This window comes from Schistocerca americana, chromosome 2 (genome assembly GCF_021461395.2).
Source record: "Schistocerca americana isolate TAMUIC-IGC-003095 chromosome 2, iqSchAmer2.1, whole genome shotgun sequence".
Classification (NCBI taxonomy): Eukaryota; Metazoa; Arthropoda; class Insecta; order Orthoptera; family Acrididae; genus Schistocerca; species Schistocerca americana.
Window position 1 is genome coordinate 820,103,780 of NC_060120.1, and position 72,089 is coordinate 820,175,868.

A 72,089-nucleotide genomic window follows, 5' to 3' on the forward strand; every position below is an offset into this window, starting at 1 on the left:
TGCCTGTATAGAATGCATAACGAGCAGAAAATTTCTAAGAATGAATAGCGATTTTCAACAGAAGTGGCGTGAACACACAGTGATAGAAACCTATTCAGCTCGCCGCTCTTTTGATAAATCCCAATTCAACTGTGAGCACTCGATATATTCCAAATCGATTGCTTCACATGAAAACTGCTTTTTAAAGCTTAACCCAAAAAGCTAAGTAATACATATTGATTTCGATGTTACGTAAGACACGTTCGACCAACACACAAAACTGCTTCAAATTATTCGTTCTTTTCCATATGACTTCACTTGTTTTTTACACTGTCAGTTTTCTTCGTATGGTTTAACTTTCCGTATTTGGTTTATCTTTCAGAAACTATCCTCAGCTTTAATAAAATGTACTGGTAGTGGGAACCGCACCCTCATTGCAGTGACAGGAAAGGGTTTTTGGCGGACAGCTCCCGTTAAGTTACGGCACAAAATGAGTCTCTTTTGATGAACAAAGATTGTCCTCGAGCATTCCGGTGAAAGACTGTGTAGATGCTGTGTCGCCGGCCGCGGTGGCAGAGCGGTTCTAGGCAATCCAGTCCAGAACCGTGCGACTGCTACGGTCACAGGTTCGAATCCTGCCTCGGGCATGGATGTGTGTGATGTCCTTATTTTAGTTAGGTTTAAGTAGTTCTAAGTTCTAGGGGACTGATGACCTCAGACGTTAAGTCCCATAGTCCTCAGAGCCATTTGAACTATACTGTGTCACAGTCATTGTATTTGCACCACATTAATCCAGAAGAAAACCAGAGTACAGTTAATACAATTGAACTTGCTTAAATCAATATTATATCTGCTTTCAAGGGAGCAAAAATTATAAGCTAGCCGTTGATCTGGAAATTTCCTCGCCATTATCCACTTTGCTTTCAAAAATGTTCACAGACGAATGGGACACTGCTTTTGTTAAGTCTGAGCCACTGGGAACACATGTTTTGTATTGGTACAGACATGTCGATGATATTATCTGTATTTGGAAAGATTGTACTGGCCAATTCGAGAAGTTCATGGAAATTATGAAGCAGTGGCATACTGACAAAGAGCTTAGTACGGAGTTAGCGGACTGCACCATTAATTTCCTAGACATCAGCTTATAGATAGAATATGCTGACGGAAAACATCGCAACACCAATAAGGAGTTGTGCAACATAAACGAAAGTTGTTAGGCGTGTTTCTACATCTGAAAGATGTGGTCTATTCAAATTTATCGCCAGTCGAATGAGAGTGGCGCTAGTAGCGCCAGTATGAGAATGCAAATCAGGTTTCCTTTAACTACACGCTGCTACACTGCAACGCTTTGAGATTGGACGTGGTCGGTTGATGCTAGTCAAGAATGCCTTTAAGGCTACCAAGAACCCGTTATAAACACCTCAATGACTTTGTATGAGGTAGAGTTTAGTGCTACGAGAAGATACTGCGATACTGCAGAAAGACTTGGCGGGAATGTAGCCACTGTACATGATTGCTAGCAGCGGCGATCACGAGAATGTACTGTCGGGAGGACACCCGGCTCCAGACGGCAGCTCGGCGCTATCGAGATGGAAGACCATCTTGTTCGGCGTATGGCTCTGGCGCATAATACTGCATCTGCAGCAGCAACACGGGTCTGATAACAATCTGTTTGTGTGCTAGACACTCTGGAACCACACCTGGAGCTATGGTCTAGGAAGCGATTTCGTATGACAGCAAGAGCACTCTCGTGGTTATCTGATGCACCTTGACTGCAAATACGTATGCCAGTCTGATGATTCGACCCGTTGTGCTGCCATTCATGCACAGCATTCCAGGGGGTGCTTTCCAGCAGGCTGACGACCGCCTGCTTATCGTTGTGGTAATCCAACATGCTCTACAGAGTGTCGACATGTCATCTTCACCGGCTAAATTACCAGATCTGTCTCCAATCGAGCACATCGGACGACACCTCCAGCGTCATCCACAAGCAGCATCAATCGTCACTGTATTGAGCGGCCAAGTGCAACAGGACAGGCACGGAACTCCATCTCACTAATTGACATCCGGCACCTGTACGACACAGCGCATGCACGTTTGCATGCCTGCATTCAGCGTTCTGGCAGTTATACTGGTTATTACTATAGCAGCATTGCACATTTGCAGTGGCTTATCCTTACGCTTACAAACGATTAATATTGCAGTGTTAATCCCTTAAATATGTTATCTATACGAATGTATTTCCGAAGTGTCAATACTGTACACTAACTTACTTTTGGTGCTCGGAATTTCTTCCGTCAGTGTAGCAACCACAATCTTAGAATCTACGGAAAAGAACCCTTTACTGACACATTCATCCCAGATTCCTCTCAGCATCAAACAGTTTACAAACATGCAGCATTCCATAGCTCCCTCTCTTTTCTAGTCCCACATCATAAGAACTCTGTGACAAGAAAATAACTTTAATAAAAATACTTGTTACTATACAAATAATGAATCTCAATACAGTTTTTCTGACAAAATTCTCATCAAAAAAAAACAAAGGCAATCCACATCCCTATTGCACTCAGAGAACAATTAGAAAACCTGAAAAGGAAATGGTGCAGTTTACCTTTCACAGGTAAAATTTCTAATAGTACAACCCACATTTTAAAGGATAGGGTTGCTTTGTACTTTTCTGTACAGTTTGTGTGATCGCCCTAAGCTTGTGGTTATAGTTCATACCAGTGCCTATCAATTTGAATTTTATATGACAGCACTGAGGATGGTCACTAAGTGACCGATAATCGATTTTGCTGACAATCAAACAACAAAATACGGCCAATGCTCATTTTCCTTCCAATTCTATCCACTATTTGGTTCACCCGAGATTTATTTCGTCATGGAATATATTTGTAGGGGACGGAGTAGAAGAAAGGGTTACAGGAGAATATGGGTTTGAGACAAAGAATGAGAGAGGAGAAAGACTAATTGAGTTCTGTGATTAATTTACTAATTACTAACGTTCAAAAGATGAGTAACTGCCCATCATGATAGCTGGGGTTTCTAAGATCATCTGCATATAATGTTCTACAGTGACGGACTGACTGGAAGGCCAGTCTGTACTAGATTCAAAGGATATCACAGAAGATGGAGATTAAAGAAGCCAGATTCATCCGTTGGCGAACATTTCTTAAACCAAAACCGCAAATATGTAACGGATTTAGAATCTGCAAACAGGGAAAGGGTGCAACGCTCACTTAGACAGAAATGTTATAAATTAAAATCAGATGTGTGTATCCGCAGTTTTGATAGAGAATGAAGAAATATAGTTCAATTATTTACCCATTTTAGGCATCGTTACATCCTCCATATAAGAGTAAAATAACCCTCTTTACCCCCTTTCATAAATATGACACAAAATTCTGTGCACAAAGCTTTACTATAGAGTATGTGATTATATCGTAAATATAAACCAGTTTGTGTGATCGCTCTGAGCTTGTGGTTATAGTTCATACCAGTGCTTATCAATTTGAATTGTATATGACAGCACTGAGGATGGTCACTAAGTGACCGATAATCGATTTTGCTGACAATAAAACAACAAAATACGACCAATGCTGATTTTCCTTCCTATTCTATCCACTAATTGGTCGTGGTGCACACAACACGCCATGGAGTCGCCAATCAATAAGACTCGATATATTAAGAAGTGGACATATTTATATATGACTGGCGTGACTTGGGAAGGAGGGAAGAATAATGAGAGCGGTACCGGTAGACCCTCCTGAACGAGAAGACCTAGGACGCAGCGCCCAGACGGCGGGAGAACGGACGCTGCACCTGGACCGCGCGCGGGGCGCGGACCGCACCGACTCATACGAAGCGCCTGAGGAAGGAGCGGAAGGGGGATTGTCCTATATATACAGGGTGTTTCAAAAATGACCGGTATATTTGAAACGGCAATAAAAACTAAACGAGCAGCGATAGAAATACACCGTTTGTTGCAATATGCTTGGGACAACAGTACATTATCAGGCGGACAAACTTTCGAAATTACAGTAGTTACAATTTTCCACAACAGATGGCGCTGCAAGTGATGTGAAAGATATAGAAGACAACACAGTCTGTGGGTGCGCCATTCTGTACGTCGTCTTTCTGCTGTAAGCGTGTGCTGTTCACAACGTACAAGTGTGCTGTAGACAACATGGTTTATTCCTTAGAACAGAGGATTTTTCTGGTGTTGGAATTCCACCGCCTAGAACACAGTGTTGTTGCAACAAGACGAAGTTTTTAACGGAGGTTTAATGTAACCAAAGGACTGAAAAGCGATACAATAAAGGATCTGTTTGAAAAATTTCAACGGACTGGGAACGTGACGGATGAACGTGCTGGAAAGGTAGGGCGACCGCGTACGGCAACCATAGAGGGCAACGCGCAGCTAGTGCAGCAGGTGATCCAACAGCGGCCTCGGGTTTCCGTTCGCCGTGTTGCAGCTGCGGTCCAAATGACGCCAACGTCCACGTATCGTCTCATGCGCCAGAGTTTACACCTCTATCCATACAAAATTCAAACGCGGCAACCCCTCAGCGCCGCTACCATTGCTGCACGAGAGACATTCGCTAACGATATAGTGCACAAGATTGATGACGGCGATATGCATGTGGGCAGCATTTGGTTTACTGACGAAGCTTATTTTCACCTGGACGGCTTCGTCAATAAACAGAACTGGCGCATATGGGGAACCGAAAAGCCCCATGTTGCAGTCCCATCGTCCCTGCATCCTCAAAAACTACTGGTCTGGGCCGCCATTTCTTCCAAAGGAATCATTGGCCCATTTTTCAGATCCGAAACAATTACTGCATCACGCTATCTGGACATTCTTCGTGAATTTGTGGCGGTACAAACTGCCTTAGACGACACTGCGAACACCTCGTGGTTTATGCAAGATGGTGCCCGGCCACATCGCACGGCCGACGTCTTTAATTTCCTGAATGAATATTTCGATGATCGTGTGATTGCTTTGGGCTATCCGAAACATACAGGAGGCGGCGTGGATTCGCCTCCCTATTCGCCAGACATGAACCCCTGTGACTTCTTTCTGTGGGGACACTTGAAAGACCGGGTGTATCGCCAGAATCCAGAAACAATTGAATAGCTGAAGCAGTACATCTCATCTGCATGTGAAGCCATTTCGCCAGACACGTTGTCAAAGGTTTCGGGTAATTTCATTCAGAGACTACGCCATATTATTGCTACGCATGGTGGATATGTGGAAAATATCGTACTATAGAGTTTCCCAGACCGCAGCGCCATCTGTTGTTGAAAATTGTAACTACTGTAATTTCGAAAGTTTGTCTGCCTGAAAATGTACTGTTGTCCCAAGCATATTGCAACAAACGGTGTATTTCTATCGCTGCTCGTTTAGTTTTTATTGCCGTTTCAAATATACCGGTCATTTTTGAAACACCCTGTACATGGCGCCGGCCCACCGCGGGTCAGTACATCACCGCACCTGATTAAGGCAACGTGGTCGATTGCAGAAATATTGTATCCTATGCACACTCATAGTAGGCTGTTCACCCGAGATTTGTTTCGTTCAAAAAAATGGTTCAAATGGCTCTGAGCACTATGGGACTTAACATCTGAGGTCATCAGTCCCCTAGAACTTAGAACTACTTAAACCTAACCAACCTAAGGACATCACACACATCCAGGCCCGAGGCAGGATTCGAACCTGCGACCGTAGCAGTCGCGCGGTTCCGGACTGAAGCGCCTAGAACCGCTAGGCCACCAGGCTGGCCATTTATTTCGTCATGGAATATATTTGTAGGGGACGGAGTAGAAGAAAAGGTTACAGGAGAATATGGGCTTGAGACAAGGAATGAGAGAGGAGAAAGACTAATTGAGTTCTGTGATTAATTTTACATAGTAATAGCGAATATTCTGTTCAAGAAGCACGAGAGAGAAGGTATACTTGGAAAATGCTGAGTGATACTGGAAGATTTCAATTACATTCCATCATGGTCAGGCAGCGATTCCGAAATCAGGTACTGGATTGTAGGGCGTGCCCAGGAGCAGTCATAGACTCAGATCATATCTAGAAGTGATGATGAGTAGGCTGAAGTTTAAGACATTACTCAGGAAGAATCAATACGCAAGGAGGTGGGATACGGAAGTTCTAGGGAATGACGATATACGCTTGAAGTTCTAAGGCTGTAGGTGCATCAATAAATAATAGGTCAGCAGGCAGTACAGTTGAAGATGAATGAACATCTTTAAAAAGGGATGCCACAGAAGTTCGAAAGAAAAACATAGGTACAAAGAAGGTAACTGCGAAGAAACCTTGGTCAATAGAAAAAATACTTCATCTAATCAATGAAAGGAATTAGAAAAATGTTTCGTGAAAGTCAGGAATATAGAAATACAACTCGCTGATGAACGAAATAAATAGGAAGTTCAGGAAAGCTAAGACGAAATGGCTGCAGGAAAATGTGAAGAAATCGGAAAAGAAATTGTTGGGAGGACAGACTCAGCATTCAGGAAAGTCAAAACAACCTTCGGTGACATTAAAAGCAACGGTGGTAACATTAAGAGTGCAACGGGAATTCCACTGTTAAAAGCAGAGGAGAGAGTGGATATGTGAAAAGAATACAATGAAAGCCTCTATGAGGGGGAAGATTTGTATGTTGTAATAGAAGAAGAGACAGGAGTCGATTTAAAACAGATAGGGGACCCAGTATTAGAATCAGAATTTAAAAGAGCATTGGAGGACTTACGATCAAATAAAGCAGAAGGGATAGATAACACTCCATCATAATTTCAAAGATCATTGGGGGGAGTGGCAACAAAACGACTATTTACGTTGGTATGTAGAATGTATTAGTTTGGAGACATACTATCTGATTTTCGGGAAAACAAGTGCGAGAATTATGGCACAATCAGTTTAGTAGCTCGTGCATCCAAGTTGCTGACGATAATAATATACGGAAGAATGGAAAAGAAAATTGAGGTTGTGTTAGTTGACGATCAGTTTGGAGTTAGGAAAGGTAAAGGCACCAGAGAGGCAATTCTGACGTTGCGGTTGATAATGGAAGCAAGACTACAGAAAGATCAAGACACGTTCGTTGGATTTGTCGACCTGGAAAAGCGTTAGACAATGTAAAATGGTGCAAGATGTTCCAAATTCTGAGAAATATAGGGCTAAGCTATAGGGAGAGACGGGTAATAGACAATGTGTACAAGAACCAAGAGCGAATAATAAGAGTGGACGACTATGAAAGAAATGCTCGGTTTAAGAAAGGTGAAAGATACGGATGTAGTCTCTCACCTCTGTTGTTCAATCTGTACATCAAAGAATCACGATGGAACTAAAAGAAAGGTTCATTGGTGGGATTAAAATTCAAGATGAAGGGATATCAATGATATGATTCGCTGATGACATTGCTATCCTGAGTGAAAGTTAAGAAGAATTACATGATCTGCCGAAAGGAACGAGCAGTCTAATGTGTACAAAATATGAACTTTGAATAAATCGAGGAAATACAAAAGTATTGTGAACTGAGAACAACGAGAAACTTAACATAAGGATTGATGGTCTTGAAGTAGATGAAGTTAAGGAATTCTGCTACCTAGGCAGTAAAATAACCAATTACGGACGGAGTAAGGAGGACATCAAAAGAAAAATTGCAATGACAAAAAGAGCTTTCCTGGCCAAGAGAAGTCTAGTAATATGAAACTTTCGGCCTCATTTGAGGAAGAAATTTTTTGAGAATTTACGTCTGGAGTACAGAATTGTGTGGTAGTGAAACATGAACTGTGGGAAAACAGGAAGAGAAGAGAATTGAAGCATCTGACATGTGGTTCTACAGACTAATGTTGCAAATTAGGTGGACTGATAAGGTAAGGAATGAGGAGGTTCTGTGCAGAATCGGAGAGGACAGGAATATGCGGAAAACACTAATAAGGAGAAGGGACAGGATGATAGGACAACTGTTAAGACATGCGGGAATAATCTCCATGGTACTAAAGGGACCTATAGAGGGCAAAAACTGTAGAGGAAGACAGATATTGGAACACATTTAGCAAATAGTTGAGGACGTATGTTAGAAGTGCTATTCTGAGATGAAGAGGTTGGCATAGAAGAGGAATTCGTGGCGGTCAGAAGACTAATGACACACACACACACAAAAAAAAAAAAAAAATTCCGGGACAGTTTCTGTTCTGTTTCACAAAGAGGAAACTAACGCTACATGATTACGGTATTCAGTATAGCCTTTTTCAAATTTTTCAACGGTACTTCAATTAATCATGAGCTTTACATTTCGATTGAACTGTATGTAACTTCGCGTTTGCATTTGCAAACGTAACTCTCCAATCAGGTACCACATCAGCGATAGTGCATTACATTACAATCCCTCCGTGAAAGGTTACGTAGTTGGTTCCTTCTCAAACGTTGTGGAGCAGGTAATGTGTTTAACAATGACGGAGCATATCTGCAACTGTTATATTCTAAGTCAATTACAGTTCGGATCCCAGGAGGACTTCACAACTGAACATGCCACCTACCACTTCCTTGACCATGTATTAAAACATCCGAATTACAACATTTTACCTTCTGGCATTTTAATATGTAAATAGCAACATTATTTTGTACAAACATACAGCTTATGGCTTTCGAAGGAAATGAATGAACGGTGTACTTAAAATTTAACTGATAGGAGTAGAAGTTCTTACTAGGTAGGTCATACATTTCTCATTATGAATCTTCTGAGTGGAGACAAATTACTACTGGCATTCCCCAGGGTTAAATCGTGGGACCACTCCTGTTCTTGCTATCGACATATGAACTTCGGACATTTATAAAGCAAAAATAGTACTTGATGCAAGTATCATAATCAAGTCCAACCGAGCTGCCACAATGGGAGCATAAATGAAATACTCTGAAGTATTATTGATTAGCTTCTTAACTCAGAAAAAAAACAGTTCATTCATTTTTGTTCAGGCCAGAATATATTATAAACAGCAAAAATACAGAGCTTCGAAAAGGAAATAAGTGAAACTGTGCGATCACAATTACTGGACGTACATATTTATCAGTATGTGACTTGGAAATAACGTATCATAAATTCTCGCAAATGCATAAATGCGTCTTATGTGTCTTATATGTGAACCTACAGACACACGCTACACCATGGTCAGCTGCCGCGAATATCATTTACGGAACGTGCTAATAACTAAAGTAAAAAGTAAGTCACCAATAAAATACCGAGTAACATGACACTCTCTAATAAATATTTTCATTCACATTTAAAGTCTTCTCCGGTGATTATGATTTTTTAATTCACCTGAGGGCGTACGCCAGAATAATCCATTCCCTATCATATATCAGCTACTTTTAATTAATGTCCTAGATTTTCTTTTTTTGCAACGATCTAAACTCTCAAGAAGTTTACTTTTCAAGTATGCAGTTAATAACGTAACATTATGCAGGAAAGACTGTCACTATACATTACAATTAGTAGTAAAAGTGAGAATGCATACCCTGAATCGGCAACACGAGGTGACTTTGTGAACGTATTGAAGGTCGGTGGATAATAGTTCATACATTATCTTGATTAGACAAACACATTAGCATCCATTTTTATAATTTCTGAAACGTCACGAATCCTACTTCTCGGGGGAACGAAGGGGAAAGCGTGTTCCATACTCCTCTGCCAGCTCTATTGAACAGAGTAATGAATAACTAAATAAACGCGTAAACGTGAGTAGCACCATGTGAATGCCGGATATTTAATGATATTTATACATTTATAACCGGATATATGACACTTCACTCACAACAACCAATGTCAAAGTCTTTATATAGATATTACAAATTACTGCGGAGAGCTGTAGACATCTGCTGTTTGTGTTTGCAGAGACCAAAAGTTCAGTACCTTCAGAAGGGTGCGTTTTAGAACTCTATATATTTAGGTTTTCCTGATTTCACCATCTTTGTAAGGGTCCTTGACCTTTTGTGAAACACGATGTTAACCGTAACGTTAAACGTGTGTTGTTTGTTGGTAATCCTCACCCTCTCACGCACATAAGTCAAGCTTTCTCGTAAGAAATTTGAGACAGCTAAATGTTCAATGTTGAAGTGCTGTTATGAAGTGGTCAGCTACAGAGTACTACTAGATTTATAACTTCCGCAACTAAAAACGATTGCCATTCATGGTAAACTGTGGAAAGATATTGGCAAAAGCCTTACATCAACTCAAAACATGTATGTGGTGTCACCGCCAGACACCACACTTGCTAGGTGGTAGCCTTTAAATCGGCCGCGGTCCGTTAGTATACGTCGGACCCGCGTGTCGCCACTATCAGTGATTGCAGACCGAGCGCCGCCACATGGCAGGTCTAGAGAGACTTCCTAGCTCTCGCCCCAGTTGTACAACCGACTTTGCTAGCGATGGTTCACTGACAAAATAAGCTCTCATTTGCCGAGACGATAGTTAGCATAGCCTTCAGCTATGTCATTTGCTACGACCTAGCAAGGCGCTATTACCAGTTACTATTGATACTGAATCATGTACCGTCAAGAGCGACGTTCACCATTAATGGATTAAAGTTAAGTATTCCACCAGCTACGTCCGTTTTTTCTAAATTCTAATTTCCTTGTCCTGTTCCAGACCTCACGCCATACTGCGTGAGCTAAAACGCGTGCCTTTCGGCTTCCTCTAGTAACACGGTGTTGGCTCTCCTGCCAATCACAACATTGGCGACGAGGCAATACCGCGTTCTTAACTATACTGCCCTGATTTACTTGTGTAATGGCTTCGCCACCATCTCCAGATGTACTGTCCGAATTTTATCGCTTACAGAATCAGCAGACGCAGGCATTACTGGATGCCATGGACAGCTCGTCCAGGGTCAACGTGCAATGCAAAACGACGCGGCAGCCGCCGCTCCACCGCTAACGCAGCCACAACACGCAGTTGCACCAACTTTTCGTCCTTTTGATGTTGCACTGGAAAGCTGGACGGAGTGGTCAGGCCAATTTGGATTCCATCTCGCCGCCTACAGAATTCAAGGTAACGAGCGGCAGCCATTTTTGTTGTCATCGGTCGGCGTACAAACGTACCGTGTGATAGTCGAATTATTTCCCCAACACGACGTAGCAACTCTGTCCTACGACGAAATTTTGTCTGCATTAGATGCATATTTCAAAGAATCAGTCATTGTAGTTGCCAAACGGTATACCTTGTTTCGTACAAAACGTACGGCAGGTCAGACTAATCGAGAGTGGGTTGCAAGCTTGCAAGGCCTTACTAGGGATTGTGCTTTTGAGTGTCAATGTGGACTCCCTTATTCAGATACTATGGTACATGATGCAATTGCACAGAACGTTTCTGATGTTCGTATAAGGGAACAGATTTTGAAACTAGTCAATCCCTCCCTTCAACAAGTGATGGACATATTGGATCAGCAGGACACACTTGACTTTGCTCAGGACTCATTTGAAACTTCGCCACCCATGTGTCAGGTTAACCGGCCCGCTGGGCGAGCTGCACGGAACAGTAAACAGTCCTTGCGCCCAGCCGCGCCGCTGCCGCCAGGCTCTCAACAACGTGTGCTGTGCCAGCAAGCACCTGCAGTGCTAAAATCATGCCTGCGGTGTGCTACTAGATATTCGCGTGAGACTTGCCCGTCACGCCAAGCTATTTGCTTTTACTGTAATAAAAAAGGACATGTTCAAAGTGTTTGCCAGAAAAAGCTCAGACCGGAAACTCAAAATCATTCCAGGCCCTTTGCTTTGCGCCGGAATGGGAATCGAACCAAGGATACTCAGGCTCGCGAAACTTCGCCCATGGACATTCATATAGTTCATTCCACTCCGCCCAGTGCCACTCTCTCTAACAGTGACTGTGTTCGTCCCACAAATAGTGTGTGTCGACGTCGCTGGAACTCCCGTCAAGTCGCAAGTGATTTTGTACCAGTGTCAGTTCACGTTGCACGAGACAGTCGCTCTTGTCGTCAGCAGGACAATAAACTTTTTGTGGACTTGGACATTAACAGCAAAGTGATACCATTCCAGCTCGATACTGGGGCTGCAGTTTCACTGATCAATCAAGACACTTGCAAACTGCTGGGCACACCTCCGTTGCGTGCCGCAAATGTTGAGTTAACTAGCTATTCAGGTCAAGCGATCCCTGTGTTAGAACAGTGCAGCCTTCTTGCAACATACAAAGGACAAACAAAACTTGTGTCATTTTCCGTCCTTTGTTCTTCTTCTGCAGTGAACTTGTTTGGTTTCGATTTATTTCAGTTGTTTAACTTGTCTATAGTAAATCAGGTCCTCTCAGTGAACCAGACTGTGCCTTCCGACAGTGTTTCTCATCTATGCGAAGAATTTGCAGACATTTTTGCACCGGGCCTCGGTTGCGCTAAGAACTATAAAGCACATTAGGAACTGAAAGTAAACTAGCAACCGAAATTTTTCAGAGCGCGCAATGTTCCACACGCATTGCGTGATAAGGTCGCAAAAACATTACACGATTTGGAATCACAAGGTGTAATTGAATGTGTGCAGGCTTCTCTCTGGGCATCACCCTTAGTAATTTTGCCAAAACCTTCAGGACAATTAAGACTTTGTGTGGACTTCAAGGCAACAGTGAAACCACAACTAGTGATTGCAACTTTTTCTTTACCCCACCCGGAAGATCTTTTTGACAAACTGTGCCCGGGTAAATATTTTTCGAAGTTGGACCTAGCAGATGCGTACTTGCAAATACCAGTGGACGAAGAATCCCAGCGCGATTTGGTGGTTAACACGCATCTTGGTTTGTATCGATTCAAACGACTGCCATTCGGGTGTGCATCCGCCCCTGCACTGTTTCAGCAATATCTACAAACTGTTTGTGCGTCGGTCCCTACTGCAGCAAACTATCTGGACGATACTGCGATCTCCGGAAAGACGGCAGAAGAACATTTAACCAATCTCAGAAGATTATTTCAGGTCTTGCGACAAAATGGTCTTCGCTTGCGGAAGGACAAATGTGTGTTTTTTGCTCGTGACTTGCCCTACCTGGGACATGTACTCAATGCCCAAGGCATACATCCCAGTCCCGAGCACCTCCGTGCCATACAAGACTTGCCTTCGCCGCAGAATTTGAAGCAGCTACACAGTGTGCTGGGAAAAATTAACTATTTATTTATTTATTTATTTATTTATTTAACCTGACCAGATTAGGGCCATCAGGCCCTCTCTTACATCGGACCAGTGTTTCACACATGCAGCATTTCACACATCAGAGTTACATCATGAACAAAGTTTAAATGAGAAAATTAGCTTACTCTAGTGACAATATGAATAAAGAGTAGTGACTAAGACCTAATAAAGTAAATGCGGAAGTATTTTTACAACAGTTGCTATACATACAGATTATGATAAAAGCAATAATAATAACAGTAAAACAAAAAATCAAATAATAATGATGAATATGACTAAGACCTAATAAAGTAAATGCTGACAGTATTTTTACATCAGGTGCTATACATACAGATTATGGTGAAAGCAATAATAATAACAGTAAAAAAAATCAAATAATAATGACAAACATGAGAAAGAGTGGCAATAATAATGAAAGTTTGTGCAGATGTACATTAATATATTGGTGTGTAAAGTAGATGTTTACTAGTATAGCGAGTTTTGGGTAAGGGAGGTTTAAGGAGGGGGAGAGAGGGAAGTAATGAGGTGAAGTGCACTCATGTACAGAGGAAGGCATTACCGTTGCTTAAGTAGATACGTCATTAACTGTTTTTTGAAGCCAGTCATGTTTTTAAGTTCTCTAACATAACGAGGGAGGTTATTCCAGAGTCGGGTTCCCGCTACTGTAAAGGACTTGGAGAAGGTGACTGAGCGATGCAGTGGAACGGAGAGGATTCTATTATGATGGGAACGTGTGTTTCTGTCATGTTGTTCCGACATGAGTGTTAGGGAAGAGGAGAGATATGAGGGACAGTGTACATTTATAAGGCAGTAGATGAGACAGTGTGTATGGAAATCTCTGCGTTTGTCTGCACGCAGCCAGGACAATTTTGCATATGGTGGTGAAATGTGATCAAAAAGTCGAACGTCACAGATATATCGGACGCAGGCATTCGTGACCAGTTCTAGACGTCGGGAATTTTCCTGAGAGAGGCCTTGTAGGATAATATCGCTGTAGTCAATGATTGGGAGTATAAGCGTTTGTACTAATTTCTTTTTCAGATCGAAAGGGAAGAGTTTTTTATATTTTTGTAGGACATGAAGGGATGCTGATGCTTTTTTGCACACTGCAGTTACGTGCTCTGTCCAATTTAGATTTTCATCAATTATTACTCCCAAACTCTTTGCTGATGGCGAGAAGTTAATATTTGTTCCATTTAGGATAAGAGGTGGTACGGATTCCCGATGTTTTGGGCTAATGAGCTTAGAGTGACCAACAAGTACCGCTTTGGTTTTAGATGGGTTTAGTTTTAGACCTATGTCCTGTGCCCAGTTTGACAGCACATCGAGGTCAGTATTGAAATTTTCAATAGCTTTCTTGAGATTGCTTGGTTTCGCACTTAGATACAACTGAAGGTCATCAGCATACATATGGTATTTGCAATAGGTCAGGACCGATGACACATCATTGACATAAAGAGAGAAGAGTATAGGACCTAATACTGAGCCTTGGGGAACGCCTGACACTACCTGCCGCCATTGTGATTTTATATCCCCAGACAGGACGCGTTGCTGACGAGACATCATGTATGAGCGAAACCATTGCATTGCGCTTTGTGAGAAATTTAGAGCGCTAAGTTCGGCTAGTAAGATGTCGAAGTCGACCGTATCAAATGCTTTGCTGAAATCTAAGAAGCAAATAATAGTCGCTTCTTGTCTGTCCATGGCAAGTTTCAGGTCATCTGTCACCTTTATCAGAGCGGATGTTGTGCTTCGATGTTTACGGAAACCTGATTGGTATTCGTCTAGTAGGTTGTTAGTAGTTAGGTAGTTGGTGAGCTGGTCATGAACTATATATTCTAAGGCCTTTGATAGTGCAGGAAGAAGGCAGATGGGGCGGTAGTCAGAGGCTGCTGTGGCGATGTCCTTTTTAGGCAGTGGCTTAATTTGTCCCAGTTTCCAGGCCTCAGGGAAAACACTTGTGATTAATGAATCGTTGAAAATGTCTGTTATAGAGGGCAGTAGTTGGTCAATAATAAGTTTTACCATCTGGATAGTGATACCATCATGTCCAGTAGATGCTGATCTAATCCGCATTATGGCTTTCTTGACAGTACTGCAAGTGACGTGCTGTAGATAGAATTTTTCTTTGCTACAGTCGTTCATCCCAATGAAGTAATCAATGATTCTCTGTTTTTTTTGCGGATCAATTTTGGTTGCAGGTAATGTGAAGAATCGGTTTAGTTCTTCAGCTGGGACCATGGGATTTTCTGCAACTTTTATTTTGCCTAAACCGAGACTACGGAGATTTTTCCACAGGATAGCTGGTCTACATCTATTGTCAGCTAATGTACGGGCATGTCTGAGCTTAGCGTTTCTCACCGCTTGACTGACTTTGTTTCGTTTCTGCTTGTATACAGCGTGATTTTCAGGTGTAGGGTGTATCTTGTATGCTCGATGTGCAGCATCTCTGACATTCATGAGCTGTTTTAGTTCATCAGTCAGCCAAGGCGTAGGTTGCCTTTTTACTTTTCTGGTCTTTATTGGAGCATATTTGTCATATAGCTGAGTAATTTAGTTAGTGAAATCGTGGAGTTTGTCGTTTATGTCCATGAGGGGAGTAGAGGTCATCCCCCAAACTATTTTTTGTGCCTCAGTTTCGAGTTCAGGCAAATTTATGCGTTTGAGGTCTCGGTATGTAGACAGTTTTTGTTTCTTTATCACAGATATGTGCCGCATGCCTCTTCCATTTCAGCTCCGCTTCATCGCTTACGCCGTAAAGGTGTTCCGTTCGTCTCGACGACGGAATGCGAACGCGCCTTTCGCCATTTGAAATCGGCGTTGCTTTCCAATACTTGCCTTACGCCATTCGATCCCCGGAAGCCCCTTTTGTTGATGGTGGATGCATCGGATTTCGGAATCGGTGCTGTGCTGGAGCACAAAGATGGATCGCACGATCGTCCTATTGCCTTTGCGTCCAAATTGCTCTCGTCTGCGCAAAGAAATTATTCACAGATCTAGAAAGAAGCATTGGCTCTCGTACTTGGTGTTACAAGGTTTCATGATTTCTTGTATGGTCGTCACTTTACCATCCTCACAGACCACAAACCTTTGAGATCGCTTTTTCATCCGACCAAGCCTGTACCTCCACGTACAGCGCAGAAATTCATTCGCTGGTCTATTTTCCTCTCGCATTACCGCTATGATATCTTGTATCGGTCCACTGCTCAGCACGGAAACGCCGATGCGTTGTCCCGTTTGCCTGTTGTTGAGGATAGGGCATTCGATTCCTCCGAACTTGCTTGCATGTTCATTGATTCGGAAACCGATGACGTGGTCGAATCGTTTCCCATTGATTTTCGTCGTGTAGCTACAGCCACAGCTGCCGACCCTGTCCTTGCTACTGTTCTGCGTTTTTTTGCTACGCAATGGCCCTTGTCAAAGTCACGGATCAGGGATCCGTTGGTTCGCCGATTTCTTCCTCACCAGTAGAGACTTTTGTACGACGTGGTGTTTTGCTGTTGCATTCTGATAATGATCAGTCTAGGGTCGTGGTCCCACGTTCGTTACAGTCCTCTATCTCACAGCTTCTCCACCAAGGACATTGGGGTATAGTGAGAACGAAACAACTTGCTCGTCAGCACTGTACTTGGTTCGCAATCGATGCCGCGATTACGAATATGTGCTCTTCTTGCATGGTGTGTGCCGAACAACAATAAGCACCACCACGGACATTCTTTGCATGGCCAAAAGCCACTTCCCCTTGGCAACGCTTACGCATCGATTTTGCTGATCCATTCTGCAATGCTCGATGGTTGGTTGTGGTAGATTCATTCAGTAATTTTCCTTTTGTTGTCCGAATGTCTTCCACGACGTCATCTGCCACCATCCAAGCGTTATCTGCTATCTTTTCCATTGAAGGTCTTCCACAGACTATTGTTTCCGACAATGGCCCACAATTCATGTCCGCAGAATTTCAGTCATTCTGCAAGGCCAATGGTATTCAACATCTGACGTCCGCGCCGTTTTCGCCACAGTCAAACGGTGCCGCTGAACGATTGGTCAGGACTTTCAAATCACAGATGTTGAAGTTGAAAGAGTCGCATTCTCGGGAGGACGCGTTATTGCTCTTTTTGTCCTCGTATCGCTCTCAGCCCCGAGATGGTCGCTCGCCGACTGAGTTGCTCCACGGTCTTTGCTACATCCGCCGCATCAGGTTCCTGTTTAGCGGCAGACACCTGCTTTTGCCCCAGGCGACGTTGTCTACTACCACCACTATCGAGGTTCACGGCGTTGGCTCTAAGGGCGCATTCTTCGCTGCCTCGGCCGCGCTATGTATCTGGTTTTGGGGGCCTCTGGTGAGGTGCGTCGGCATCTCAATCAGCTGCGCCTCTGTCATCGCACGGGATCTGCCGCTCCCCGTCTGCTTTCAGCGACGGTGTCGTCCGGTCAGCGCCCTGGAGTCCCATCTACTGGCTCGCCTCGGCCCCAGGTGCTACCGACGCTGCCTTCCATTTTGCCCCATGGCGACGCGGCGCCGCCACCGCCGCCGCCTGTTCTCCCGCCGGCGACGCCCGCAGTGGACGCGTCGCTGCAACCGCCGGGCGCCTCCCTGGGTCACGCGCCGCCGATCGCTTCCCGTGACCAGTGGTCCTCCGACATGGAACTCTTGCCCGCTCCGGACCGTATGTCGTCTTCGCCCGTCGGGTGCCCCGGCCCGATGGAGGTCGACCCTTCGGCCTCTCCTGTCTCTCTGCGGGCGCATACACCGCATGTTGGCGTGCACCCTGGAGCAGGTTTTCAGGCGTTTCCTAGCTCCCGCGGTCCAAATGGCAGGGTTCGGGTGGCACAGCCTCGCCTGTTGTTAGGCTCCCCACCTCGTCGCATACGTCAACATGGGGTCCTCCCCACGGCGGGCGGAAGCCTTATTCCACAACCGTACTCCGATTTGCGGGGGAGGAATGTGGTGTTACCGCCAGACACCACACTTGCTAGGTGGTAGCCTTTAAATCGGCTGCGGTCCGTTAGTATAAGTCAGGCCCGCGTGTCGCCACTATCAGTGATTGCAGACCGAGCGCCGCCACATGGCAGGTCTAGAGAGACTTCCTAGCTCTCGACCCAGTTGTACAACCGACTTTGCTAGCGATGGTCCACTGACCAAATAAGCTCTCATTTGCCGAGACGATAGTTAGCATAGCCTTCAGCTACATCATTTGCTACGACCTAGCAAGGCGCCATTACCAGTTACTACTGATACTGAATCATGTACCGTCAAGAGCGACGTTCACCATTAATGGATTAAAGTTAAGTATTCCACCAGCTACGTCCGTTTTTTCTAAATTCTGATTTCCTTGTCCTGTTCCAGACCTCACGCCAGCCTGCGTACGCTAAAACGCGAGCCTTTCGGCTTCCTCTAGTAACACGGCGTTGGCTCTCCTGCCAACCACAACAATGTACATGACTAGTTCAAACGATAGAACACGACCCACAGCGGTGGAAGACTATAGTCCTGTCTCTTAAGTTACGATAGTTGCATTATAAGACTCAATCTCAAGGAAATTCCCACTTGTCCTCTTCTTCAAACATGGAGATTCTAACACAGATTGAAAATATTGCTTTTGCCGAGGCTAATATCAGTTTGAAGAGTAAATTTGAGAATTTATGCTTTGAGCACAGTTTTGTATGAAAGTGAATCAGCCGGCCGAAGTGGCCTTGCGGTTAAAGGCGTTGAATTCTGGAACCGCAAGACCGCTACGGTCGCAGGTTCGAATCCTGCCTCGGGCATGGATGTTTGTGATGTCCTTAGGTTAGTTAGGTTTAACTAGTTCTACGTTCTAGGGGACTAATGACCTCAGCAGTTGAGTCCCATAGTGTCCAGAGCCATTTGAACCATTTGAAAGTGAATCGTGGATTGAGAGAAAACTGTAAAATAACAGAATCGAATAGTTTGACATATTATGCTGTAGAAAGATGCTGAAAACAAGGACAAGTAAGATAAAAAAAGAAGAAATTCTTCGCAGAATCAGCAATGCAAGTAATATTGTGGTAAATACTAACAAGAAGAATAGAAAAATAGTACACAAAGCAAATAAATAGGAAGTAATTGATTTCGTTAACTGTGACGAAGAATGTAAACGGAATGCGAGAACTGAGTATAGTGTGACCACACTATTTATGCCGTGCTGTTAGTGATGGTGACTTTAATTTTCAAAAAGCGTACTCTTTTTAAAAATCATCTCACTGAGTCATAAAGATCTGAGAAGCATGAATTACGAAGAAAACAGGCCTTCCAAAACCATCTTACACATTACGGTACTGTAGTCGGAAAATTCGTTTGAGGTACAATTTCCTGTGCAATCGAGAGAAGTCAGTGTATAAGATGAAACAGACATCCACACTGGTGTTCAAATCTTTCCCTGAAAAGGGCGTCTAAGGGCTCCAGCTCGTAAAACAGCATGTTTAGCATTTTGCAGAGTCCCAATCATTGATTAATAAAGTGCTAACGCAGCAGGCACGTATAAATAAAACAGAACTGGAAAGCATATTTCATAGCAGCAACAACAAATAACGAAAATTTTGTTTTTCAGTGTCTGCCAAGCATGTTTTGCGGCAACCTGTACCTCTCTGTGTTAGCTGTTTCAAGACTATTATTGTAAGCCTAGAAAATTCTGGAATGAGAACTGTGTTGCTACCTTATTTCGCGGATAGTTAGGACCATTTGTCACCCAGTTGTGGAGAGATTACTCTTCGATGACCTGCTGTTGGCCTGCAACGGGCATTTCATGTGCGTCGAAAATATCGCCAAAGACTCCTGAGGCCGTGATTTCTGAACTGCTTGAAAGTCTCCGATGATCGTACTGTCTCATGTAGAAAAAAATGGCTTCTTTGTAGCGTTACACCACCTCAGATTTTACCCAGAGTCTCCGTTCCGTTCCCAATTAAAGTGAAAACACGGCTTAAGCAGCACGATGACAATGCACAATTTTGCGCTATATTTTCATCACACGTCCTTTACAACGAGATCGACTTAGGGAACTACAGAAAACTTATTTCCATATGTTGGCGGGGATTTTAACTCATTTTCTCTAGAATTTGAGGCAACGCTATTAACGTCTGTGCCTCTCCTCTCTGTATTTTTGGTGGAACCATTAGCATCAGCTGATGCCGATCATGCCACTGTGCTGATGGTTTTCAGAAGCAACACATCTCACTCACATCATTTAATGCAAACTTGTAACAATATTAGTCTGTCAGTATAGCCGACATATTCGTCTCGAGAGAATGAAAAGCTACATTAATATTTAAAATGATTCTATTGTTCTAAGTCTGTACTATTAATATTTTATCGTGAATATTTACGCAGTTTTATTTCTTATACTTTCAGAGTAAGACGTTTTGGTTTTACCCTTTCAAAGTTACTCACTTTCAATATTTTAAGAGACTAACACAATTAAAATTTTATCACATTTTACAGTTTTACACATCTATTGGTCCACGCTCTTACTATTTTAAAAGTAGATTTTTTAGATGACAGACTTCTTGTGATTTTAGTATAAAACCGTCTTTTGTTGCAACCATAGCATCCCTGCCATTATCCCTCCCTCCCTCCACCCCCTCCTTGCCTTCTTTTACCGCTTTCAGTCCCCCTCACTCCTTTATATAAACTTACAATTTTACGCCGTTTACAGTTTACATTCAAATTGTTTAAAATTTTACATGCCTGTACTTTCTAATTTTAGCAAGAGCCCTCTCGTTAAGCTTATAACATCCCCCCAACACTTCCCGTCACTGCTTTCTTACCCCTTCCCGAATCATTCTCACTCCATTTTCCCCTTCCCATCCCTTTTTTCCCCTTCGCTCTCCCTCTCCCCTACCTCCGCCGGATACCTGTTTAAACACTGACCACAGTTGCAGAACAAAGTACTGTGATATGAAGTTCTGAATAGACCAGATGGGTTCTGATGCAACTATTTAGGTAAATTTTACATTTATATACATTTCTTTTTACTAGTAATTGTAAAACATTAGATGCTATACGTTTAGTTTTTCTTTGTTTTAGATATAAAGATGCACCAGAGTTCGAAGAGTATCACGTATTTAAATATGTGCAACCGAGAATGAATAATAAACAAGGATTACTTTGAATATACACCTCTGTCGCCTTCTCCTCATCAGTCAATTTGTATGACGCAAATGCAAAATTTTAGTTCTTCTGTTTATCAAAATTTTAAACTATCCTCTGATTTTCAGAGACAATTGGACAATTGCCGATTTTGTTGTAATATTTTTTACACTTTCGTGATGTCTGTCATTATACTTGATGACAGTCTGCCAAAAACCTAAAGCCAGAACGCACAGCCAGGAAGCAGAGCATTATGAAAAGCTTGACTTTGGTCTTAAACTGTTCTGACCAGTCTTAAGTACCTTTCGTACACATACCTGATCTGCGGGCTTGTATGAATACCACAAGCGTGCCGGCCGAAGTGGCCGCGCGGTTCTGGCGCTGCAGTCTGGAACCGCGAGACCGCTACGGTCGCAGGTTCGAATCCTGCCTCGGGCATGGATGTGTATGATGTCCTTAGGTTAGTTAGGTTTAACTAGTTCTAAGTTCTAGGGGACTAATGACCTCAGCAGTTGCGTCCCATAGTGCTCAGAGCCATTTGAACCATTTGAACCACAAGCGTCATCGCTGTTGCTACATGGCAGTGTGAGTTTCCAATCATTCAGTCTGACCACAGAAGACAAATCTGCTTCACCGTCTCATGCACATTCGTATGCAGGTATTTGCAACACACGTCGGTTTTAAGACATCGCTACAGTTTCTGAACTTTGTTCACCTACCTTGCACTTCAGCTATTTTTCGTGTTCCCTGGAAGAGACATAACTATTTAATTCATTAATTCCATACAATTTCTTGCTTAAGCAGTTATTCGGCAGTTCCTGAAGAGCTTGACGGTCGTTTTAGGGATAGGCAATTTCTCCTAGGGGTGGCTAATTTTGTGCTTAGTGGCGTGTGAGAACACATTACACCCCTGGCAGCTGGGGCGGTTGTTAACCGCCAAATTCAGAAATGCAGCGATTTGCGAGTTTATGGCGGCGTGCAGGGCAGCGCGGTGTGCGGTATATGGCGTGGACTGCTTTAAGCACGTTCGTTCATTCACGCACACGCTACGCCAGCGGCCGATCAATACGGCCACGCGCTGGTGGCCCGCATTTGGACTAGAGTCGAGAGTCTTCCCTCTATCGACAGCGAAATGAGTTCTATTTATGGCATCCAAAGCAGCGTCATCGCGTTCCCTGGTCGTCTGTTGAAAGCAGATGCTTCTAGTGTTGCCTGGAAACGTCGGCGCTGAGGTGCGTGGCTCACCGAGGGGCTGACAGCTAGCGAGAAACTTCACGTTTCCAGACATGTAAAGTTCTGGTGACTGCAATATGTTTTCAGTATTAGTTAATGTTAAACCAAAATTTATCTATACATGTTTCTAAAGTTTTCGCTTGGTGTACACGAGTGCCTCGAAGATCCGAAATCTAAACGAAGGGTAGCAACTTCAAGTTTTTATTGGATGATGTAGCCACGTCACGTCGTAAGTTGTGGTGAAGCAGAAGATAGATCCACGTATACAGAAAGGTGTTCTTAGCTGTTTTTCATTAAATCATTCACAACCATTTCAAAGTGCTCCCTGCCGCCGTTGGATAAGCAGTTGCAGCAGCAAGTCGTATACTCCTAGCTCACTCATTTGTTACATAGTTTAATTCTTAATTTCTTTGCGTGTTTTTGGTACTTTCATTGTCTAATTCATAAATTTCGGGCGTATTATAGTATTTGAAAGTTGCAACATCGCGTTTTAGTACCTGAATAGTGTAAAATCGCGTAGTCTCCTTCCGCCGCCGAGCAGTGTGTCAGCAGTGCACAAGTAGCAGCATTACTGCATTTACTGCATTTACTAGGCAATCTTGTATTTTAATAACCGTTTAAATTTTGTGTCGAATTGTTTGCGCTCTCTGTAGATTAGTTCAGACGTTCTTTGCACAACAGTTTTTAGCATGGATAGGGACTGCAACTGCTGTGTTCGGATGCAGGCTGAGTTGGCATCCCTTCGCTCCCAGCTTCAGGCAGTGTTGGCTTCGGTCACACAGCTTGAGGCTGTTGCCAATGGGTATCACTGTGGGGGTCCGGATGGGGTTTGTCGGAGACGGCCAGCTCGTCCCACGCATCCCCCGATCGGACTACGACTCTGGTTGCCCGGGATACTGCCCGCATTGAGGCTGATCCCTCACCTGTGGTAGAGTGGGAGGTCGTCTCAAGGTGTGGCAGGGGGCGAAAGACATTCCGGAGGGCTGAATGCAAGGCCTCTCCAGTTTGTCTGACGAACCGGTTTCAGGCTCTGTCTCGGGCTGATACTGGTCTTCGGCCTGACATGACTGCTTGTCCTGTTCCAGAGGTTGCCCCTCAGTCTACAAGATCCGGACGATCGCAGAGGGTGGGCTTACTGGTAGTTCGGAGATCCAACGTCAGGCGCGTAATGTGGCCACTTAGGGATATGGCAGCAAGAGAGGGGAAGAAAACCAATGTGCACTCCGTGTGCATACCGGGGGGATTCATTCCAGATGTGGAAAGGGTCCTTCCGGATGCCATGAAGGGTACAGGGTGCACCCATCTGCAGGTGGTCGCTCGTGTCGGCACCAATGATGTGTGTCGCTATGGATCGGAGGAAATCCTCTCTGGCTTCCGGCGGCTATCTGATTTGGTGAAGACTGCCAGTCTCGCTAGCGGGATGAAAGCAGAGCTCACCATCTGCAGCATCGTCGACAGGACTGACTGTGGACCTTTGGTACAGAGCCGAGTGGAGGGTCTGAATCAGAGGCTGAGACGGTTCTGCGACCGTGTGGGCTGCAGATTCCTCGACTTGCGCCATAGGGTGGTGGGGTTTCGGGTTCCACTGGATAGGTCAGGAGTCCACTACACGCAACAAGCGGCTACACGGGTAGCAGGGGTTGTGTGGCGTGGGCTGGGCGGTTTTTTAGGTTAGATGGCCTTGGGCAAGTACAGAAAGGGCAACAGCCTCAACGGGTGCGGGAAAAAGTCAGGACATGCGGGGATCAAGCAGCAATTGGCATTGTAATTGTAAACTGTCGAAGCTGCGTTGGTAAAGTACCGGAACTTCAAGCGCAGATAGAAAGCACAGAAGCTGAAATCGTTATAGGTACAGAAAGCTGGCTGAAGCCAGAGATAAATTCTGCCGAAATTTTTACAAAGGTACAGACGGTGTTTAGAAAGGATAGATTGCATGCAACCGGTGGTGGAGTGTTCGTCGCTGTTAGTATAGTTTATCGTGTAGTGAAGTAGAAGTGGATGGTTCCTGTGAATTATTATGGGTGGAGGCTACACTCAACAACCGAGCTAGGTTAATAATTGGCTCCTTTTACCGACCTCCCGACTCAGCAGCATTAGTGGCAGAACAACTGAGAGAAAATTTGGAATACATTTCACATAAATTTTCTCAGCATGTTATAGTCTTAGGTGGAGATTTCAATTTACCAGATATAGACTGGGACACTCAGATGTTTAGGGCGGGTGGTAGGGACAGAGCATCGAGTGACATTATACTGAGTGCACTATCCGAAAATTACCTCGAGCAATTAAACAGAGAACCGACTCGTGGAGATAACATCTTGGACCTACTGATAACAAACAGACCCGAACTTTTCGACTCTCTATGTGCAGAACAGGGAATCAGTGATCATAAGGCCGTTGCAGCATCCCTGAATATGGAAGTTAATAGGAATATAAAAAAAGGGAGGAAGGTTTAACTGTTTAGCAAGAGTAATAGAAGGCAGATTTCAGACTACCTAACAGATCAAAAGGAAAATTTCTGTTCCGACACTGACAATCTTGAGTGTTTATGGAAAAAGTTCAAGGCAATCGTAAAATGCGTTTTAGACAGGTACGTGCCGAGTAAAACTGTGAGGGACGGGAAAAACCCACCGTGGTTCAACAACAAAGTTAGGAAACTACTGCGAAAGCAAAGAGAGCTTCACTCCAAGTTTAAACGCAGCCAAAACCTTTCAGACAAACAGAAGCTAAACGATGTCAAAGTTAGCGAAAGGAGGGCTATGCGTGAAGCGTTCAGTGATTTCGAAAGTAAAATTCTATGTACCGACTTGACAGAAAATCCTAGGAAGTTCTGGTCTTACGTTAAATCAGTAAGTGGCTCGAAACAGCATATCCAGACACTCCGGGATGATGATGGCATTGAAACAGAGGATGACACGCGTAAAGCTGAAATACTAAACACCTTTTTTCAAAGCTGTTTCACAGAGGAAGACCGCACTGCAGTTCCTTCTCTAAATCCTCGCACAAACGAAAAAATGGCTGACAACGAAATAAGTGTCCAAGGAATAGAAAAGCAACTGGAATCACTCAACAGAGGAAATTCCACTGGACCTGACGGGATACCAATTCGATTCTACACAGAGTACGCGAAAGAACTTGCCCCCCTTCTAACAGCCGTGTACCGCAAGTCTCTAGAGGAACGGAAGGTTCCAAATGATTGAAAAAGAGCACTGGTAGTCCCAGTCTTCAAGAAGGGTCGTCGAGCAGATGCGCAAAACTATAGACCTATATCTCTGACGTCGATCTGTTGTAGAATTTTAGAACATGTTTTTTGCTCGAGTATCATGTGGTTTTTGGAAACCCAGTATCTACTATGTAGGAATCAACATGGATTCCGGAAACAGCGATCGTGTGAGACTCAACTCGCCTTATTTGTTCATGAGACCCAGAAAATATTAGATACAGGCTCCCAGGTAGATGCTATTTTTCTTGACTTCCGGAAGGCGTTCGATACAGTTCCGCACTGTCACCTGATAAACAAAGTAAGACCCTACGGAATATCAGACCAGCTGTGTGGCTGGATTGAAGAGGCTTTAGCAAACAGAGCACAGCATGTTGTTATCAATGGAGAGACGTCTACAGACGTTAAAGTAATCTCTGGCGTGCCACAGGGGAGCATTATGAGACCATTGCTTTTCACAATATATATAAATGACCTAGTAGATAGTGTCGGAAGTTCCATGCGGCTTTTCGCGGATGATGCTGTAGTATACAGAGAAGTTGCAGCATTAGAAAATTGTTGCGAAATGCAGGAAGATCTGCAGCGAATAGGCACTTGGTGCAGGGAGTGGCAACTGACCCTTAACATAGACAAATGTAATGTATTTCGAATACATAGAAAGAAGGGTCCTTTATTGTACGATTATATGATAGCGGAACAAACACTGGTAGCAGTTACTTCTCTAAAATAACTGGGAGTATGCGTGCGGAACGATTTGAAGTGGAATGATCATATAAAATTAGTTGTTGGTAAGGCGGGTACCAGGTTGAGATTCATTGGGAGAGTCCTTAGAAAATGTAGTCCATCAACAAAGGAGGTGGCTTACAAAACACTCGTTCGACCTGTACTTGAGTATTCCTCATCAGTGTGGGATCCGTACTAAATCGGGTTGACGGAGGAGATAGAGAAGATCCAAAGAAGAGCGGCGCGTTTCGTCACAGGGTTATTTGGTAACCGTGATAGCGTTACGGAGATGTTTAACAAACTCAAGTGGCAGACTCTGCATGAGAGGCGCTCTGCATCGCGGTGTAGCTTGCTGTCCAGGTCTCGAGAGGGTGCGTTTCTGGATGAGGTATCGAATATATTGCTTCCCCCTACTTACACCTCCCGAGGAGATCACGAATGTAAAATTAGAGAGATTAGAGCGCGCACGGAGGCTTTCAGACAGTCGTTCTTCCCGCGAACCATACGCGACTGGAACAGGAAAGGGAGGTAATGACAGTGGCACGTAAAGTGCCCTCCGCCACACACCGTTGGGTGGCTTGCGGAGTATAAATGTAGATGTAGATGTAGAAACTGATCTTTGCACTAAGGAACTTCGCCCGTTGTTACGAATGGGAGATTTATAAGTCTAATAGCTAACAAACCCGGCATTGCCTAGGTATTCATTTTTGCCAATTTTCTACAAGAAATGAAAATAAAAAGTAAACTGTGTTTGTAGTGCATTATCGAAACAATTTCATCTCCACGTATTCGTGAAAACACCTTTGAAATTATGAAAGAGTCGCGCAAAGAAATGTTCATAATGTACAAATGTATAAGTACTGCATACAAATTAAAAAACAAGATCCCAGGCAATTTCTGTACGCTGGGCGTAGCTGCTTCGCGTGCTTACAACGAGATTTTCTAAAGATCACTATGGCAACGCCTCTTCGCAGTTCTATACAAGACTATGATTTTGGCCTAATGCCTTTGGGTCAATTCTGTTGTCTGATACCACCCGTCGGCTTTGAGCAATGACGTAATGTGTGATGTTGTTTTGTTTGTGCCTCAGATTGCTGTCGATGAACGTTAAATGATTTCTCTGGATTTGCTCGTTATGCGCGGATATTAAAAATTCGATGTAGATTGTTTTGTTTTCATCTCGCAATTTGTTTTCGGCATCTTTTGTTAATGAAACTAGTCGTGATTTATAAGTAGACGTGATTTATATGGTTTTGATTCCTCACGCTGTTCGGTATGGATGAGTCAGTTGTTTTTATTGCGAAAATTCTGTTTCAGAAAATGAGTGACCGTAAATCAACTATAAAATTTTTGCAGTCTCTCGGCGTCGTTGCTGAATTTTGCAAGTGCAGTGTCTGTGTAAATTATATGGTTTTGACGAAGGTTGCCTTATCACGAACTTCTGACGAATACATGTGGAGGTGCAGAAAAATAACATATGGAGATTCATTCGCAGGGGGAAGTGGTTCGAAAGATAGAGGCTGGATTTAGAAGCAATTGTCATGCTAACCTAATACTTTTGCTATGAATATTCTTGCAAATCTGTCATGCACGAAGAAGGGGTTTCATGTGGCACTGTAGTCAACTTGTTCTCGTTTTGTAGAGTAGTATGGTGGGGGTGAAGGGGGGGGGGGGTGGGAGCAGGGGTTACAGTTGAAGTAGATGAGTCACATTTTGGAAAGAGAAAGTACGAAAGGGGCCGCGAAGTTGTTGGGCTTTGGGTTTTCGAGTTTCTGGAGGAGATTGTGCTGATGTTGTATTTAGGATTGTATCAAATCGGACAAAGGAAGTCTTGACATCTTTAATAGAATATATGGAAGTAGGTTCTGTAGTCATGTCGGATGGATTTGCTTCGTACAAGGGGTTGGGTGAAAGGGGTTATCACAGTTTTCAGTTTAAAGATTATAAGACGGGGGCATGTACTAATACTATCGAGGGTTATTGGGGGGCTGTGAAATCTGTTGTCGGGCGGGAAAAGAGAAGGATTTCAGTGTTGCAAGGCCATTTAGATGAATACTGTTGGACGAAGAATATTCCTAAAGCTTATTGTTTATCTCTTGCATTTATGAAAGTAGTCAGTAAAATGTACAAGCCTCCTTTTATTAGTTAGGTGTTGGTGGGTCTGATACTTTTTTCTTGTTTTACGTTGCGTTTTTTTATGTTACTGTATTGTTCGAGTGCTACTTTTTGGTTTCTCTGGAGAGAGGTTTTTCTGTCGTTTTAATATTTTCTGGTTACAATGGTGGGCCGAGGGGTATTGCTGTGTCTTTGCCACAGGGTTATGTGATTGACTCGTGGTTTCACTCTTTTTTATTATTTTAAAATTTTGCGTCTGACTGAGGGCGTGTGATAGGGAAGAATTGATTCGGGTGGTACCTCATTCGTGCCTGGTAGTTTGTGTTTCTTATTATTTTTTTCATTTGTTATTCTGGATTTTGCTTCTTTCGTTACAGTTTGAGCTTCTAACATTATTATTTCTTGTTATGTCCTTATTTCATTCTTGTCAGCCTCGATCTTTGACTCCTTTGAAATTTCATATGCGGTAAGTTTCTTTTAATGTAGCCACATTTACGTTTTCCTTTTCGATGTTTCTGCTACATTTCTCTTATTTTTACTGTCACTCCTGGTGTGTCGATTGTACTGAGTGTTATTAGGAGCTGCTGTAGCTGGTGTGACAACGTGTAGTATCTGTTGCAAGGTTTGGTCATTTTTGCGTTTTATTTCTTTGCGTGTGCAGTAATGTGTGTAAAGATTTTCATTTTTTGAAAGTCTAGTCGTATTCTGTAGTTCACAAACAAGATCATTTTTAAGCACGTTTCTGATATAACAATTTTGCGCAACAAACAGTAATATTGGAATCTGTAATTAGAAATGACCTCCTACACAGGTTGCTTCTAGTTACCGATTCCAGCTATTCGACGGTTCATTATTTACATCGTTTTTGCAGTACGTGTGGAAAATATAGTATAATATATGCACTCTTAATTGGTCTCGTGTTCTTATTTATTTCAGTAATCTTCAACTCGTTTAAAGCAAATTCGCGTGTAAATAATAGTCGCGTTAAATGGCATGCTACATTTGTTTGTTTACGAGTATGATTCGTTTCATTCATAGATTGTCTATTGCAGTATCTTTGCCTTACGTATGACGTCATTGGTCAAAGCCGACGAGTGGTATCGGACACTAGAATTTATCCATGCCTTTTGCGCTTCGCTGTTGAAAGCTGTCAAAAGCCCTGCCACCTATCAGAGATTTCCTTACGTTGACTCGGTTGTACGGGTGTCTTAGTAACAAAGAATAACTGTATTAAAATTTCTTGCATAATGCGGCATTCTTAGGTCAATTCTAGTGTCCGGTTTAACTCGTCAGCTTTGAGCAATGACGTCATACCTTAGTCAGAGACGCTATGTAGAGGCAATCTTGGAAAGCAGCCCATCATATTCGTAAAAAAACGAATGTAGCATACCATAAAACTACAATCACAGTTCACGTGGTTAATTAACTAGCCATAAATTATACTGAAAAGAACTGAACGTAACGAAACTAAATAAGAATAAAAAAGAAATAAATTATTATCGTGATTTATGCGAGGAGGGAAAACACAGAGAACCTGTAAATCCATTACAGTGTAGGGCACGATGAAGTTATAGTACTGTGAAATAGCGTGAATTTTTTATAATAATTATTAAATCTTACGGATCTAGTACACAAGTAACAAAAATTCACAAAAAGTAGCGCCTAACAAAGGTTGGAATCGGTAGCTAGAATTAAGTTCTAGTTACCCATTCCACCCACTCCGTGGTACATAATGTAACTCGTTCTTCCAGTGTTGCACTGAAAAGCAATAGGATTTCTGCATTTGTAATTGCTCTCTCAACTTCTTCAGAAAAATGACATTATTGAAATCGGTTACAAGAACTAAGCTCAATTCTAGTTATCGATTCCATTTATTGTTATTTCACCACAGTAGCTTTAGAGAGCAATTACAAATGTAGAAAAGCCATTGTGTTTCAGTGCATACAATTTTTGCAAAATTATTTACAATCAAACGATGGAACGGTTGGAATCGGTGACTGGAATTCACCTATATAAGTTGATTCTAGTTATCGATTCCAGTGTTCGTTACTTTTTGTGTATTTTCCTTAGTTGTGTACTGACTTGTCTTTTAGAATTTAGTGTTTCGGTTTATCGAAATTTCATGCTACTGTTTCGTATTTGTTGTCATTCATTTCATTTTCCCGTTTTTCTGCTACTTTTTACTTTCTCCCCGCCCAAAATCGAGTAGTTGACTGTAAAATGATTTCTACTCTGCAAGTCTGGGTGATATCTTTATTTAGATCAGTGTCCTGGCGATAAGAACGCCTCTCAATCAAATAATTACTTAACTGTAAGAGTGTATGAGTTTCGGAAGGCGTATTTGTTTTCTTAAGTTTCACTGTCTGCAACATCCTGCATTTATGCGCCTTTCGTATATACTTTCTTACTTTCGTTATAGCCGGCCAAATGGACCCAGTTGTAGGCTCTCATGTTCCTATTGTGGTTGGGGGCAGGGGGCGGGGGACGTGTACTGCCTGCCATTCATTTGTATTCCGTGTGTATTTTTTAGAATTTGTCGAACAATTATCTAGGAGGTCGGCCGAAATTGTGCCGTAATTGTAATTGCGTAATTCATGTGCTCTGTGCCTTTCAGCCGCTCGAAGTTTTGTTGGTCGTAAAACTGGCTGGTAATGCCGTCAGTCTGCTTCATAGACGTGTACATTATTTTAAATTTTCTGATTTCGGTTATCATGCATATTAATGAAATAAAATTCCCTTTGGCTGCTTCACAGCGGAGTATGTAAAGTTAAAAAAAATATTTTTTAACTAAATTTCTCATCGATGTGCTTGATATTTGTTGACCTAAAGTCTGTTTCACAGACGTGGGCATTTAAAATTTTCTACTTTTCCTGACTGTGCAAAATATTGAGACAGCAATACCCTGTGGTTGCTTTACAGTTATCCATGTAAATTGTCTTAAATGTTTACTCTCTACACGCTTTAGTAGATGTTGATGTTTCAGTCTGCCCTGTCTGCTTCTCATACGCATATACTATTTCAGGTGTTGAGCACCCAATAATGCATACTACAGAGATTGTTGTTGAAAGGGAATAAGTAATTTTTTTCATTACTTTAAAAACTGTGCATGTTAGCGGGATAACAATTCCCGGTGACTGTTTCACAGTGATGTATGTAATATACTACTGTTAATTCTTTCACCGATGTGTTTTGTTCTTTATGGATGTTACTGCCTATTCTGTCTGCTTCACAGGCATAAAAATGAGTTCCAGTGTCAGCCATCTGTTGATGTGCAGTACAGAAATTGTTGTTTGAGAAAATTTTTGATAAACTATTGGGTATTTCTCAGTATCTAGTGATTTGTTTTAGAACTTGACATCTGTGCTAAGCAAGTATTTCTTGCTTTTGTTATTTTAGTATGGTTTTCTGTGGTAAATAAATAATTTTCTTTCAGCCATTGTTTCATTTTCACTCAGTACCTTGCTAATCCTAGCTCCCCATCAGTTTTGAAAATGAAAGTGACGTTATTAACTGCATTTAAATGTTTTAACTGCGTGTTTTGTTTCACTGGGACGAAATCACATGAAAAAAAGCGATTTCGAGATTGGAGATTTTCACCTTATTTCGATCAGTGGCTGAATGAATCCTAATCCCCGCGTGTGTGTTTTTGCTCTGAGAAGATATATATGCCGAATTTATTTCAGGTTAGGAAATTGTAAAACAGACAGGTGTACGCATAAGTCCGCTTTGAACGCTTGTATTTTGGGCATCGCAGTTATCATTCTAGATACTGTAAAATTTGTTTTAGGTACGAGATGCCATTCAGCCCACGTTAACACACGTAGATGTGTCAGTCCCGGAGGACTTCGGGTGCTCCAGCATAACACATGGGTCAGTGAAACATCTATATAGAAGTTAGTAGGAACTTCTAGTTTCAGTCATAGATAAGCATCATGTGCAAGAAATGATCACAAGATTCAATTTGCAAACAGAACAGCAATAATTAGACCAGCTAATTTCATCTACACACAGCCTGCACCATCTGCACGTTTCAGTCCCGTTTTATGCAAAGCGTAGCTTTCGAAGTAATCCTGACTAAGTTTAATTGTCCACTGCGGCAGAGTATAAGATGTATAGGAGTTTTTCGGCCTAAAACAGTTCAGGAACCCTTAGAAACACACTCCAAAATTGGAAAGCCGCAAAACAGCCACAGATTCACAAATAATACGCATTTTCAAACACTCTGTACACACACACACACACACACAAAGAAGAGAGAGAGAAAGAGATAGAGAGACTAAGAACAAACGGTGTAAAACCAGGAAAAAGTGCGTTCAGCTGCAAGCAACTGTTAGTTCAACTGGACTGTGTGGAGTTGATGTTGACAGAATCGGCAGCGAATTCGCAATCGGGTTCGAGCTCTGCACCTCCGCCCACAGGTTTTTCTCTTCGTTATTATTTAAAATTGTGCACCACTAGGGCGATAGCAGTTAGTGTTTGCAGGTACCTACGTAGTTGCGAAAACTCCAGTAGCTGAAGGCACCCGCCGCGGTGGTGTAGCGGTTCTAGGCGCTCAGTCCGGAACCGCGCGACTGCTACGGTCGCAGGTTCGAATCCTGCCTCGGGCATGGATGGGTGTGACGTCCTTAGGTTAGTAAGGTTTAAGTAGTTCTACGTCCTAGGGGACTGATGACCACAGATGTTAAGTCCCATAGTGCTCAGAGCCATTTGAACCATTTGAACTGAAGGCACAATATAGTGTTTATTCTATTTTCCGCTCTCATTTTCAGCTACGATTATGTGAATGTGTTAATTTTCCATGTCGAAGGCGGACGACATTCTTTCTCTCTCGAAGCTATCCGTATAGGTAGCAGTCATTACACTTAGGAATATAAAATAACATAAAAAAACGCAATACATTAAAGCTTCAAAATATCTCATGAATTGCTAAGAATTAGTGTAATATTACAGCCTGCTCGAAACCGTCTCCTGGCGTATGGTCACAATGAACAACTTACGTTGGCGGCCGCTCCACCTAGTCTTCACAAAAGCATAAGTGTGTAGTGAGACAAGGGGGGTATCAAGACATGCTGCATTGTTGCCAGATTTATTCAAGATGGCAGTGATGACGTCATCCAAGATGGCAGCATGTAGACTTGGCAACAGCACATGACATCATCCAAGATGGCGGATTTTGGCGGGAAAATAGGCCAATTGTGCTACGTCCACTAACCTAAACTCAAGATAAAATGGCGGGAATTTTGAATTTTGGCGGGTAAATACCCCAATTGTGCGATGTCTAAGCCTCCAGAAAAAAAAAATGGTGGGAAGTTCGAATTACAACAGGACAATGCATGCAAGACTGCACCTGTCTTTATTATTATTGTTGATTATCATTTATTAACATTCATTATCATTTATTATTATTTATTATCATTTATTACTATTTATTATCATTTATTATTATTTACTATCATTTATTTTTATTTGTTATTATTGACCTGCCTCCACTAGAAAATCCCCTCCAAATTCAAATTCCAACACAATAATGGCTGCAAAACCTTCCTTTTGTTTTTTATTATTCATTATCATTTATTAACATTCAGTATCATTCATTGTCATTTATATCATTCATTATCATTTATTATTATTCATTATCATTTATTATTATCTATTACAGGCTGTTCCAACCGAGCTCTAGGGAGCAGGAGCGCTCTGGAGCGCTCACTGCGGCAGCTCGGAGCCCGCGTGGAGGGGGAAAGCGAACTCACTGCCCCCTGGCCGCATGCAGCCGTAATAATCCGTGCTCAATGACAGCTATGACTAGCCGCGGGAGCTCTGTACCTCTATTGGAGGATACCTTTCTATTCATTGAGAGGGATGGTCGACCGCAGTGTTTTGTATGTCACAAAGTATTTAATTCTGCGAAGAGGTACAATATACAGAATTAAATACAGTCAGGTAGAAGGCGTTGCACGCAGAGACCTGGTAGCCAGGCTTAAGAACGACATACCAGTAGACGTATGTTTAAAAACGGATTCGTAATACGGAGCGTATCAAAACATGCAACATAGTTCGTGTTCTGTAATGCACCAAGAGGCACTGTGTGCTGAAACAGTAGAGCTAGGTGGCGTAATGAAAGATGTCGTGAACTGTGTGAATTTTGTGCGTCGTCAAAGGATTCCTGAAAGATGTGGAAGCGGAGTATGGGGATATAACTTACCACAGTACAGTTCGTTGGCTGAGCCGGGGAAAAGTTCTTGATGTTTTCTTTGCCATTAGTGAGGAAATACCCATTTTCTCGAAATGAAAGGGGAAGAAATGCGTTGTCTGAAAGATATAAAATGGATATCAGACCTGGCGTTCCTAGCTGACATAACTATGCATCTGAATAATTTAAATCTGTCATTGCAGGGCAAAGGGCAGCTAATCGTTGACATGCACGACCAGATCAAAGTGTTCATGGAAAAGTTACGTTTATTTGAGAGACAGATGAGTAATGGACATCTAACGTTCTTCAATCATATTGCTTCTTTAAAACTACCTGATGGTACTACTTTCGGCGATTACCAAGCAAAGTTAAAGCAGCTCATCACGTCGTTTGAAACACGATTCCGAGACCTCACTAGTTTGGAAATGGAACTTAAGGTATTCAGCACTCCTTTTTCAGTTTCCACCGATGACTTGTCATCGTCGCTTCAATTGGGGATTATTGATTTGCAAAATTCAACTTTGTTGAAAGAGAGGTACTACATAACGTTGTATTTGTCACGATGATAGTGTTCATTACAGAAAAAACATTTCCCAAACTTCACAACAATGCCGCTCAGATCATGTGCATGTTTGGATTTACGTTTTGATGTGAGCAGCTTTTCTGAGCAATGAAAACAGTTATAAAGTAAGGAACGATCGCTTCTTCAGGATGCAACAATGTAGGCCATCCTCCGCATTAACGCTGCGAACACTTTGACGCCTGATATTTCCGATCTTGGAATGAAAAGAAAATTTCAAACTACAGAGGCTCAATAAATTTAGTATGCAATTTCTTGTAAAACATTTGTTCCTTATTTATGTCCTGAAGATCGTATTTCCTGGTGTAGCACGTCACCACGTCTTAGCAGCTAAGAGTGTGAGGTTTTCGATCTTGTAAGACGCAGCTGGTACATCAAAACCCTTGTCTTGCCGCCTGCCTAAGCCAGCCGTGCCACGTGCCGGCCCACTTGACTGGTCACAGCGAGCGACGCGGCTCCCTGGAGCAGGGAGCGCTCCGCGGCTCACAGCGGAGCCCACGAGCTGGAACAGCCTGATCTATTATCATACGCCTACCTCCACTAGAAAATTGCGCCAAATTCCAACACGATAATGTCTCGAAAACTGTACTTCTATTTATTATTATCATTTATTATTTATTCAAGATGTCCGATTTTCTCAGGGAGAAAGCCATTTTCCCTACATCCATAACAAAAATCTATCACAAGTTCAATTCCCAACACCATAATTGATCACACGTACGAACTTTCTCCATCACTTATCTTTTTTCACTGGTAACCTATCATAATCGCTTCAAATAATAAACTGCACTTATAGTAACGTAAGTCATGTCCTTTGATTTTGCAGGGGGGAAGGGACTGAAGACTTTATTTCTAGCAGTACGGTCATCACTTGTTCTCCAACACAGTCAGCACACACATCTTTGATATCGCAGTGAAGTCGCCACGCCACGACTTCCGTGCTCCAACTGAATTACTTCAAATCTTTGCCACCCCCCGGCCAGCGTGCAGAGACACTGCTAACGCCTGTCACGTGAGGCGGCCACCCGGACTGGACTGCCAGTACGCTGGGGGCGAGCCTAGCGATCACTCCCACGTCGTAAACATGTTTTCGCTGGACACACTGGAACTTGCTGAGTTTGATGTCACAGCGGTCCCTTGTCTGCTCACCACGTGTATTAGACGCCTCCACATGTTTCCTGCCAAAATTGTTTGTCTCGGAGCTGAATCACACAACCGTCGGCCGTTTTCCTGCCACACTTTTGGCGCCAAAGCTGCTTTACTGGGCACCTTCAAACCTGTCGACGCCGACCGATCACCATCCACCATGTGCCCTTGTGCGAGTGAGAACGCAGTGCTACACTTTTGGCGGCAAAGTTTGCTCGACATTGGAACACTGGAACACTGACTATATAACAGCACGTTTGGTCCGCACTACAACGCTCGCTGATTGACTCTCTCTCTCGCGCGCGTAATAACTGTACCATTGTTGCGCCACCGCCCTGCTTACGTCACACACCCTCCATACACGTGACGGGCGTAGTCTCCTGTAAATACCTAAGTACTTAATTACATTTCGTTTTTAATAATATTAAATAATACAATTTAGAATTTCATATACGTATGCAAAGGTGTTCAACTACCTAATTTCAACTACTTTTCGAGGGCCAGACAGCCACCTCTCCCTAGGAACCAGCGCCAAGTTTGAAATCTGCCAGTAAACAAAGCTCACTTGCGCTCTCCCCACCAACCTAAGAAAATTGATGCAAACGAAGCACATCACCACTAAACTAAGTCACCAGCACTCAAACTCTTCCTACACATTTTGGGTAAAAGGACTCAGCTGCACTAGGTCCATGGATGGAGGCACCAATTTACATTTTGAAACTTTTGCATCTCATAGGTTCCGATATGTAAGGCTGACATAAGGCAGTTTCTGAACTCCAGTAGTGCACTACACGTGGCAACACAACCACACCCACCACGATATTCATTCCAATCCAGACCTCTAACTCCTCTACAGATTAATTTGTCCAGTTATTTGTTGTCTCACTCACAGTCTGACCAGACTGCAGTTTTCGGGCAGGAACCACTAAGAACTGCACTGTGCTGCTCGGGGAAATAAGGAAGGGCTGCACTCTATTTATTTTGAGCCCTTTTATTTAGTCGTGGAGTATATTTGTCACAAAATACCCACACTGATCTGACTATGGTCATCTGACACAGGCCACAAACACGTATACAACTCCTCATTTCACCACACAATAGCAAACAGCTATTAAATAATGCAGTGCACAATATCAGCAGACGAGCTCTGTACTCTTAAACTCTCCAAATAAAGTACCACACAGTGAACAGACATGCTCGCAAAATAGTGCAACAGACGCACCCAAACACCCCCAGCTGCCAAACCGACCAAAAGTCTCTGCTAGGCCTCCCGAAAACATGACCTCAACACAGCTGCATTCGCACCTAACACCGGAAAAATTGATATCGCCTATGCACCTTATATTACGCTCCAAGGGAGGCTGCGCACGCGTGCGGTCGGCGGGGAAGGGGATTCCAGACTCTCCAGCCAAGTTCAGCTTCCGAGCGCTCGTGACAGCCGACACATGTGAAAGCTGCATTGTTCTTCTCATGTATACCGCTGGCGTCCCAGGTCTGGACCTGCCTTCAAGTCTATTGTCAGAATAGCTCATAGCTCGTTGACACACACGATTAACACGGCCCGGAAAACATTTACTACTTGCATGCAACAGAGATGGTGACGGAAAATCAATCACTCTGATCTGCGCTGCAGGAGCGTGTAATCATTGAGTACACTCGATTTCTTCGAACAACTTATTTAACCATACAGTGAATCTATCACGCTCTCACAAAACACCAATCCCAGATGTGCCCTGGGCCATGTTGCACAGCCCACAGACACACAAAAAAATGTGTGTGAAATCTTATGGGACTTAACTGCTAAGGTCATCAGTCCCTAAGGTTACACACTACTTAACCTAAATTATCCTAAGGACAAACACACACACCCATGCCCGAGGGAGGACTCGAACCTCCGCCGTAACGAGCCGCACAGTCCATGACTGCAGCGCCTTAGAGCGCTCGGCTAATCCCGGGCGGCCGCAGACACACACCCAAACATAATTACAGTACACACTATAGCAAACTGCAACTAAATAATACCTGACACAGATGTGTAAATACGCTCAGTACTCGTAAACTATCCTAATAACGCATAGCAGAGCCTGCACTTCCGCTCGCAAAATAACTCAGCAGACGTGTGCAGGTAACCCCCACTCCGCATCCTGCCCACAGGATCGTAAAGTCACCCACCCGTCTGATTTCAGACCTCTCAAAGCCCCTGCTCGGCTTCTGCAAGCGTGAGTTGGCGCGGTCAATGCGCTTGTCAGTGGTCAAAGCACACACATACACCCGTCCAGGACCGCGATCCCTCACAATCCCGAGCCATGACCACCGAACGACGGTGAAAGTCAACTTTATATCAACGTAGCATAATTCCAAAGCGCACCTCTCCATATGCTAGACACATCATGCCAGCACATGTCTTCACCTCCTATGACACACTGCGCATTGCTCCTCACACGACATAACACGGCCCTTTAACTAATCATAACTACACATCCCTGCTCTCGCCTCGTCGCTTGACCAGACATCTAAAACCTTCTCAATATTATTCTTACCTTACAACATATTTTAAAAAAAAAATAAGGTCTAATTTACACCTCCCACCGCACCTAATCTCACACACGTCCCACCATCAACATACGCAAACGGCCTCAACCCTATCTTGACACTCATATATATCACCCCACAAACCATGTCCATCAATCTATTTACCATTCTCAGCCCCTCTTTTCGAATTACAAACGTATCTTCTATCTGAACACCAATCAACTCACCTTTCTCGCACTTTCAACAGTAAAATTAATTTTACACACACCCAGAAATACCAAACGCAATTAAAGGGTCAAACCTTTATACAGAGCATCAAGCACATACGACACTCACACCAATGTTCAAGGCTGGTCCATATTCACCACCTCCACCTTGATTTAAATATTATTACCATTGCCGCAACATCTTCCAGCGCTCGATTTGTACCTATTTTTCCGCTCTTAACTGTTGTCACTAGCGGTCGAATATCCCTATCTATAGATTGCATATATTTCCACACAAAAATCGCGCCCCGCCGTTTAGAGACTCCTATATCAGAACACATAACATCATTCAACTATCACTTGCTCTTATCTAATAACTCATCCATCAGACCTGGGGGCAAGGTCACCCCTTTCTTTCTTTCTTTCTTTCAGCATTAGACAGCTTTTTTTTTTTTTTTTTTTTTTTTTTTTTTTTTTTTTTTTTTTTTTTACAGTTGTAGCTAAATTGTGCCATCAACTTAACATCACCATTCGCGAAACGTATCTTCAAATACATAAACACACTTACTCAATTATACAGCGGTCCCGCTGAGGACATGACCTTCAATATTACAGTTCTTAATCCAATAACCACTGAAACAAGTACTAAATGCTCAAACTAATCCTATAGCACCTTACAAAGCGAGTGTCCGAGCGCCGCCGGCGGTATGTCAAAGCCACATAGCTGTCCATCTAAACAGCCGTCCACTCAGCCCCAGGACCAGAATGCTGAAGTGGGCTCTCCCTAAACCTGCTCTCCAGCTATTGTCTAACGACATACAGTGCACAAATGGATTCCTGAATAGCGCAGATCTCTATCCCCCCCTTGCATCTCCAACAGGGCAAGTAAACAGTGTCTCCCCCAGCCAGTGAACCTGACGTCATTCAGCCTTCGCTGACAATTTCCACTTGCATACATAAAACCATATTCACTCCGGGCAAAACTCACTTAGTAATAAAAAAGCATTCTCCCTTTCTAAGCATAGTTGAGTATGCATTTATCTTCACCCATCTGATCTCTGCAGTTTAAGTCGGAGAAAAACATACTAGTTACCTTCTGCAATCTGTCTATAAACAGAACGATCTCAGTTACTACAATAGGACCTTGTTTTGTCCATTCGCCGGAAATGCTCGCAATGTTGTAGGCCTCAAACTAGGTACAAGTACAACAGATCATCAACACCCTATCGTCTTTATCCTCTACCATCAAACAGTGAAAAAGTCACGAAGGCACCAATGCGATCCACCTCCAGCACGGACAAACGGAATTCACAATACTCCCCCCAAATAACTCAGAGCGCGACCATCCAAGAATTCCTAACAGATCGCCAAGTCCAACACCTCAAACTACAGATGCCTATATGAACAAGATCATATTAAATAGACACACGCTGCAGAGACCCCTTTTAAGTTTGATCACCCATACTCTAAGCGAATGAGAAGCTGCCTCTGGCCCTTGTTCAAACAGTGTTTTCTAACACACTTTTGCACACTGCTGAGCATTTAGTCTTTCTGCCGCGACTCCGAAGTCATTGGCTGATTCTAAACAGACATTAACACGGACTGATGCACGACCTCTCACAGGAAACTATACCTTGCACCTTGTAAATCATATTCTTACAGTCGATAGCATAACATTGAATGATTTTAAATAAAGGACAACCACAACACACGGAAACTAGAAGAGCTTGCTGGCGTTGTAGCGACTTCCCTCGAAAGTGATTGACCACCTCTACATATGTCTTTCTCCGACTTAAATTGCAGAGATCAGATGGGTGAAGATAAATAAAATGCATACTCATCTATGCTTAGAAAGGGAGAATGCTTTTTTTACTAGTAAGTGAGTTTTGCCAGGAGTGAATATGGTTTTATATATGCGAGTGGAAATTGTCAGCGAAGGATGAATGATGTCGGGTTCGCTGGCTGGGGGAGATACTGTTTCTATGTCCTGTTGGAGATGCAAGAGGGAGATAGAGATCTGCGCTACTCAAAAATCCATTTGTTCACTGTATGTCGTTAGACAATAGCTGGAGATCAGGTTTAGGGAGAGTCCACTTCAGCATTCTGCACCTGGGGCTGAGTGGACGGCTGTTTAGATGGACAGCTATGTGGCTTTGACATGCCGCCGCCAGCGCTCGGACACTCGCTTTGTAAGGGGCTATGGGATTAGGTTGAGCATTTAGTACTTGTTTCGGTGGTTATTGGATTAAGAACTGTAATATTGAAGGTCATGTCCTCAGTGGGACCGCTGTGTAATTGAGTAAGTGTGTTTATGTATTTGAAGGTACGTTTCGCGAATGGTGATGTTAAGTTGATGGCGCAATTTAGCTACAACTGTAAAAAAAAAAAAAAAAAAAAAAAAAAAAAAAAAGCTGTCTAATGCTGAAAGAAAGAAAGAAAGAAAGGGGTGACCTTGCCCCCAGGTCTGATGGATGAGTTATTAGATAAGAGCAAGTGATAGTTGAATGATGTTATGTGTTCGGATATAGGAGTCTCTAAACGGCGGGGCGAGATTTCTTTTGTGTGGAAATTTATGCAGTCGATAGATAGCGATATTCGACCGCTAGTGACAACAGTTAAGAGCGGAAAAGTAGGTACAAATCGAGCGCTGGCAGAATGTTGCGGCAATGGTAATAATATTTAATTCAAGGTGGAGGTGGTGAATATGGACCAGCCTTGAACATTGGTGTGAGTGTCGTATGTGCTTGATGCTCTGTATAAAGGTTTGACCCTTTAATTGCGTTTGGTATTTCTGGGTGTGTGTAAAATTAATTTTACTGTTGAAAGTGCGAGAAAGGTGAGTTGATTGGTGTTCAGATAGAGGATACGTTTGTAATTCGAAAAGAGGGGCTGAGAATGGTAAATAGATTGATGGACATGGTTTGTGGGGTGATATACACTCCTGGAAATTGAAATAAGAACACCGTGAATTCATTGTCCCAGGAAGGGGAAACTTTATTGACACATTCCTGGGGTCAGATACATCACATGATCACACTGACAGAACCACAGGCACATAGACACAGGCAACAGAGCATGCACAATGTCGGCACTAGTACAGTGTATATCCACCTTTCGCGGCAATGCAGGCTGCTATTCTCCCATGGAGACGATCGTAGTGATGCTGGATGTAGTCCTGTGGAACGGCTTGCCATGCCATTTCCACCTGGCGCCTCAGTTGGACCAGCGTTCGTGCTGGACGTGCAGACCGCGTGAGACGACGCTTCATCCAGTCCCAAACATGCTCAATGGGGGACAGATCCGGAGATCTTGCTGGCCAGGGTAGTTGACTTACACCTTCTAGAGCACGTTGGGTGGCACGGGATACATGCGGACGTGCATTGTCCTGTTGGAACAGCAAGTTCCCTTGCCGGTCTAGGAATGGTAAAACGATGGGTTCGATGACGGTTTGGATGTACCGTGCACTATTCAGTGTCCCCTCGACGATCACCAGTGGTGTACGGCCAGTGTAGGAGATCGCTCCCCACACCATGATGCCGGGTGTTGGCCCTGTGTCCCTCGGTCGTATGCAGTCCTGATTGTGGCGCTCACCTGCACGGCGCCAAACACGCATACGACCATCATTGGCACCAAGGCAGAAGCGACTCTCATCGCTGAAGACGACACGTCTCCATTCGTCCCTCCATTCACGCCTGTCGCGACACCACTGGAGGCGGGCTGCACGATGTTGGGGCGTGAGCGGAAGACGGCCTAACTGTGTGCGGGACCGTAGCCCAGCTTCATGGAGACGGTTGCGAATGGTCCTCGCCGATACCCCAGGAGCAACAGTGTCCCTAATTTGCTGGGAAGTGGCGGTGCGGTCCCCTACGGCACTGCGTAGGATCCTACGGTCTTGGCGTGCATCCGTGCGTCGCTGCGGTCCGGTCCCAGGTCGACGGGCACGTGCACCTTCCGCCGACCACTGGCGACAACATCGATGTGCTGTGGAGACCTCACGCCCCACTTCGGCGGTACGTCCACCCGGCCTCCCGCATGCACACTATACGCCCTCGCTCAAAGTCCGTCAACTGCACATACGGTTCACGTCCACGCTGTCGCGGCATGCTACCAGTGTTAAAGACTGCGATGGAGCTCCGTATGCCACGGCAAACTGGCTGACACTGACGGCGGCGGTGCACAAATGCTGCGCAGCTAGCGCCATTCGACGGCCAACACTGCGGTTCCTGGTGTGTCCGCTGTGCCGTGCGTGTGATCATTGCTTGCACAGCCCTCTCGCAGTGTCCGGAGCAAGTATGGTGGGTCTGACACACTGGTGTCAATGTGTTCTTTTTTCCATTTCCAGGAGTGTATATGAGTGTCAAGATAGGGTTGAGGTCGTTTGCGTATGTTGATGGTGGTACGTGTGTGAGATTAGGTGTGGTGGTAGGTGTAAATTAGATCTTATTTTTTAAAAAAATGTTGTAAAGTAAGAATAATATTGAGAAGTTTTTAGATGGCTGGTCACGCAACGAGGCGAGAGCAGGGATGCGTAGTTACGATTAGTTAAAGGGCCGTGTAATGTCGGGTGAGGAGCAATGCGCAGTGTGTCATAGGAGGTGAAGACATGTGCTGGTATGATGTGTCTAGCGTATGGAGGCTGCGCTTGGGAATTATGCTACGTTGATATAAAGTTGAATTTCACCCGCGTTCAGTGGTCGCGGCTCGGGATTGTGAGGGATCGCGATCCTGGACGGACGTATGTGTGTGCTTTGACCACTGACGAGTCCGTTGACCGCGCCAACTCACGCTTGCGGAATCCGAGCAGGGGCTGTGCGAGGTCTGAAATCAGGCGGATGGGTGACTTTACGATCCTGTGGGCAGGATGCGGAGTGGGGTGGGGGGGGGGGGGGGGTACCTGCGCACGTCTGCTGAGTTATTTTGCAAGCGAAACTGCAGTCCCTGCTATGAGTTATTAGGATAGTTTACAAGTACTGAGCGTATCTACACATCTATGTGAGCTATTATTTAGTATCAGTTTGCTATAGTGTCTACTGAAATTATGATTGGGTGTTTGTCTGTGAGCTTTGCAACGTGGCCCAGGGCTCAACTGGGATTGGTGTTTTTTGATAGCGTGATAGATACACTGTATGGTTAAATAAGTTGTTCGAAAAAATAAATAGAGTGTACTCAATGATTACACACGCCTGCAGTGCAGATCAGAGTGATTGATTTTCCGTCACCATCTCGGTTTCATGCGAGTAGTAAATGTTTTCCCAGCCGTCTTAATCGTGTGTGTCAATGCGCTATGAGCTATTCTGACAATAGACGTGAAGGCAAGTCCAGACCTGAGACGCCAGCGGTATACATGAGAAGAACAATGCAGCTTTCACATGTGTCGGCTGTCACGAGCGCTCGGAAGCTGAACTTGGCTGGAGACTCTGGAACCCTCCTTCCCCGCCGACCGCACGCGCAGCAGCCTGCCTTGGAGCGTAATCTAAGGCGCATAGGCGATATCAATTTCTCCGGTGTTAGGTGCGAATGCGACTGTGTTGAGGTCATGTTTGGGGGAGGCCGAGCAGAGACTTTTGGTCGGTTTGGCAGCTGGGGGTGTTTGGGCACGTCTGTTGCACTATTTTGCGAGCATGTCTGTGCACTGTGCGGTCTTTATTTGGAAAGTTTAAGAGTACAGAGCTCGCCTGCTGATATTGTGTATTGCATTATTTAATAGCTATTTGCTGTGGTGTGGTGAAATTAGAAATTGTTTACGTGTTTGCGGCCTGTGTCAGGTGACCGGAGTCGGATCAGTGCGGGTGTTTTGTGACAAATATACTCCACGACTAAATAAGAGGGCTCCAAATAAAATAGAATGCAGCCCTTCCTTACTTCCCCGAGCAGCACAGCGCAGTCTGAGTGGTTTTTGCGCAAAACTTCAATCTGGTCAGACTGTGAGTGAGTCAACAAATAACTGGGCAAATTCATCTGTAGAGGAGTTATAGGTCTGGATTGGAATGAATATCTTGGTGGGTGTGGTTGTGTTGCCACGTGTAGTGCACTACTGGAGTTCAGAAACTGCCTTATGTCAGCCGTACATATCTAAACCTATGAGATGCAAAAGTTTCAAGAAGATATGTCCCAAATAAATAAAGTATACTCTTTCCAGCTTCGGTCAGCCTATGGACTGAAATTAAATCGGAAAATTAGTAGTTGTTTGGCTATTTGGACGTAAATGTTTTGCATTATTTATGCGCGTTTCGCATATCTGTAGGCTGTGCTATGAGTTATTTTTAACTGTTTACTATTAGCAAGTGTGTGTCTAGAGCATTATAAATGAGTTGCGTAGGAGTGTTTTGCAGGTCTGTATGGTGTGGAACATGTCGGTGTGATATGTACACTCCATTCCTAAATAAAGTAAATTGGTTCCTCCATCCATGGGCCTAGTGCAGCTGAGTCCTTTTAACCGAAACGTGTAGGAAGAGGTTGAGTGCTGGTGATTTAGTTTAGTGGTGATGAGCTTCGTTTGCAACAATTTTGTTAGGTTGGTGGAGGGGGAGCGCAAGTGAGCTCTGTTTACTGGCAGATTTCAAACTTGGCGCTGGTTCTTAGGGAGAGGTGGCTGTCTGGTCCTCGAAAAGTAGTTGAAATTAGGTAGTTGAACACCTTTGCATACGTATATGAAATTCTAAATTGAATTATTTAATATTATTAAAAACGAAATGTAATTAAGTACTTAGGTATTTACAGAAGACTTTGTCCGTCGCGTGTATGGAGGGTGTGTGACGTAAGTGGGGCGGCGGTGCAACAATTGTACAGTTATTACGTGGATGCGAGAGAGAGTCAATTAGCGAGCGTTGTAGTGCGGACCAAACGTGCTGTTATATAGTCATGGCGGATTCCAGTGTCGAGCAAACTTTGCCGCCAAAAGTGTAGCACTGCATTCTCGCTCGCACAAGGGCACATGGTGGACGGTGAGCGGTCGGCATCGACAGGTTTGAAGGTGCCCAGTAAAGCAACTTTGGCACCAAAAGTGTGGCAGGGAACGGCCGACCGTTGTGTGATTCAGCACCGAGGCAAACAATTTTGGCAGGAAACGTGCGGAGGCGACTAATACACGTGGTGAGCAGACAAGGGACCGCTGTGACATCAAACTCGGCAAGTTCTAGCGTATCCAGCGAAAACATGTTTACGACGCGGGAGCGATCGCTGGGCTAGCCCCCAGCGTACCGGCAGTCCAGCGCGAGTAGCCGGCCACATCATGTGACAGGCGTTGGCAGTGTCTCCGCGTGCTGGCCAGGGGGTGGCGAGGATTTGAAGTAATTCAGTTGGAGCACGTGTGTCGTGGCGACTGCACTGCGATATCAAAGATGTGTGTGCTGACTGTGTTGGAGAACAAGTGATGACCTTACTCCTTGAAATAAAGTCTTCAGTCCCTTCCCCCCTGCAAAATCAAAGGACATGACTTACGTTACGCCGGCCGAAGTGGCCGTGCGGTTAAAGGCGCCGCAGTCTGGAACAGCAAGTTCGCCTTGGTCGCAGGTTCGAATCCTGCCTCGGGCATGGATGTTTGTGATGTCCTTAGGTTAGTTAGGTTTAACTAGTTCTAAGTTCTAGGGGACTAATGACCTCAGCAGTTGAGTCCCATAGCGCTCAGAGCCATTTGAACAATTTTTGAACTTACGTTACTATAAGTGCAGTTTATTATTTGACGCGATTATTATAGGCTACCAGTGAAAAAAGATAAGCGACGTAGAAACTTCATACACGTGATCAATTATGGTGTTGGGATTTGAACTTGTGATAGATTTCTGTTATGGATGTATGGAAAATGGCTTTCTCACCGAGAAAATCGGACATCTTGAATAAATAATAAATGATAATAACAAATAGAAGTACAGTTTTCGAGACATTATTGTGCTGAAATTTGGCGCAATTTTCTAGTGGAGGTAGACCTATAATAATAAATAATAATAAATGATAATGAATAATAATAAATGATAATGAATGATAATAAATGACAATGAATGATACTGATTGTTAATAAATGATAATGAATAATAATAAACAAAAGAAAGGTTTTGCAGCCATTATCGTGTTGCAATTTGAATTTGGAAGGGATTTTCTTGTGTAGGCGGGGCAATAATAATAAATAATAATAAATGATAATAAATGATAATAAATGTTAATAAATGACAATCAACAATAATAATAAAGGCAAGTACGGTTCTGCATGCATTATGCTGTTGGAATTCAAACTTTCCGCCAATATTTTTCTTCTGCAGGCTTAGGTTAGTAGACATCGCACAATTGGGCTATTTTCCCGCAAAAATTCTAAATTCCCACAATTTTTTCTTGAGATTAGGTTAGTGGACATAGCACAATTGCCCTATTTTCCCCCCAAAAGCCGCCATCTTGGATGACGTCATGCACTGTTGCCGCGTCTACATTCCGCCATATTGGATGACGTCATCACCGCCATCTTGAATAAATTTGGCAACAATGCTGCGTGTCTTGACACCCCCCCTTGTCCCACTACTTATGAGCACTTGCATTGGTAGCCAGTCGTTTGTTATGGAGACGCTGCTCAAACTCCCTTTCAGCAGTGCTGCTTACAATTAAACCTCGACCCAACAGTCAAGACTTATCGAGCCAGTGCCATTTTATCGATGAATGCAATGCAATCTGGTGAATGGCTCTGCCTTTATATCACACATTCCTTTTTGGAGAAATCGTACAACCGTAGTATTGGACCCATTAATCGCCATTACATGAAGAAGACAGTGAGGTGCAATCGTATGCTGCGGAGTTGGGGGTGATCATTTCACTGAGCGCAGTCTAGAGGTATAAACTTACAACCATACGGCATCCATAGGCGCCGACTTATGATAATATTGGGGTATTCTCATCATGTTACGCTTCGAAACTCTTAATTACCCCCTATATTATTACTGTAAATGTAAATGGTACAAAAACAACTTAACATACATGATCACTCACCTAAAGAGCGAGAGACTGGAACGCGCTCCTTCTGACAGTTGTTTTGTTGATGAATTAGAGGTTCCGGGTTCTGTTCTTTTGCGAGGTCGGAATGGATGTTCAATAACGCTGGATGATTTAATCGGCCTTGGTTCATGATGCCTCTAGTGTACGTTTTCAGACTTAGAAGTGCAGAAAATGAATTTTCTGAAGTACACGTGAATACAGGCATCGTTAAAAGACGTCAAAATAATTTTACATATTCTGGTATGACGTTCTTCAGAGCTGCACCCTTGCTACTCCTCTGTCCTACTCAAGTATTCCACTACACTTTCAAAGCTATCTAGTGCAACATTATGCTACAGCAAAATACCTCCTTGAAGAGTCTGTCATATACACACAGTTCTTGCCTAATAACAACTGTTCTATTTTGACCATATGGGACATTGTTTCGGGCGGTAATATGCTTGTACAGCTTACCAGTAGTAGGGACAGGGATTTCATTGTCACAAGCTACCTGAGATGGATCACTTTATTGCTACACGCTGTGGATTCGATATCACCATCACGATTATCAGTCGCAGTGCTTTTTTATTTCAGTATGTACTCATCCATTTTGACGATTCTGACACTCAAGACATAATTCCAAGCACAGTTGACAGAGGTCAACAGAACATAATCTAACGCCAAGCGGTCTACACGTCCTGACTTCTACATCGTACGTCGTCCAATTTTTGACGTCTGGAAATTCAGATTCAGTATAAGTTACACCATATAGAACACGACTGCACAAGACAATAAAAATCTCTAGCTGGCTGTTGCGTTTCGTTATGGCTGCGGAGCTACTAATTAAAGCACATAGAACATTGCCAGTTTGTCATGTGTTCTAGCTATTTACTGAATGTTTTAGCTGGGAGGGATGAGGCAGTCTTCGTAGCAGGTATGTCGGCTCTCTGGTCACATATATGGTTGTGTCAAAACGTTATCTCAAAATAAACCGTTAATTAAATTCGTACTTCGTAGTGTAAACATTTTCATCAAATCGTACTTAGCCGACATCATTTCTAGTTATTTAATACAATAATAATAATTAAAAGTTATCGCCTTTATTTTACTTTATTGACTTAACAAGATGAATTCCCTTAATATTCGGACTTCTTAGTCACTTAGATGTCAAAGAGCATTTTAACTCCTACAAATTCAAGTAGCCTTTGTCGATTTTAATTATGGACAAGAAGCAAACCTTTATAGTGGCGGTTGCGTACGATTTTACAGAATAGTAACATAAAGAAAAAATAATATTATAATTTTCAGTGAGGTATACCCACTCAAATTATGGGATTTTCTTGAGCCACGGAGCATACTCGTAGTCGGCGCCTATGGTGGCATCCCATATAACAGAATGTGAAAACATAACAGCTACGGTTGCAGGTTCTAATCCTGCCTCGGGCATGGACGTGTGTGATGTCCTTAGGTTAGTTAGGTTTAATTAGTTCTAAGTTCTGGGGGACTGATGACCTTAGAAGTTAAGTCCCATATTGCTCAGAGCCATAATTAACAAAAAAATTTGATGAGCGAAAACAAATGACGAAAACGGAACGCTCGTTATTAATTTGTTATAAATTAAGACTTTTCACGTTTTCGTGTAACGTTGCTGCCGCTTCTCGACTCTTGCCAAATATTACGGTTTTAGGTCAACTGTTTCTTTGAGACAAGAATCCCTTCATGTTCGTACTTCGTTCACAGTAGCACCTGCTCCTACAAAAAAAGGTAATGCAAAGCATATTCCCCGTTGGTAGATCCCGATGTCACACTGCCTTTACCTAGTCCTCATGTCCACTTCCTTTTGTTGTGTTATTTGCATCTGAGGTCGTTTGCAATATTAATTTAAGAGCAGCAATATTGATTTCATTGTATCTCCTAGGTCTGACGAAGGAGCAAATGCCTGTAAACTACGGATAAAACTAAACTGAAACTGGGGAGTAGCCCTCTTGCTTATATACAGTGTGTCCGAGGTCCATTAGGACTGTATTCAAAATGTTGACCCTCGGTTTCAATAGAAAGCTGAAATTGTTTTAAAAGTATTTTGAAACAGTCACTGAAGTCCTTCTTTGGAATCGCATTTAGTATTGCAGTAGAATTTTCTTGAATGTTCTTCATTGCATTGTAACAGGGTCCTTTCATCGCCAGCTTCAATTTGGGGAACAACCGAAAGTTGGCTGGGCCGAAATTCGTAGAATACGGTGGCTGATCCGGGACTGCGATCCGTTGGGTGGCCAAAAACCGATACACGTTTTTCACTTTGTGAACGGGGACGTTCTCGTGGAGGAGCAATCAGAAACCTGCCTCTCAGTATTTGGATCAAATTCGATGCATTCTTGTCAAAAAAGACAAAACTTAGCACAAAAGATGACGTTGCCTTGCTACTCCATCCCCATTCTCCAACGAGTGGCCGGCACGTACTATTACATACCCATCCAGGACGCCTGCTGCAGCGTCTATAACCGTCTATATGGCTGTTGTTGATACTTCACGGATCGTAACGCCACAACTCGCCATGAGATAGCATTACAGGGTGGAATTTCATACAAGCGGTCTTATGGAACTGGGACACGTTGTGTGTTGAACGTCAGTAAAGAGTGGGAAAGCCATATAATAAACGATCGATCTATCGCATGATTGTTTCACTTGTTAACTTATCATGACTCGATATTTCTACCACAAAGTACTCATTCTCCAAAACCATTCAGATCACAATTACGCCTCACACGTTGCTATGAATATCAAACATCTCAGTGTCAAAACCGCAACAAAATGTTCAAAAACTCCATCACATAGAATCATAGAATTTCTGGGATAATATTTTACGGAGAGTGAAAAAATTAACTTCATTGTTTCTCGTTCCCCATTACCCATACTGATTTGAAGTGGATGTTCGATGGTGTTAATAAGCTGTAAGATATCCCGTATTGTATATAGTCTGTTTAGCTAATGTTTCGAAAAAGACCGATTAATACAGTTCCTGCAAAGATACCGATTAATAGCCACTGATGATTAAAATGTTAACTACGTTTTTGAATTCATAGCCAGTGAAATCTTTGTTTAGCGACTGCCATAAACGAATTAATAATATTGCGTAACCATCGATCCTCTTCACAATGCGCTGTGTAGTTTTTTATCACTTTTTCTAGAGTTGTTCCAATCAGTAAACACCGGCCTTGATGGCCGAGCGGTTCTAGGCGCTCAGTCCGGAACCGCGCGACTGCTACGGTCGCAGGTTCGAATCCTGCCTCGGGCATGGATGTGTGTGATGTTCTTAGGTTTAACTAGTTCTAAGTTCTAGGGGACTGATGACCATAGAAGTTAAGTCCCATAGTGCTCAGAGCCATTTTTTTTTCTAATCGGTAAACATTTTCAGTTCACTTCCGAAGTACTCGTATTATAATCGAATATGTAAACAAGTGTAGGCGAGTAATGCAACAGGAACTACTTTCATAAGCAATAAATTCGAGATAGCTACCGACGTGAAAAACAATGCCGAATAGTATAGGACACTGTTACGTGTGGTTTATAGTTTTGTGCAAACTAACACTTTCGGTGGCTTCCATGTCTTGTATTTTAAGTTTAACTATTTTAATGAAATTGTTTGTTATGTGTGAGGTGTCGTGCCTATGTTGTTTATGATGTTTCTTTAGAAAGAGAGGATGTGAGAGATCTATGCTGTTTAACCCCTCATACAACTGAATACTATGTAACCCGCCAGCGTAGCCGAGAGTGCGCCTCTCCACTTTGTTCCATTTACCAACTCGTGGATGACGATGTCCATCAACTGACTTGTGCTGCCACCAGTGACGTCTGGAAACTAGCCCGACAGTTCGTTGCCTGTTACCTCCGTGTTCCGCCAGACTCGATTGACCCATGGACTTTTATACATCCTGAGAATACTTATTTCCCTGCCACCAAAAATCATGCGATTTTATGGGTCAAGGGATGGACGACCACCAACATGTATAATGATGGCGACAAATCAAGCCTTGATTTCTGGCAGTACTTACAAACCGCCCACAGTGAAGTCGAACACCGACCGCGCTACCGCGCCTTCTTCGCCAATTACCTACATGCGATCTTTACGTCACCGCTGCTCAGTTGGATGGTGCCACACGCCGACAGCACTCTCGCCCCCCCCTGCTGACATCTGAAACTCCCCACGCTACTTTCTATACTGTAACCCACAGTGGAGTAGGCGCATGGACACGCGCCCATGAAGATCTTTAATCATTTACCCTTTTCCTGGTAAAAGAAATAATAAGAAAATAAAATAACAATAAATCAAAAAGCTTCCTTAAAAAAAAAAAAAAAAAAAAGAGTGATAACGTGGTGCTTCTAGGACTTGGGTAGGCACGTCGGCCCCGGATCGAATCCGCCCGGTGGATTAACGACAAGGGCCAGTGAGCCGGCCAGCCTGGATGTGGTTTTTAGGTGGTTTCCCACATCCCGTTAGGTGAATACCGGGCTGGTCCCCCATATCCGCCTCAGTTACACGACTCTCAGACATTTGAAAACTTTCGCACTATTTCATGACTTACACTAGACGCAGCCAGCTGGATTACACCTCTTCCGTCCCGGGGGGTTCGGGGTGGCGGCAGGAAGGGCATCCGGCGGCCTCCCCTCTGCAATTAACACTGCCAAATCCATCATAACAAAACCGACCCCGCGTTGGAGTGGGACAAAGGCCCAAGAAAGATAGAAACACTGAATACGTATCTTAGACGTATGTTTTAGTTATTATTTTCCGACAATATATTCACATTTTCGTCAATGCTTCACGCCTAATAAAATGTTGATACTATTTACATTCCTCTATATGTTTGTCATACGTACTACTTCTCGATATAAGGTTCGACAAAACTTTCAACTTCTTCTAAATCATTTATTCACATAAAGCATACTATATTCAGAACTACTTACTCTGAGCCGTCTTCAATTACTAGTATCTTTTATTGCAAGAAAGCATAAAATTAAATATCAACACTGATTTATGACGTCATTCAAAGATGGTAAATAATGCATATCCGACGAACATTTTCAGAGAATTCCTCCTGGTTCGCACACAATTCCCAGCAAACGTGGGCGACCACTTGTCGGTTATTCACCATACTCTAACGTTGGTCGCGCACGATACTCGGCTCCGTTGCACAGACAGAGAGACTTTAAAAATTACCAATGGACCTGGGTATCAGCTTCCAAAGTCAATGATTCGTTGTAACAGCTGGTCTGCCTCATTCACCAAGTCGACGTCAAGGATTTGCCTCCGTACAGGGATGAAATCCGACTACATTCCGAAGTCTGTTGCTCCAGAATAATACCGAAGGGCAGGAACACTCTCTCGCTCCGTTAGACAATGAGGAGCACTATGAAATTTATCCACGACACTGCTGCAAGATATGGTTATCACGAACTTCGTGCCACAATCGCATCAACATTTACACCTAAATATATGTATACCATTCAAACCACTCTGAAATGCCAGAGGATACTTCCACTTCTGTCATTTACGAGTCGATAACTTCTGATGAACATGTCTTGCACAACCAGGATGCAATCGGCTCCTGTAACAGCATCTACGAGAGACGCTCATTAAGTGACACAATACTTTTTTTCTGAAAGCAGGATGGTTTTATTCAGGGTTCCGATGCACTTTATTATTCCCCGCTCTTTTGGCTACAAAACCCTTTTTCTCAACATTATCTCCGTTCAGTGCTATGACCTTACGCCACGTAACTGAGGGTCTTTATGCTCACATAAGTAGTATCACTCTACTACCCGGTGTCGGAGGCAACATGTTTCGGCATGAAAAACCTCTTCACCATCCACGTACAGCTTTCTGAGGAGTGCAGCCTTCATTAGGCCAAACAGATGGAAGTCGGAAGGTGCGAGATCCGGGCTGAAGGGTGGATGAGATAAAACCGTCCAATCAAGTTTAATGAATTCCTTGTGTGAGACTTTGCGTTGTCATGGAGAACGAGAGGTTTGTTTGCATTTTTGTGACGACGAACACACTGAAGTCGTTTCTTCAGTTTCCTGAGGGTAGCACAAACACTTTAGAGTTGATCGTTGCACCATGAGGGAGGACATCAAACAGAATAACCCCTACAGAGTCCCAGAAGACCATCGCCATGATTTTAGCAGCTGCGGGTGAAGCTTTGAACATTTTCTCCGGAGGAGAGGTGGCGTGCTGTCGCTCCATGGATTGCCGTCTTCTTCCCATTCGAAGTGATGAACCGATTTTTGATCACCTGTGACGATGTTCAAGAAAAAGTTGGCACGATCAGCATCGTAACGTGCAAGCAATTCCGCACAAATGGTTGTTCTGTGCTCTTTATAGTCTTCTGTTATGCAGCGAGAAAACCAGTGGGCACGTGCCTGTTAGTACTGGAGCTGGTGGTCGGGTGTCTCAGTACTGTCGTAAGAGACGACCACTTTACCAACGAGATGTTTGTTGTGAATCGTCGATCACTTCAAATGAGACTGTCCGCATGTACCAACATTTCAGGAGTCAAGCTGTGAGAAAATCAATGACAGTTCTTGGTATGGAACGCAACTCCGTTATAGACACCATGTTGAAGGCTCCGTGCAGCGCCACCACACATCGGAACCTCATCAGATAATAGGAGCTGAAGAAGGAATATTCCATTATGCCCCATTACAAATTCTGCATTTTTTCGATCTAAACTGGCTAAGAGAAAAGGTGCTGCATTACTTATTCCACGCCCCTCGTATTAACGAACTCCTCTACATCACGAGTTCAGTTTACCCTCAAAGAGTTACGAAATGTCATGCCACTGCGGTAACCACTTTCCGGGATAGTGAACACCTGCATGGTCAAGGTGTTGGTTCTCACCACAGCATTGCGTAACCGGTTATAGGCAGTAATTGATCGACTAACTATCTGACCTACTTCTTTTCTACACTATAAATCGATTCCACGCAGTTGTCAGAAATTTTTTCCTAGGTTCGTTTCTGACAGTTCATAACCTCAAAATATAGATGTACACTTTCGTAGCTCACGATGTTAGTCAAAAACACATACATACATCTAGACGTGCCCAGTATGCTAAATCTCGGTTCATCTGTACTTCCGAGAAACCGACGCGAAAGTTAACGATGTTCCCACCATAATACTGCGCCGAAAATCCTTGTTTACTATCCTTACGTTGCTCAACATTCTGTAATTTCTCCTTAACATGTTTAATCTCTGGGTACTTAGTATAATTCCTTTATTTCTGTAGCGATTAATTCGAGGGAAGTCACACAAATGTTGTTATACTGTCGTCCCTTTGTCAAAAATACTTTTTGATAAATTTTATACCACAAACTGATGACGAAGTTTGTTTCAGGATTGGAAACTTGATGCAGTATGTTAGTTGAAAAGTGTTTCAAATTTATTCCAAGGCCGAATAGATGATGATCCCAGTGCGAAATGTAATTGTGCTCTGTGTACAGCACTGATGAATCTAGAAACGTTTAGCAGTTATCCCCATTAAATGTTGTGAAGTTGACGATACGTCCAAAACCATCCCTACCAATTATAGGTTTTAGTTTCTGACTCTACCCATGGTTCCCTATTGTGCACTGTCGTGGCTGTGCGGTGGTAACACTTTTGCATGGTAATTCTTCTATATTGGTCTATTTGTTGCAGTTAAGTGACTGACTCACAATCAAAGAGTATATGAGCAACCGAATGAACCGCTTTCAGGACAGCGATAATATCTGGAGATAGCAGCATATAAAGACGCAAGCACGAGTTGCAACGTTCACAATTGTGATACTCAGGTTTGCATTAAATTGTACCATCTTTATTTTGCAAACACTCAAAAGTTAAGCATATATACCTGCTTTCATAATACGAGTTTTATAGAGAGCTAAAATATTTTGTACGTTATCTTCAGACCTCCAGAAAAGTATTACAATCGTACTATTGATGAAGAGTATTGTTCAGTGAACAGTGTGGCAAATTTATTTCAACGAAAGATTTCCTGGAGATTTGCAAGTTAAGTTACCCAAGTTGAAACTCCAAGTTTCTCTGAATCAAATTACTATGCTTATTATTATTTTGACAGACAGCAAGCTTTACTTTACTAGTTTTCTTGGATGCAAATTAGATTTCGTGACGTTCCGTATCACTTATTACTGGTGTTTATGCCAAGTTCATATAAGATTGAAAACAAGATGTATACGAAACTAATGATCATATTTTTTCATGGAATAACGTTCAGTCATAATACCTCGTAACGTCAATGGCGTTGCCACAGTGGTAACTCTGGCTCACGTCAGGTCACCGATGTTAAGCACTGGTAGGACTTGGCTATCACTTCGATGGACGAACCTCCGAGTCTGCCGAGCGCTGTTCGTATTTGGGGTGCACTCAGCCTTTGTGAGGAAAATTGGGGAGCTACTTGATTTGGAAGTAGGGACTCCGATCTCGTTAACTGACAACGGCCAGGAGAGCGGTTTGCTGACCTCGTGCCCCCCCCCCCCCCTCCCACATTTGCATCCAGTGATGCCATTGGTATGATAACCACACGTCGACTGGCTGGAACCGTTGGGCTTTCAACGCCGGTTTGGCTGTGTTTAGTTTTCAATACTTGGTAACACAGCTACTGCAGATAAACTGAAAATGTGAATTTCATCATTACTGTTGTCCGTCACAATTCTGGACCATGCCGAGTCATTTCGAGATAACCTCGAGTATTTTTAAGATTCTATTAGGAACATGCTTCGTACAGTCTTTGATACAACGACACAACCTACGCCCTGCACTATAACCATCGCGATAATGTCGGCAAAATATTACTTTGCATCTAAATTAGTAAAAGAAGGACCAAAGATTGAGAATATGCGTGATAAAATGTGGATCCGAATTTATATATTATTTTAAATTAAAAAGGAGGAAGAAAAGCATATTTATTTTAGTGTGAATAACAGATAAACACCTTAGTCACATATTTTCAAGAGTACGTTACACTCCGTCGCACTTACAAATAAGCAATGCGAAACGGACCGGGAGCCCGAAAACCGGAAGACGGTAACGGAGATTCCCGAGGACGGCAAGCACGGCACAGACAGCCGTAGCTAAACAATAATCATTTTAACTATTCAGTGGACTTCTTCACACTCCCTTACGCAGTTCCACAACCAGCTGCTTCCATAGCAGAATCTCATACTGATTTGTAACTAAGTGGCTACAGTTCTTTCCAGCAACGAACAGTTCCCTTCCGCACAGAGATTCTCAGAACCCCTGAATGTTTCATAATTTCCTTTCAGACTTCCCTGAGATTTCCCTGGCTTTTTCAGTTCTGATATCCAGGTTTTTCAGATAAGTCGCCTCTCTGATAAAGTCCGGATGTCACAAATAATTAAAGCCAATTAGGTACATAACGTACCATAACATTGTCAATTCAGTACTGTCTGGTTTCTCGAAGCCCATAGCTACAAATGTATTTCGTTGTAGCAGTATACTCCTAAGCAAATTACTCAGAGCTGCTGTTTTGGACACGAGGCGCTCACATATTCTCCCATGTAAAGACTACTCCGGTACTGGCGAGCAGAATAGTTTGGCGCATAACGTGACTTACTACCATCGCTCCACAAGTTGTCATTCGTCAAACAGGTGAGGGACACAGTAAAACAAAAGCGTCCTGTGCACATGCACAACACGACTAGCAAAGGCCTAACGGCAAACATCAGCATCGTTAGGGTGATGTGAATGTATGTTGGTAAGTTAAGTTGTACTTATCTGACAGGACTGCAGGCTTCTGTGACTTCTTCTGTTCCTCCGTATAAAACGTTGTCCGAGTCTGCAATGGTTGTCATTGTAATAGTCCAGAACGACATGCGCAAGATCCACAAAAAGCGCGATACCAGCTCATTTTGTCAGAATGAGCTTTTATATGCCCACTTAACGGAGACTCCGACACTGTCGTCGGAATGACACTGGGCTTTGCTGGTGCCATCGTATAAAGATTGTGCTCTGACCACTAAGACTTGGAACAAATCTCCTTTGTTCTAGTTATAGCAAAAACGTGTTCATCAAAGTGGTCACTGTCAACTCTCTTGGACTGTAACAGATAACAAGGAAGGAAACGTCCAGTCGACGCCGAGGTCGTTAGAAATGGAGAACAATCTTGCATTTAGGAACCAACGTAACCATCAATTTACATGATTTAGGCAAATTAAAGAAACCTAAATCTGTATGGACCAATGGGAATTCGAATCGCTCAGCAGCAGTCAGACGAGCTACAGTGTAAAGTAATTGATGAATATTTCGAAACACCTCTTGGCAACGAGGCAATGAAACCCTCACATAAGTAAGTCTGATCATCGCATGTCACGTGATGAAGGTAAGTATTTGGAGCAGAAGCTTTGCCATTAGATGCTAAAAGCATGGAAATAGACCCTATGGGTCATGCTACACATTCATAGTAGAGATAGGTGATCCACTTCAGAACCGATTCAAAGAGCAAGGAGCTGTCTTGGTGGCCCCTGCGATCGTTCACTACAAGAGATGATGCTCTGCAAAGACTCACTTTCCTCCTCTGGCTCAGTATGGAGAGGATCACAAGTGATGCATGAGCCACTGCACCCTTGGCTCACTCACTGTTTCAGCTCCTGGCAGCCACTCACTGCTTCTGACTCCACACGGAGTGGACTGCGATGTGACTCAGGAGACATCCTTCTCCTTGTGCTCTTGGCTCACTCACTGATTCAGCTTGCAGAACTCCTGGCTCATTCAATGGTTTGCTCATAGTTGCAATTAAATCTTTGACTCACCATTCCCCAATCGAATTCAGCTCACTGTAGATCTTGTTCATTCTAATAGTAATGGTGTAAATATGTATTCATTTGTTCCTAGTTTAATTTTTTACTGTTTAAAATGTGCATCTACATAGTAGGTATTTTAATTTTTCCATGTATCATAATTTTCAAAGTTGCAGGAAGTAAGTCAATGACAATGGTTTTGCATAAAAGACTTTCAAGTGATACATGGTATCATTTTGCCATAAAAATGGAAAATGCCATTACTAGCAGCAATACTCTCCTGTTCTTGTCACTTCTCCTAGAACCTGAAGATACATCCAAAATTAAGCATAAGTAGTACCTATGGAACGGAGTGGGTAAGGAAGCCACACAGATTGTTATCAACCAGTTACCATCCGCAAAATTAGAGAAACTGTTTCTGGCGAATCATCCTCGCTGATGTCAGCTTCCACTTCAGTTGAAGCTCTCAACCCTAGAAATCAATTGAGTCTTTATCTATTTCTTCCATTGTCATTTTATCCCAAAAAGATTATTATTTAGTTTCCATTGTAAAAACCTCACTTCCAACCAGTTTTTGGTTTCAACAACATATTAAGTACAGTTATTAATTTGTGCTATGAGTCAACAGCTTCCAAAATTTTTTTAAAATGACATCATATTAGCTGTCATCTGTCACTGTTATTATTTCACAATTGAAATTCTGCATTTACGCCTTTTTCAAGCCTCTGCAAAGCACAGTACAATGTAATGAGAGAACAATGAAATCAGCAGTACTTACAACCAATTTTTATAGATTGTTAACATTCATATACTTACAAGATTTGATGTCATGTCATAGAAATAGCTTAAAATTAACGTTATTATAGAGCTGTACCCCCCAAGAACCATGGACCTTGCCGTTGGTGGGGAGGATTGCGTGCCTCAGCGATGCAGATAACCGTACCGTAGGTGCAACCACAACGGAGGGGTATCTGTTGAGAGGCCAGACAAACGCTTGGTCCCTGAAGAGGGGCAGCAGCCTTTTCAGTAGTTGCAGGGACAACAGTCTGGATGATTGACTAATCTGGCCTTCTTCAATAAAATTCTTCAGGGTATCAGACCGCATCGTCATAATTTTAAAATGCGCCAACGTTTCGGCCAGCGTTGCAGCTAGCCTTCATCAGCAGCATCTGGCCTTGTAACACTAGCCTAAAAGGCCTTGTTCGGCTGGTACTGCGAACGGCTGAAAGCAAGGGGAAACTACGGCCGTAATTTTTCCCGAGGGTACGCAGGTTTACTGTATGATTAAATGATGATGGCGTCCTCTCGGGTAAAATATTCCGGAGATAAAATAGTCCCCCATTCGGATCTCCGGGCGGGAACTACTCAAGAGGACGTCGTTATCACAAGAAAGAAAACTGGCTTTCTACGGATAGGAGCGTGGAATGTCAGATCCCTTAATCGGGCAGGTAGGTTAGAAAATTTAAAAAGGGAAATGGATAGGTTAAAGTTAGATATAGTAGGAATTAGTGAAGTTCGGTGGCAGCAGGAACAAGACTTTTGGTCGGGTGAATACAGGGTTATAAATACAAAAACAAATAGTGGTAATGCAGGAGTCGGTTTAATAATGAATAAAAAAAATAGGAGTGCGGATAAGCTACTACAAACAGCATAGTGAACGCATTATTGTGGTCAAGATAGACACGAAGCCTACGCCTACTACAGTAGTACAAGTTTATATGCCAACTAGCTCTGCAGGTGACGACGAAATTGAAGAAATGTATGATGACATAAAAGAAATTATTCAGATAGTGAAGGTAGACGAAAATTTTATAGTTGTGGGTGACTGGAATTCGTTAGTAGGAAAAGGCAGAGAAGGAAACGTAGTTGGTGAATATGGATTTGGGCTAAGAAATGAAAGAGGAAGCCGCCTGATAGAATTTTGCACTGAGCACAACTTAATCATAGCTAACACTTGGTTCAAGAATCATAAAAGAAGGTTATACACATGGAAGAAGCCTGGAGCTACTGAAAGGTTTCAGATAGATTACATAATGATAAGACAGAGATTTAGGAACCAGGTTTTAAATTGTAAGACGTTTCCAGGGACAGATGTGGACTCTGACCACAATCTATTCGTTATGAACTGTAGGTTAAAACTGAAGAAACTGCAAAAAGGTGGGAATTTAAGGAGATGGGACCTGGATAAACTGAAAGAACAATAGGTTTTAGAGAGTTTCAGGGAGAGCATAAGGGAACAATTGACAGGAATGGGGGAAAGAAATACAGTAGAAGAAGAATGGGTAGCTTTGAGGGATGAACTAGTGAAGGCAGCAGAGGACCTAGTAGGTAAAAAGACGAGGGCTATTATAAATCCTTGGGTAACAGATGAAATACTGAATTTAATTGATGAAAGGAGAAAATATAAAAATGCAATAAATGAAGCAGGCAAAAAGAAATACAAACGTCTCAAAAATGAGATTGACAGAAAGTGCAAAATGGGTAAGCAGGGATGGCTATAGGAGAAATGTAAGGATGTAGAGGCTTATCTCACTAGGGGTAAGATAGATACTACCTACAGGAAAATTAAAGAGACCTTTGGAGAAAAGATAACCACTTGTATGAATATCAAGAGCTCAGATGAAAACCCAGTTCTAAGCTAAGAAGGGAAAGCAGAAAGGTGGAAGGAGTATATAGAGGGTCTATACAAGGGCAATGTACTTGAGGACAATATTATGGAAATGGAAGTGGATGTAGATGAAGATGAAATGGTAGATACGATACTGCGTAAAGAGTTTGACAGAGCACTGAATGAACTGTGTAGAAACAAGGCCCCGGGAGTACACAACATTTCATTAGAACTACTAACGGCCTTGGGAGAGCCAGTTCTGACAAAACTGTACCATCTGGTGAGCAAGACGTATGAGACAGGCGAAATACCCTCAGACTTCAAGAAGAATATAATAATTCCGACCCCAAAGAAAGAAGGTGCTGATAGATGTGAAAATTACCGAACAATCAGTTTAATAAGTCACGGATGCAAAATACTAACGCGTATTCTCTACAGACGAATGGAAAAACTAGTAGAAGCTGATCTCGGGGAAGATCAGTTTGGATTCCGTCGAAATATTGGAACACGTGAGGCAATACTGACCCTACGACTTATCTTAGAAAATAGATTAAGGAAAGGCAAACCTACGTTTCTAGCATTTGTACACTTAGAGAAAGCTTTTGACAATGTTGACTGGAATACTCTCTTTCAAATTCTGAAGGTGGCAGGGGTAAAATACAGGGAGCGAAAGGCTATTTACAATTTGTACAGAAACCAGATGGCAGTTATATGAGTCGAGGGGCATGAAAGGGAAGCAGTGGTCGGAAAGGGAGCGAGACAGGGTTGTAGCGTATCCCCGATGTTATTCAATCTGTATATTGAGCAAGCAGTAAAGGAAACAAAAGAAAATTTCGGAGTAGGTATTAAAATCCACGGAGAAGAAATGAAAACTTTGAGGTTCGCCGATGACATTGTAACTCTGTCAAGGACAGCAAAGGACTTAGAAGAGCAGTTGAACGGAATGGACAGTGTCATGAAAGGAGGGTATAAGATGAACATAAACAAGCAAATCGTGGATAATGGAATGAGGTCGAATTAAGTCGTGTGATGCTCAGGAATTTAGATTAGGAAATGAGACACTTAAAGTAGTAAAGAAATTTTGCTATTTGGGGAGCAAAATAACTGGTGATGGTCGAAGTAGAGAGGATATCAGATGCAGACTGGCAATGGCAAGGAAAGCGTTTCTGAAGAAGAGAAATTTGTTAACATCGAGTATAGATTTAAGTGACAGGAAGTCTTTTCTGAAAGTATTTGTATGGAGCGTAGCCATGTATGGAAGTGAAACATGGACAAGAAGAGAATAGAAGCTTTCGAAATGTGGTGCTACAGAAGAATGCTGAAGATTAGGTGGGTAGATCATATAACTAATTAGCAGGTACTGAATAGGATTGGGGAGAAGAGAAGTTTGCAGCACAACTTGACTAGAAGAAGGGATCGATTGGTAGGACATGTTCTGAGGCATCTAGGGATCACCAATTTAGTATTGGAGGGCAGTGTGGAGGGTAATAATCGTAGAGGGAGACCAAGAGATGAATACACTAAACAGATTCAGAAGGATGTAGGTTGCAGTAGGTACTGGGAGATGAAGAAGCTTGCACAGGATAGAGTAGCATGGAGAGCTGCATCGAACCAGTCTCAGGACTGAAGATCACAACAACAACAATAGAGCTGTGTTACTTTTAATGGTAATATAGTGAATGGTTGCTGTAAATAATATTAGTATATTTTTTACGACTATCTTATGAAATGTGGACAACTATAAACAATATTAATTTGTATGCACTCATGCCACATTTTTTAGCTGATAAGATTAAATTAAAGTCATACATTTTGCAGTGATTCAAATCTGAAGAAAAGTACACTACGGAAAATATTTCATATTGGGTGAAGGTTGTTGTGACGAAACATAGTTTCAAATTGAAAATCACTGTCATAATAACAGAAAATACTTCAAATATGAAGTCAGCTGCCATGATCTTGAACCTTCTGTATGTCCTTATGTTTTGCACATTCTTTATATCGCATTGCCAAAGTGAAACACATAAGTCAATAGAGAAAAATGGTTATGAGGTCAAAAGAGCAGTGATGTTTTCAGTAGAGTGCTCACATCTTAAAAGCACTTGCTGAAATACAAGGAAGTTAAAAGAAAGACCTATTACCATCCAATCACTGCCATAAAGGATGGAAATTGTTCAATTTGGAAGGTGGTTGATGGCACCAAGTGTCATCTCCAATTAAGGCACTGCAGTGACTGTCAAACAAGAAGTATATTGATGTGTTAATTGTAAATGACAACTGCAGAAATTTGTCAGGAGGTAGAAACTTGATTCCAATCATATAACAGTTCTTATATTACATTTTGTTTTTAATAGAACTATGAAAACATAACAAGAATGAGTTATTTTCACAGTTTACCAAACCCTTATTCAGATTTTTGTGCCAATACAAGTACTTTTAATTGCACTGAAGAAGAAATGTAGGACTTTCTTAAATCTTAAAACTACAAGGAACATAATGGAAAATTATGTGTCTTCCCCCTACATTCTTTCAAGAAAGGTTAAAATAAAGCAAAAGTATGGCTACAGTGACCTTGAACTGAAAAGGAAAGGTGCATTTCTTTTATTTATTTTAGTAAGTGAATGGTGAATGGTGATTCATGAAAAGATGTAGTTCATTCCAGAGTCTGGGCACATCTGATCTGATTCTTGATAAGAATTTTTTTCCCCACCTCTGATTCACAGACTTCAATTGTGTGGTACAAGTGTGGCAAAGACCACACGAGCTTGCTAAATGGGTACCAATTACGCTGATGTTGGAGCGATTATCCTTGTGTGTGGGTGCTCAGATGTGATGAAACACAGGAAACTACATTGTGGAAGTGTATACAAATTTATTCACTTCCAGAATTCCACAGCCAGTCTGTACCTCCTGTAAGACTATGATCCACCACACAACGTTATATGTAAGAATGATTTCAGAAACATTCCATGGAATCAGAAGTGTTACTATGGCTCTCCATGGCATCAGATCTCACTCCTATTCAGCCCAATCAGGACGCCATGGTGCGTGATGTGGATGTCTTGAACCTGGACCTGTTCTGTCTCCACAAGATAGTGGCAGTAGTTGACCATCAGATCAGGACAGGTTCCCAATGCAGTCGTTGTCTCTTTGAATCCGTGCTACAGTGAATTAGCACAATCAAGATCACCCACTATCCGGTAATGTAGGTGTGAAATGTTTCTTACGGATTTATTACTCTGGCTACAGCCAAGCACTACTAGTCCACATCAGAAGTCATAGAGCTCTCTTGACATCCAACGACTACTATAACAGCACACCAAGGTCATATCACCGTCCTACAGCATTGCCTGTTAATGATAATTTCAAATATTATTAAAAATTTAAAAAAAAGTATTATACATCTCTATATTTAGTCCAAAATGTGATGGAGTACTTTCCAAACGGAAGTTACCAGCTACTACGAAAAAAGAACCTAACGTAACAACAAATTTTGAATATATATATATATATATATATATATTGCTCCGACCTGCAGAAAAAAAAACAGAACCACTGACATATTTGACTGAAAATGATACATGAACATTCTAAAAGTTTATAGATGCATGTGATACATATTTTATGTTAAAAACGAAAAAGTATTCCGAGATAAAAATAGAATACGGTAAGACTTGTGAACGGGTTCCGCACGTCGTTGCAGATGAATTCGCGTTCTGTTGGACGTTGTAGAAGTTCTAGCGTCTAAGGAAGACTACGAAATTAATTTTGGTAAATCTGAGATGTCATTAAGTTATTGTGTCACATATGGACTACAAGGCAATTGTCTTCAGCATTCAGTAAGTGCATTTTACACAAAAGTTCGTTCTTGCTGCTGCAATGCCACTTTATTCTATTATTTTTTTTCATCTTTATCCTTTCTGAAATAAAAAAAAAAATGTGAGCGGTGAAGACAAAGAACGGAGGTTGGTGAGTCAAAATACACTGAAGATCCAAAGAAACTGGTATAGGCAAGCGTATTCTAATAAAGAGGTACAAAAACGGGCAGAATACGGCGCTGCCTTCGGCAATCCCTATATAAGACAACAAGTGTCTGGCGCAGTTGTTAGATCGGTTCCTGGCAAGTTAGCGAGATTTAAATGAGTTTGAACGTGTTGTTACAGTTGGCGCACGAGCGATGGGACCCGACATTTCCGAGGTAGCGATGAACTGGGGTTTTTCCGTACGACCGTTTCACGAGTGTACCGTGAATATCAGGTATCCGGTAAAACATCAAATGTCGGACATCGCTGCGGCCGGAAAAAGATCCTGCAAGAACGGAACCAACGACGACTGAAGAGAATTGTTCAACTTGTGCCAAATTTATATTACTGCTGGCTTCTGAGGTACATTCGATACGACAGTTTTAGATTGTTTCCGTATGTATTTTCGCGCATTAAGCAAGGCGACTAGACTAGCACTGCACAAGGGCACCTGCTCCTGCATTTCGGTCACTACTAACCTCATATCAGTTGACCGTCTGTACTGTTTCTCCTAGGTGGACTTGGGTTTAAAGAAAAATGTAAACTAAATATTAGGATAGATTTTATAAATAATCGACAAGTACGCCAAAGAAGAAGAGACAGAACTACAACGGATATGTTATTCCATGGACTCTTGCGCTTCTGTGCATGAGCTATCTTTCCTTTGTCATTCGCTTATCTTATCTGCTTGGATTCGGATCTAAAAGGACGTTCTTGCTGTACCAGCTGATAATGTAAGTTGTATTTAAAACCCTAAAAATATAATGGTTATTTTGTGAAAAGATTTTTGTGTATGTGGTCAATTAATTGATCGTGTGATATCTAGACTGTCTTAAGTAGATATGGGCCTTAACAAGGAACTTTCATTGTTAGGCACCACCTTAGAAAAATCTTTAACATTTTTCTTTTAGCTCAACTACGAGACGTGCCGTCGGTTAGGACAATTAACTTAATTTCAGATCCCATGAGACCGGAGGCAGCTACTAATAATGTAACAATTTCATTTACAGATTTTCTTTATATAACGAGATAACATCCCAGGCAGAAAAGGTCTGGTCACAGTATTCCAGTTACATTATAGGATTTCATTTGTAGACGCTACTCTTGGCCGACCACTGGTGGCCGAGCGGTTCTAGGCGCTTCAGTCTGGAACCGCGCTGCTGCTACGGTCGCAGGTTCGAATCCTGCCCCGGGCATGGGTGTGTGTGATGTCCTTAGGTTAGTTAGGTTTAAGTAGTTCTAAGTTCTAGGGGACTGATGACCTCAGATGTTAAGTCCCATAGTGCTCAGAGCCATTTGAACCATTTGCTACTCTTGTCGTCTTATAGTGGGGAATCGAGAGGAGACCACGACATTAAGTTACGTATTACATTAGTGGACATCGAACAGACTTTGCAAATATTCTCTTGTGCTGGATAAATAAGAAAAGGACAATTAATTATAGACGATTACGTAACTACAATGAGAACTGAGCTAGTTTACTGAGTGCTTATACACGTCGGGCTAAATTAAACAACATATTACAAAAAATGGTTCAAATGGCTCTGAGCACTATGGGACTCAACTGCTGAGGTCATTAGTCCCCTAGAACTTAGAACTAGTTAAACCTAACTAACCTAAGGACATCACAAACATCCATGCCCGAGGCAGGATTCGAACCTGCGACCGTAGCGGTCTTGCGGTTCCAGACTGCCACTTCGGCCGGACAACATATTACACTGTTAATAATATTCCTACATTAGTTATTTCTGTTTTATGGTGACATTGCACTAATGTGTGTTTCTTTTTTTATATAAGTGACGGCACATATTTTATTTCATTACGTAACACTAATAGTCACAAAACAAATAAAAAATTTTATTTTAGTACATTACATTGGTGCCTAGCGTGGGGCTCGAACCCACGACCCTGAGATTAAGAGTTTCATGCTATACCGACTTTTTTTTATCTCATTTTGTTCGCTTTCGTACGTTGCATCTGCCCGTGATGGGCGTCGTAAGACACCCGTTTAAGTCCGTCGTTGATCGGTTAACTAAGTTGTTGTTTTTTTTTTTTTTTTTTTTTTTTTTTTTTTTTATTACAGAGGGCACCTAACCTTGTGACCGAACACGTTGAGCTACCGTGCCGGCACCGACTGAGCTAGTTCGCATACGTCCCACAGAAGACTGAAACCACATGTGAACACACTATATCGCACGGGAACACAGAACATCCAGCTGGCGCTGGCTTCAGTCACTGTTAAGTGCAAGCAATGAGGCGGGCGAATCACAGCGCTTGGCGCCTCTAGACTTTAGGCATGGGTGTGACCTAGATGTGTCTAATTTCATGACGGCCACTCTAGTCCACGTCAGAAGTAACTCTCCTGAGAGCGCCGTTCTGCCGTTACTGCTTCTCTCCTGATATAGAATTATCCCTGTCTTCTCTTGCACTGGCGGTTCTGCTTCTAGTGACATCTAGTAGTCAGTTCCGAATTATATCGGGTTGCCCGGATGCTTTTGGTCAGATAGTGTACGCGGATGAATTACGGCCTGAGGAGACGGACCGACCAGACGGCTGGCGGTCTGCAGCGGTTGTCGGGCGTCCCGCGGGAGCCGCCGCTGCCGGGACGGGGGCCGCGCCGCTGGCCGCCAGCTGTATTACGGCGCTGTTTAAATAATGATGGATTCCTCGGGCGGCGCGTCGCGGCGGCGTCGGTCGATAGCGCGGGCGGCGGGGGCGGCTGCGGGGGGCGGGGGGCGCGGAGGCGGGAAGGCAGCGACGCGGCGGCCGACGGCGGTCAACACGACACCACGTGCCGGCGCCGTGTACACAAACACCGCGGCCGCTCGTTCGCGAGTTATTAGCCGACAAAGCGAACTGAAGACCTGGCTACGGCGGCGGCGCCATCTCCTTCACTAAGCCCTAGAAGCGGGAAGTTAGCAGTAACGGCGTCCACTTCAAACACGATGGACTTAAAAATCAGGAAAAGAAGAGCAGTGTATTGGTTAACGGAATACAGTCAAACGGAGGTACGAAGGATCTAACTCTACATCTACGTGATTACTCTGCTATTCACAATAAAGTCCCTGGCAGAGGGTTCAATGAACCACCTTCAAACTGTCTCTCTACCGTTCCACTCTCGAACGGCACGCGGGAAAAATGAGCACTTAAATTATTCTGTTCGAGCCCTGATTTGTCTTATTTTGTCGTGATGATCACTTCTCCCCACGTAGGTGGGTGGCAACAGAATGTTTTCGCAATCGGAGGGGAAAATTGGTGGTTGAAATTTCATGAGAAGATCCCGTCGCAACGAAAAATGCCTTTGTTTTAATGATTGCCAGTCCAATTGGAGCATCACGTCTGTGACACTGCCGGCCGGACTGGCCGTGCGGTTCTAGGCGCTACAGTCTGGAACCACGCTGCCGCTACGGTCCCAGGTTCGAATCCTGCCTCTGGCATGGATGTGTGTGATGTCCTTAGGTTAGTTAGGTTTAAGTAGTTCTAAGTTCTAGAGGACTGATGACCTCAGAAGTCTCATAGTGCTCAGAGCCATTTGAACCATTTTTTTTCTGTGACACTATCTACCCTATTTCGCGATAATACAAAACTAGCTGCCCTTCCTTGTACTTTTTCGATGTCATCCGCCAGTCTCACCTGATGCGGATCCCACACCGCGCATCAATATTCCAGAGTAGAGCGGACAAGCGTGGTGTAAGCAGTCTCTTTAGCATACCTGGTGCACCTTCTAAGTGTTCTCCAATGAATCGCTGTCTTTGGCTTGCTCTACCCACAATATTATCTATGTGATCGTTCCAATTTAGGTTATTTGTAATTGCAATCCCTAAGTATTTAGTTGAATTTACAGCTTTTTGTGTGACTTATCGCGTAAGCGTAATTTAGCTGATTCTTTTAGTACTCATGTGAATAACTTGACACTTTTCCTTATTTAGGGTCAATTGCACCATACAGATGTCTTATCTAAATCATTTTGCAAGCCATTTTGATCATCTGATGACTTCACAAGACGGTAAATGACAGTATCACCTGCAAACGATCTAAGATGGCTACTCAGATTGTCTCCTATGCCGTTAATATAGATCACGAACAATAGCGAGCCTATAACACTTCCTTGGGGAACGCCGGACATTACGCCTGTTTCACTCGATGACTTTCCGTGTATTACTACGAACTGCGACCTTTCTGACAGGAAATCACGAATCCAGTCGCACAACTGAGGCGTTACTCCGTAGGCACGCAGTTCGGTTAGAAGACGCTTGCGAGGAACGGTGTCTAAAGCTTTCTGGAAATCTAAAAATATGCAATCAATTTGACGTCCCCTGTCGACAGCACTTATTACTTCATGAGTATAAAGAGCTAGTTGAGTTTGTCAAGAACGGTATTTTCTGAAACCGTGCTGACTATTTGTCAATAAATCGTTGTCGTAGAGGTACTTCATAATGTTCGAATACAGTATATGTTCCAAAACCCTACTGCAAATCGAGGTTAGTATATAGGCCTGTAATTCAGCGGATTACTCTTACTTCCCTTTTTGAGTATTGCTGTGACTTGAGCAATTTTCCAGTCTTTAGGTACGGATCTTTCTGTGAGCGAGTGGTTGTATATAATTGTTCTTCTTCGTCTTCCTCTTCTTTTTCTCCTAGGCTAAAGCCTGTTTCCTCCAGTACCCTTCAATCTACCCTGAAGATTTCGGTCCATCTTCTCCTCGGACGGCCCCTTTTTTCTTTTACCAGCAGGTGGTTTATTTCTTATGATTTTCAGAATCTTCTGGTCATCCACTCTATGTGTTGGGTCCATTCATCCTTTCTCCCATGTACCCACTCACTAATGGAGTCCACTTAAAAGCCTTTTCTAATGATTTGACTTCTCTGTCTCTCAGGAGGAGAACACGGCAAGTGCCTTAACTCGATTTCCGAGAAACTTCATTCGGTGCAAGAGAAGCCAAGAAAGTGAACGCGCGTCTCGGCTTACCTGCACATACCCGACCGTTCCAGAAAAAAAAAAAAAAAAAAAAAAAAAAAGGTAAATTTTTTTACAGGGGTTTTCCAGGTCCTTTATGAATCTTGTAACGCACAGTATATTGAGACGTAGTGATGACACAGGTGTTAGTGTCCCGGTTCCTCAGTTTTGCACCCCGTGTTCGAAACCTGATTATTTGTTTTATTTTTGGTTTTCATTTATATACCCATGTCGGCAGAACATTACTACACGAATGTATCCCAGCGAATACTGATATAACATTGTCCTTACTGATCTACTAATTGTGTGTCAGATGAGTGAAACGAAAAAAAAATTGTGTATAATTATTGAATTTTCTTTGGTGAAATTTCTGTAGGGCGTCTTGATTCATAATCAACTACAAGCACAAGTTTTCGGGAAAGTGATCTGTTATGTCTGCTTTGTCGCGAAATTATTGTCAACGCGCGAAATCTTCACTAGTGGTAACCATATTTCTCTTCCGACCGAGATTCATACGTAGAAATGTCACTGTGGAAAACCTACCTCCGTGCAATTCTCAGGTGTTCGGAATGTATGTGCTTCGAACGTTTCTACCATAGTTATCATCCAAGCGAATGCACAAATCTTCCTGAAGAAATAACATATGAATAAAATATAAGAATTAGTATAAGAACTGATATGAGAATCCCGAATCAGAATATGAGAATTTAAAGAAAAAAATTAACCCTTCAACATATCATACACGCGTATATTATATAATAAATGTGTGACAGTTATTGTAAAATCCGGTTGTAGTTTCACACTTAGAATTACACCCTTGTATCCCCTAATTTGATGAGAAACATTTGTGATGTAACTGTCCCTAGGCATTGGTACATAAATTAAAACAATAAAAATAAAATGAAGTAAACAAAAACCATAATCGGGTTTCGAATAAAGGCCTAAAATTTAATAAAAAGCCTCTACACTGCCCACTTTTTTTTAATTTATTTTATGAAAGAGCGAACACAGCTTCAGGCAGGGAGAAGAATAGATCGGCAGGGGTCGCAACCCGAGGCCTGGCCACGATGCCTCCTCCCCCTCCCCTGCCTGTCCCTGTACTGGTCCCTCACATGGACGAGGTACTATTTTGGTTTTTTTCATGTTGACTTACTATTTTTATCATTTTCATTATTTATTAATTTTTCTTTACTTCTGTTTTTATTTTTTTATCAAAATAAACCCTGACAAACATAAATTCCGGGACTCAAAAGAGCACAAAATTTTTTCTAGGAAGAACACAGTGAGAGATTGCTCCAGAAGAAGGAAAAAAATAAAGCTATCAAATCACTTGACGAATGAAGACAAGGTGCAACATATTTGCAAATTAAGTACGTAACGTGGAAGCCTGTGCCACATCCAACGAGCCTTCACCATATATTGGCAAAAAAACGGATGGGTCGGGTCGTTGTCACACCCAGCTACATAGTGTCCGAGGAGCCATACTATCGAATTAGTCTTCCTCCTAGGGAACTCG